Raw genomic sequence first — 68,458 nt, forward strand, 5'->3', positions numbered from 1 at the left:
AGCCACTTAAAATATTTCAGAAAGCCAACGGACATCCTACATTTAGCCATGGAGAAGCTTCTAGGATTAACAAAAATTCCAAGGCTTTGCTTTTGGCTTGGGTTACACCAGCTGAATACAGAAATTCTGGCCGTCTTGGGCTGTGAAACATTCTGAGGGTCCATGTACAAGGATCAGATTGAGAGAATGCAGTACGAAATAATAACAACTGCTGTTTAACAAATTTTCCCAAACATGGAGTTTGTAGTGGAGGAAATAATAAAATGGCCCTTAGATGCTCATTTCCTTAATATACAAAGAGCCCCTACAAATCAATGAGAAAAAAGGTGAATAGCTTCCCCCCAAATAGTTGAAGGTCAATAATATGATATTCACAAAAAAAGGAAAGAAAGAAATTCATATAGCTAGCAAAGATAGGAAAATATATCCAGCCTCCCTCCTAAAGGCATCTAAATTTTTGAAGTGAGATGTAATTTTTCACCTATCAAATCAGCAAAGGCTTAAAAGATTGATAATACCGTATTGGTGCAGATGTAAGGGTATGAGAAATCCCATACATTGGCAGAACTGTAAATTGATACAGTGTTTTTGGAAGGCAATTTGGGAACATATATTCAAATTTAAACACACACCATATTAGTTAGCTGGCAACTAATCTACAAATACAGCTGTTTATCCCAGCACTGTTTGAAATGGCAAAAACTAGAAGCAGCCTAAATGTCAAGAAGAAACAACATCAAAGAAGAAACTGGTACCTGAAGTCTATAGAAAGAACTCTGTAGTCATTAAAAATATGATGGGTACATGGCACGGAGAAGATGTCAAAGATATGATGTGAGGTAAAAAAAAAAAAAAGGAAGCTATAAGACAATATGGTTATAATATGGTCCCATTTGTATTTTCTTAAGATTTTATTTATTTGAGAGAAAGCCAGCATGCAGGAGGGGGTCTGGGGTGCAGAGGGAGAGGCAGAAACAGGCTCCCCGCTGAATGCAGAGTCACTCCACACAGGGCTCGATCCTAGGACCGTGAGATCATGACCTGAGCCAAACTTAGCTGCTTAACCAACTGAGCCACCCAGGCGCCCACCATTCATACTTTTTTTAAAGCGTATACAGTGACTTGCACTCTCTCTGTTTGCCTATAGAAAGACACGTCTTGGGGATAAACAAGAGGTTGCTCACTGGTTCCCTGCCGCAAAGGCCGCAGCGAGGGCCAAGAGGCCCAGAATGCCTTTAATTTGGATGTGCCCTTCTCTGTCATATTATTTACCATAATTTTTTTCTCAATTTTTTTAAAAGCGATCCCTGGCAAGGACAGGATGAGAGTTCCAGTTTATAAGGACTGGACGCATCCCGAGGAGGGTGTGGGGATGGCTGCACTGAGGCCCAGAATGGGGAGGCTTGGAGGGTCCTCCGCAGAGAAGGGGAGCCCCGCAGAAGCAGGCTTCTCTCGCTGGAAGAGGAGGTCCCCTTGCACCTCCATCGCATCAGACAGGGGAGACAAACAGCGCGGGGAAGGAAGCCAAGGAGCCTTGCCCGGCAAGCTGACTTGCCCTGACTTGAGCAGCCCCATCCCTTTCACCCCTCCTCAGGCCTCTTTCTCTTTCTCTTTCAACTGGGCCTGGACAAAATCTGTGACCCACAGAATGAAATCTGCACAGGATTTTTTCCCATAGGAAAAGAAAAAGTGACAAGTCTGACAGATAGATCGCTGTTCGAGAAGAGTCTTCTGAAGAGCCTAAGAGCCTGGCCAGAGATGCTGGGGCCAGCGGTGAGGTCCTAGAACAGAGGAGGACTTTTCTGGTTTTTGTGTGACCCCTCCTACCTACACACCCACCACCTTAACTCCAGTCCTCTGGAGACAGTGGGGTCACACCATCCTGACCGGGACATCAGCTTCTAAGCTTCTTACCAGGGCTGTCACTTTGCTTCCCTGACCCTCAGTTTCTTATCTGTAAAGTGTGGATCATGGTACCTTGAGGATTGACATGACAATTAGAAATGAAATAGATAGTGGTTCACTCCAGACCAGCTGGGTGGTTCACTGGTTGACTGTCTGCCATCCACTCAGGTCAGGATCCTGGGTTCCCAGGATCGAGTCCCACATCGGCACCCCGTAGTCCCACATCAGCCTCCCTGCGTGGAGCCTGCTTCTCCCTTTGCCTCTGTCTCTGCCTCTCTCTGTGTCTCTCATGAATAAATAAATAAAAATATTTTTAAAAAAGAGATAATATAAATAAGTATGATAGTATGATGTCTGCCATACAGCAAGCGGTCATTCAAAAGCAGATAGTTAAGGAACCTCATTGTGGTCATCATTTTACAATATGCACACGTGTCCATTCACTATGTTGTACACCTTAAATTTACACGGTGTTCCACATCAAACAGCTGGTGGAGGGTGGAAAGCAAATCTAACCATATCTGTTCATTGATATTCTCTAGACACAGCCTCGCTTCTGCACCTTTGCTCATGCTGGGTCCCTCTGTCCAGGATGGCCCTCCTCCTCCACCTGGCAGAACTTTATTCCTGTTCACAAGCCTGGCTATGATGTCCTCTCCTTTGTCAAAACTCCTGCAGCGCCTGGCTGAGCGGAAGCTGCTCAGGTCCTCAGAGCTTCCGGGCACTCTGTTCATAGCCCTTGCGGCCCTGCGGGCTGAGTCACTGGAGGCCTGAATTCACCCTGTGCACTTGGGGTCCCAGCCCCAGGATACCCGCTCTCCCATCTTTAGCCCCCGTCCCTAGCACAGCGGCCACAGGATAAATCTTTGTCAAACGCCCACATGAGTGGCTTCCCCTCAAATTGACAGCCTTCCCTCCTCCTCTTGAGGCGCAGGAATGAGCCGAGAGGAATGGGACTTCTTTCTCCTCAAATTCCTGGATTCGGGTTGATTCCCAAGGAGCTAGGGTACCCTGAGGGCCCAATTCAGACCCCCCTTGACGCTGGGGAGCTAGCTGGGAAGGAGCGGCTGAGCATACGAAAGGCAAAGGGGTGCAGTTGGAGAGCTAGGCTGGGGTTGGGGTCTACGCCCAGGAAGAGTAGGTGCCATCCCAGGGCTATCCTGTCAAGTCACCCGACCTGGCATTTTCAGTGACCATAAGCTGGCCTTTTGAGGCCTGCCCCTCCCGCCGCAGCTGTGCACACCTGGCCTGTTCTCCCAGGGCCTGGTGTTGCTCCCTACCTCCAGAAGGGCCAACCCACTGGAGACCTGGACTAAGGGAATGTTGTGGATCGGTCCTGCCCCCTGCTGGCCACCATGGGGATGGCCCCTCAACTGGTGAAGTGGGGCGGGGTGTAGAGGGAGTTGGGCAGGAGGAGTGCCAGGGGCTGCCTGGCCACTCTGCAAGAGACGGTTCTAGAAGACAAAACCACCCCGGCCCCATTGTCCTGAGGGCCTCACCATTGGCCTTTACTAGCTCAAGTGGGTGTTACACAGAAAAGACACAAAATCCTGTCCTCAACATCTAGTGGAAGAAAAAAATCACAATCTTCACCAATATCCTGCATGAAGGCTTCTGACAAGAGATGAAAAAAGAGGTGTGCCCTCTCAGCTCAGAACCCTGGACCAGCTGAGGGGAAAGGGAGTCCAGGAGGTTCCAGGCAAGAAAGGTGGGGAGACAGAAGGTGCAGCAAGGTCAAGGCTCTGGGTACCTCTGCAGCCAGGCCTGGGGTGGGAAGGGCATGAAGCGGAGAGGAGGCCGAAGGCAGATCTCCAGTGCCATGGACGAATCTAGAGTTTGCTTTTTTCCTTAAAGCAGCAGGAGCAACTGGAGGATTTACAAGCAGAGGAGTGACTTGTGTAGATCTCAATTACAAAGATCAGTTGGACAGAAGTGGGAGGGATCAGAAGGGGAATCCCAGGGGAGGACACCCTACATGAGAGGTTTGCAGGCTGTGGTGGACTAAGGGAGGAGCAATCTGAGTCAAGGCGGAACAGCAGAGAAGGGAGATCATGAAGAGATTCTGGATAGCTGAAGAAGAAAAACCCAGGACTCTGTGGCCACCTGTGGGGAGTGGATGGTGGGACCACAGCCGGGGATGGGGGCCAGGGGGAGGAGCAGGTGGGAGCTGGGGGAGGAGCCGGCTCAGTGTGGGGCACACCGAGCCTGAAATGTTTTTTTTTTTTTAATTTTTTATTGATTTATGACAGTCACACACACAGAGAGAGAGAGAGGCATAGACACAGGCAGAGGGAGAAGCAGGCTCCACGCACTGGGAGCCTGACGTGGGATTCGATCCCGGGTCTCCATTGATAGGATCGCGCCCTGGGCCAAAGGCAGGCGCTAAACCGCTGCGCCACCCAGGGATCCCATGAAATGTTTGAGGCTCAAATGTTTGAGCCTCACTGGCTGAGGGTGACCGAGACGGGCGTTAGCTGGGTCAGAGGTGCAAAGGGACTGGGGCTCAAGCCATTGGCAGAGGCCTTTTCAGCTCTCGGACTGTGGCTAAAACTATGGGAGTGGACACGCTCATCCAGGAAGGGAGGTTGAGAGGCAACGTCCTGCTCATTTTAGGGCTTGTGTAATTAATCCCTGGGGAGACGTGGAGGCTAGCACAACTGGAAGCAGAGCAGTTAGAGGCACTCACACCGCAGAATATGGGCTCGTATCCCAGCCCCTCCGGATGTGTAACCATATCTTTACGTCTCCAGCCTCAGTTTTTCCATTCATGAAATGGCCCCAACAATACCTACTTTATTGTATCATTGAAAGCCCGTCACACAGCTCCTTACCCAGGGGAATGCAATAAATAAGAGCCACTATCATGACCGGCAAATTCAGAGAGGCTACAGAAGCTTCCAGAATTGTCCAAGTGTGCTAGTGTTATGAGCCAGAAACCCCTTTGGGCCTCCACCTGAGAACTTTGTCACCAGCCGGCTGAGCGAATCCAGGCAGGACATGGATGCCCCTGAAAGTGCCACTTATGTCCCTGAGAGGCACAGACTGGGACACCGGCTGCCTGGTCCTGTCTCTTTCCCCCGGGATGGTGTTCTCTGCACGGATGCCACGATGCCACCGCGTCCCCTGCCTCGGCCCTCAGGGAGGACCTGGTGGGGGGGAGGTCCCAACCCAGCGGCCACGCAGGCAAGCTTCACCCCGCGAGCCGCCGGCCTCGGAGGCTTCCCCCGTGGAATAGCGGGCTCCCTCCTCCTCCTCCTCCAGGCAGGCGCCTCGGGGCTCCCCCCTCCTCTGGGCAGGCCCCTCGGGGCTCCCCCCTTCTCCGGCAGGCGGGGATGGGGTGCTCCCTCCTCCGGGCAGTCCGCAGGCCTGGCCTTTCCCGTCTGCGATTCACCTGCCGTCCAGCAGAGGGAGCCGGCACCTCCCCGCAGCCTGGAGCCCGGCGAGGCCGGAGCGCTCCTGGGGCAGCCGGTGCCCGCCCCCCAGCCCCCGCCCGGACCCCGCATGCGGTCAGTGAGCAGCAGCCAGTTGTCTCCACTTCACAGATGAAGAAACTGAGGTGCCAAGAGTTCGCTCGAACCCGGGGGCTCGGGCGTTAGTGACGGCGTGGTTGGCTCTCAGGGTACCGTACTATTTCTAGATATCTGAGCGACTTGCCTGACAGGGGGGCGCCCACTGGGTAGATGCGGGCCGACACGGGGGAGAATGTGATGGTCAGAGCGGGCGGCTGGGATGGGCCTTGGCTCCCCGCGGGGTCAGGACGCTAAGTCTAAGGCCACCTCCAGCCAAGCACCACATTCTGAGAGGAGGAGGGGCCAGGTGACAGAGGCCACGGGCCCTCCGGGGGCTCGGCCCTCCTGGGGCCTCACTGCTGTCTGCACTCTCCCTGGAACTGTTCACCTCGGGGCTAGATAGGCCTGGTATTTTCTCTGGATCACCCCCTCGGACCAAGGGGCATACCCCACTGGCTATCTCTCTCACCAAAGGCTTGTCCTGGAATCCCAGGTAGGCCTCTGGGTGGCTGGGGGCGTCGGGGGGGGGGGGGGGTGTCTTCGGTGGCCTGAATTCTGTGCTGTGTTCATGGGGCTAGTGATTCAGGAATGAGTTAGGGGCAGATGGGGCCAGGCAGGTAAAGGCTCCAAAGTCAGGCTCCTGCCCATCCCAAGGGAACAGAGATAAGACAGTAAAATCAGAAAAACAAACCTGGCTCCCTAACTCCAAATTGTTAGGGAGTAACCCCCTTTAATGGTTATTAGGCTCCCAGAAACCCCAGATGTAGAGAAATATTATGGAGGAGTATTAACCAGAGAGAAGGGAACACCTGGTTTGTGCTCCTGATAGTCACAAAAACATCTTGTTTGTTTCAAGTCCACCGAGTTCCTTCCAAGTATAGACACGAAACTTACAAATCCCCCCCTGATACTGATGAGAAATTCCCCAAGGTCTCTGGTCTGTTTCCTAGAAAGATGGTTAAAGCCCTCCTTAGCCACCCTGTTCCAATCCCTCTCAGGTTGAGAGCTTTCTCTGCTTAACAAATGTCTGTCTGTGGCTGTGGCTGTGCTCGCTCTGTTGCCTGTGAGATTGGGTCTTCGGCTCTGTGAGATGAGAACCAAGCTGTCCCGTGTCACCGTGGCCCCTCCAGCCTAAGGGCGTGGGCAGCTGAGCCACAGGCAGGACCACCACTCAGGATCCGAGTTGGGGGCCCCGGGGCTCCTGGCCGCAGCTGCTGTCCACGTCCGAGCAGAGCACGCCGGACGGGCTTCTCTTGAGGCGAGTCTGGCGTGAGCACGGCCCATGGGGCACACCCAGGGAGCCGAACAGGGAGACTGAGGGAGCCCGACGGAGTCTCTCGGGTCTGGGCTGGTCAGGCAGCAGCAGATAGGGGTGACACGCAGGGCAGAACAGGACCAACTGGAGGAAGGTAGAGCACTGCTCCCGTTGGAACCCCTGGGGAGAGCGTAAAAAAACTGGATTCTGGGACTCCCTTCATGAACTTTTCATTCTCAACCCAGTTTCCCAGGGATTCCCATGGAGCCAGCATCTGAGAAACTCCAGAGTGACCCACACGGCAGCCTGTGTGGGCACCCTGCCCTCCTGGGGTGGCGGAGGGTACTGAGGAAAGCTTGCCGCATGGGGAGACACCTAGGAGGGATCCAGTCTACTCCCAGGGGTTCTGCAAGGGTGCTGGGGGCAGCAGGAAGCACTTGCAGGAGGCCAACTTTGGGGAGCATTCTTGGAGCTCCTCCCCTGCTCAGACATGTGACCCTGCTATTGCATAACCCTCACTGCCCTCTTTAGCCCCCTGGACAAATGATGAACCTGAAGCTCAGAGAGCTCAGAGAGCTCAGATTCCAAGGCCACGCAGCTGCGAGCCAGGCCTGGGGTTCAAACCAATTCTTTCCGACTCCAAGGTCCTTGCTCTGTCCTGTCTAGAGTCCCACACACCAGCTGCCCTGCTGTCAAGGTAACAAGCGCCTGGTCACCAAGAGAGTCCCAACGGCAGCGGGGAACCTGGCTTTGTGTGTAAGCCAAACAGTGTGGGTTGGGAATGTGTGTGGTGGGTGTGTGAGGGCCTAGAAGTCAAGGAGAGGTTTTCAGACTCCTTGGCTGGTTCTGTGCTCCCCCCACCGACCTCCTCCCCCCGCCCCACCCCCACACCTCCTGGAGCCTCAAGGAAGCCTGACAGCCAGTCCAGTGCTAAACAGAGGAGGCCTGGCGCCAGCCCAAGACCTCAGTGGCCTTGGTGGGGTGACCTGGGATTCTCAGGGGCACAGCACAGGTCTTTGGGACCGTCAACGGCCATGTGGGACAAAGGGGAGATCTGAGCCCTTCCACTGGCCTCTCACTGGCTTTCCCAGGCTTCAGGCCACTGATCACACCCTTTAGCAGCCACCCCCGGGTGGACAGAGGTCCCAGGGCCCCAGGAGGAGTGGCTTCCTGGGATATGTTTGTCTTGTTTTGTTACTTTTTAAATTCCCAATTACTTTGTGTGGGGTGGAATGGGAGCAGAGAGGCATTGGTTAACAAAAATAGCATGTTCTTTGGGAAGAAGTTGGAAAATGCCTAAAAGCACAAAGAAGAGAGTGAAGCCACATAGAAGCACCCACACAGCTGGAGATAACTGATCTTGTTTCTTGCGGTGTCTTCTCAAGACCAGCCTCCTAGGTTCAGATCACAGACAGGCCTATTGCTTGGTGCTGGGTGACCTGGGACTAATTACTTAACCTCTTTGATCGTTGGGCCTCAGTCTCTTTTTATGTAAATCGGAAATGCAAATAACAGACTCTACCTTCCTGGGTTGCAGCAAGTGCTACGTAAGTGTTCAGATTCACAGGGTGACCATTTTTTTCCTTGCTCAAGATTTCGTGATTACAATTTTTTTTTTTTTTTTACAAAATTGAGTGTTGCCATTTTGTAAGTAGGCTTTTTCATCTAGAGCTACTTGAACTTTCTTTTCTTTCTTTCTTTCTTTCTTTCTTTCTTTCTTTCTTTCTTTCTTCTTGATTTTAGTTTTAGGTAATCTCCACATCCAACATGGGGCTCAAACTCAACAACCCTAAGGTGGAGTCACAAGCTCTACTGACTGGGCCAGCCAGGCGCCCCTATCCTGAAGATTTTCTATGTGTAGACTTACATGATTGCACTGTTTTCTGTTTAGATTTACAGGATTCTAGGTTTTGTTGAGGTTCTTTCTGTTTCCATTGATAGGATTTCAGTTTATGTATTTGTTCATTGGTTTGTTTCATAAAATGAGATCACACAAAACTAGGATCTGCCATTCTGTAGCCTACCCTTTTCAGCTTATCCGCATCATGAACTTTCCCCCACATCCCCACCGGTCTTTTACACGCTGTTCTGAATGGCTGCATTGTAACCATCTTGGGCAGCGAGCTGAAGTAGAGGCCAGAGCAGAAGTACACGCTGGAAGTGCTGGGGGGAGGCCCCTCCCCAGCGCAGCCAGGGCAGCCGCTCCCCACAGGGCTGACTCAGAACACTGACCCCCTCCCAGAGGCAAGGCCTGAGCTGGGCCGTCCAGACCCCTCCCTTGAGATCGCAGAGGACACGCATGCCCTCCCCCACCTCCCAAGCCGCCCTTCCAGGCCTGCTTTCCTGAAACCCTGCTCTAAATCACAGTGCAAAGTCCAAGCCTCTGATGAAGGGCTTTCCAGACGGAAGGCCTTTCCTCAGGGCTGTCAGGTGAAGGGTGCTGGGTGAATCCAGGCCTCTGGGACCACCTACACTCCTACCCCCTGGATGAGGGATAGGCCCCAGAATACAAGGGAGGGAGGAGGAGACATGTGTGGGAGTGACCCAGTGGATCCAAGGCTGGAGAGAGGCGGCACCAAGTGAGCAGAAGCAGGGAGAGGAGTGCCGAGAAACCCCTAGAATGGCATCCTGCTGCCAGGGACATGTAGAGAAAGTAGGAGAAGTAAGACCCGAGTGCTGGCTTTGGGTTTGGGGGTTCAGGAAATTGAGGGACTGAGGGCAAGCTAGGTGAAGGGGGCTGGTCTGAGATTCCAACCCTGGTCTCCCAGTCCCTGGATGGGGAAGTTTCCTGGGGCACCTGGGGCCTGGCCTTCTCTCTGGAAAATTCAAGGCTGGGACACCACACTGCCTCTGGAGAATGGACCACATGCCCTGAAGTCACCCCTTCTCCCAGCCTCCTCCTGCTCCAGCCTCCTTGCCTTCCTCTGCCTGTCTGGGGAGTGGGGAGCACTGCGGAGTCTCCCCAGGCTGTGCGCCCCTCCTCCCCAGCAACACCAGCCCCTCCATCTACACTGGACCTCCTTCTTCGGCAGCTTCCTAAAGCTCCAGGCCTTTGCTGTCTCTGTTCTCTCACCAGTAGCTTCTCCCCAGCAGCAAGTATGCCACAGTACCTCCCCCCTTAAACACATTTCTTTTTTAAGATTTTATTTAGTCATGAGACACACACGGAGAGGCAGTGACACAGGCAGAGGGAGAAGCAGGCTCCCTGCGGGGAGCCCAATGCGGGACTCTATCTGGATCTCCAGGATCACGCCCTGGGCCTAAGGCAGAGCTCAACCACTGAGCCACCTGGGTTCCCCGCCTCCTGAACACGTTTGAAAAGGTTACCATATGTCATCCCCTGACCCCACCACCCCATTCCCAGCAGAGTCTCTTGGAGGCGCCCACACTAACCCTCTCCAGCCAGCTCCGGCCACCATGGCTCCTCCGGAGAACTGCCCTCTCCTCCCACCCCCCCCACCCCCCCACCCCCCCACCCCCGGCCTCCATGTGGACAAGGACACAGATTCTTCTCTCAGCACTTTTCCCCACCTGTGGGTCACACCTCAGCCAGGTGTCTACTCCTTCCTTCTAGAACCTCTGTCCCCTGCCAGCTCCCCTGAGAGCTCATGGGCTCCTTAGAAGGCTCCTCTTCACCTTCCAGTCTCCTCATGTCGAGTGCCTCGTGTCAGCCCGAGGCCACTGCCCTTCATTCACACCTTCCCCCCACGTGGCCTCCTCCCCTGAGACCACTGGGCATCTGTGCACAACTGCCGGGTACCGGCCACCCTGCAGCAGCTCTTCCATCGAAGGCCGCGCTGCCAACGGCGCCCCAACATGGCTGAACGGTCTTGCCACCCAGTCTTGAATCAGGGTGCATCAGGGTCATCCCACCATGCTTCCTACCTTCTCGATGCTTCCAGCAGAGGTCACAGAAGCCCTCCAAACTGTAGCCACCCGGCAGAACTGAATCTCCTCCCTCTGCGGGCTCCTCCTCCCCTGCGCCTTCCCCACCTCACCAAGGGCCACCACAGCCTCGCTGTCCAGCCCCCACCCGGAGTCCCCCCAAGCGCTCTCCTCCTCAACCCATCTCATCCCTAGTGCGCACAGCCAGCCCCCCACGGCCCCGCGCCCTCCCTGTCACCGCAGAGCTGCCCCCACCGCAGCCTGCTCTCCCGGCCAGGGGAAGGTTGCACCTGAAACACAAATCAGATCACACCAGTCCACTCCAGACCCCCAGTGTCTCCCAATTGCCCTCGAAGTAAAAGCCACACTCCTGGCTGTGGTCCGCTGAGGCTGGTGCTCTGTGACTGCGGCCCATGCTTGCCTGTCCCGCCTCAGGCCACTTGGCAACACCTCTCTCTGCACTCCTTAGACTTCAGTCTCCCAGCTGCCTTTCCAGCTGCCACATCTCCATCTTGCTGCTCCCTCCCATGGGCACTTCGTCCCACTGGCTCCTCGGAGATGTCTTCTCTAATTACATGCACCCAAAGTATCCTCCCACACCCATGCCCTCAGTTACACCACCCCTGCTGGTTTCCTTCCTGTCGCTTATCAGTGCTTTGATTACCGAGGTATCTGCTCATTTCTTCTACCTCTGGAATGTAAACTCCAAATGCAGGGACGAGATCTCTCATACACGCCTCTACCTGGCTCATAGAAGCCAACTGCCCGCCCTCCCCCCCCATGTGCCAGGACCAGATGCAGCAGTGGCACAGAGGAGGTCTGTTTCTGTGGCTCCCCGTAGCCCCAGGACCAGGCACCAGCGCCCAGCCAAGGCCATGACTCAGGCCCTGGCTCCTGATCCGAATCATCCATGCAGCCCACCAGCAAGAGCTCTGGCTCCACCCACCCTGGCAGCTGGCTCCATGAGCCTGAGGCGCTCTTAGCTGGCACTCTACCCCTTTCAGCCACAAGCAGGCCTCTGTCCCCAAATACCAGAGTCCTGCCCTACCTGCCTTACTGCCCTCTGTAAAAGTGGACCTCTTTCCTCCAGAGTTCCCCAGCACTGAGCAGGGCCTGGGACCTGCTCTGGAGTTTCTGAGAGTCCCAGGCCAGGGGAGCCTGGAAGGACTCCTTGGCCTCTTCGGCCTTAAACCTGTGCACCTAGGTCTCTCCCTACCCCCCACTCCTCAGCCACTGCTCTCTATGCCCTGAGAATCAGCAAATGGCAGGGCCTTCTGAAGAGGCAGCAGACCAGCAACATCGTTGCCACACCTTTGTCCAAAGCCATTCAGTGATTCCACTCACCACCAGGTGATGAGGACACACACATCCTCTGTCACCTGCCACCACCTCCCTGTTACACACGCGCACACACATACGTAGACACACACGGAGTTCATGCTCTGGCCATACACCACTTCTCACCACACCATTTCACCCACCTGTTCAGCAGGATTGCTACTCCCTCCACCTAGCATTCCCTTCCCACTTCACCCCGTGGCCAGACTCCTATTTGATTTTTAAAAGCCCACCCCAGCGTTCCCTCCTCTGGGAAGCCTTCCCTGATGCCCCAAACAGAGTATGGTCCTTTGTGCCTGGGATGCCACAGTCCATATATTTGTTGACAAAGTCCTTCTTTCCTCTAGACTGTGGCAAAAACTACCCTGGGTCCTCAGGAATCCTAGTCTGATGGGGACATGCCCCTCAGTGTGACATGTACAGTGATGGAGGGCCGTGTGTACCAGGGACTTGGGAGCCAAGGACCAGAGTCGCCACCAGTCCTGCGCAGTGGAAAACCTTCCAAAGGAGGCACAGCTTGGGTGTTGGCCTAAAGGCATAAAGGGATGAATGTTCCCAGCTGAGAAAGGTGAGGAGCCAGCTATAAAGTTGTGACTCCTCCAGATTCCCCGGGTCACTCCAAGCTGAGTGTAAAGTGCAAGGGGCAGCGAGGTGGGGGATAAGACTGGGCTCAGAGGCAGGAGCCTCAAGTCTATGAAGCTTCTACTCTGTTCAGTAGGAAATGTGGCACCATCTGCATGCTTGGAGAAGAGTGAATACACATCTTTCACCTGGCCTTGATTTCAGGTTCCACTGTGGACTAATTTATCAAGATAATAATTCAGGGGTGAAATGATGCCCAAAGTGCCCCAAGCCCCAGTTTAATAAGGAATGTGATATTGAAAGCTTTTTAAGGGATTCTTTCTAAATCTTTTGAAATCTTAATTCCTAAGACTTCTGGGTTTCCTAGAGTCCATCAGAATTTACCAATAAATTGTCAAATACCTTCAAAGTTTTAATTAATGTATGCATCTTTTCATGTAGGTGCATGATCAGGAGTTTGGATTATATCCTGAGAGCATCAGGGAGCCAGTGATGGGTTTTAGACACAGAGGGATGGTCACCTTTCTGGGTGAGGATCATCCCCTGTGTGCAGGGAGGAGGGAGGATGAATAATAATATGTCTGGAGCCAGGCATGGTCACAGGTGGCCAGTTTGATGCATCTGAGCTCAGGCCACAGCAGTGAGGTGGGGGAACAGGTGGATCTATCTGTGGGGACTCACAGGGTGGGGGAGGGGCTGGGTGTGGGGGCCAGGAGAAGATGGCCCTGGTCCCTGCTTGGATGCTTGGCTGGGTCTTGGTGGCTCCACTGAGCTGGGGACGTGGGTGGAGAGCCTGGGCTGTTTGGAGGGAGACACCGAAGTCAGACTGAGTCCCAAGGTGTCTCCTAGCATCTAGCACAGGGCCAGGCTGATGGGAAGCCTTCCTTTTAGAGCCAGGGAGTGCATGAGTGAGTGGATGAGGTCCCAAGCCCACTAGCCTCACAGTTCAAGGAGATGCCCTTTGAGTCCCAGCTCTCGATGCCCCAGCCAGGATTGCTTCGCTAAAGCACTTACTTTGTGGGACGCCCAGGTGGCTCACGGTTGAGCGCCTGCCTTCGGCCCAGGGCGTGATCCCAGTCCTGGGATTGAGTCCCACATCGGGCTCCCTGCATGGAGCCTGCTTCTCCCTCTGCCTGTGTCTCTGCCTCTCTCTCTCTCTGTGTGTGTGTGTGTCTCTCATGAATAAATAAATACAATCTTAAAAAAAGAAAAGAAAAGAAAAAAGTAAAGAACTACTTTGGCACCGGGAGCTTTCTCTGTGTAGAATCCTCAGTTACGGCCCCCACATCCCCAGGGGTGTGTGGCCTGGCCTCTCCATCCCTCCTAATGCCCCTCTTCCCTGGAGTGGCTCCACCCTGGCGGGTGTCCACAATGTCCGGCCCGGAAGAAGCCCTGAGTCCAGCCCCCACCCCCCAGGGCACAAAGGGCTCCTGTCTGAGGACAGCCATGTTGCTCCCAAGGCCACCCCCACAGGGACTGTGGAGTGCAAGAGCCCATCGTGCCAAGGGCTGCTCCGTATCTCTCTGCCCTGAGGTTCACGTGCATCTCTGCAGTGGGCTGTGCCCTCCCCCCCCACCCCCACCGTCTGCTGTGCGAGAGCCACTGTGCTTGCACTGATGTCAGGGGAGGCCTACGTGAGGACCGGCCTATCCTGAGCTGGGTAGGAGCACCGGCTTAGGTGGGCCCCTGGCCTGAGCCAGAGGTGGAATGTGCCCACAGCCTTGATGAAGCTAGGCTGGGACTGGAGGAGGCAAGGTGACAGACAGGCTGTCCTATCCGGAAAGAAGTGGAGAAGCAAGAGGCCCCCTGGGAGGCCATGGCTAGGGGCTGGCCCAGCAGGCACCTCATCCCTGGGCCTCTAAAGCTGGCAGCCCTACAGACTCTCGCAGGGGGGCTGGCCGTGGCCAGGATGCAAACCCTGGCCTCCAGACCCTCAAGGGCAGTGGTGGCTGGGCCGGGGGCTGGGGAGTCAACCAAGACCTCCCAGGGTGGCCCCAGGAAGCCGAGGATGGACGTGCAGACGCAGGCCCCGCTCCCAGACCACGGGCCTCCCCGTGGATCCTAACACCTAGTGGGTCCTGACCTCCACCCAGGAGATCTGCCACCAAATTGGACTCCCCTCCCCTCCCCTCCCCTCCCCTCCCCTGCCCTCCTCTCCTCTCCTCTCCTCTCCTCTCCTCTCCTCTCCTCTCCCTTGCTGCCTTGTTCCCTTTGATCTGTTTCCATGACCCCCTTGGACTTCAAGCTCCCAGAGGGCAGGCTGCCCAGCCCAGCCTGGGTGCCAAAAAAGTTTTTTAAGTAAAAGGAAGCAGAGGGACTGGGACATGAACAGGGACAAAGGCAACCTCCGGTCTCTCATCTTTCTCGAAGCCCGCCAGGTATGGAGCAGAGGTCTGAGGGCATAGGACAGTGGGGAAGGAAAGTGAGTAGGGCACAAGAACTGGGGCTGACAGGTCCCCTGCGGGATGGGAGGAGACAAGAAAGGACAGAATGGTGTGGCGCTGCCAGGAAGAGTCTCCACCCTCTGTAATGCCCGCGGTGGTCCCAGCCCCTGGTCCCCATCTGCTCTTCCGAGATCTAGGTCCTGCTCACAGGCACCACTGGGCACACGTAATCATGCATCCACACGTGCTGCACTGCACCCGCCCGGGCACACGTGCCAGTCCATGGCCTCCCCAAAGCCTGGGGTCCACCTCTAGCCACCTGTCCCCGGACCACAGAAGCCAGACCTCCCTGGGCCAAGACAGTCCTCTCCTTTCGGCCCCAGCCTAGTGCCTGATGTGGACCTGGGGCCTCAGAGGGGGCACCAGGCGGCAGAGGGAGGAGAGGCCACGCCCTAAGCTGGAGGAAGGCAGAGGAGGAGGCTGGGCAGCAGGGTCCCTGGCTAAGCCTGGGGCTGCCACAGGTCCAGGCTTCCTTGCTGAGCGGGTGGTGGCCTCCAAAGCCTCCACGCCCACCGGAGTCCAAAGAGCACAGGTGTGGCTGCCTCATGGCCTCATCATCATAAGGCCCGCCTGCTCCCCAGGACCCGCGGCTCAAGGGCCCCTGTCCACAGCCACTAACAGAGAAGCGCTGCCTTCCCACCCCCAGCACCAGACCACCAGCTCGAGCACCGGCCCCCTCAGGGGGACAAGCACCTCTGGAACACAGGTAAGGGCCTGGCCCGCAGGAAAATCGGGGCTCCGCCAGCTGCAGGTGATCCCAGGCCCAGGTCTCCAGCGCATTCCCTGCCGGGAAGAGCATGCCCCAGAAAGGCTTGGCACTTGGCTGCGGCTAGCTGGCTAGGAAGCAGGGGAGGGGGAGCCAGGGCTCCAGAAGCAACTCTGGGCTCCTTCTCCCAGTGTCTGCGATGCAGACACCCCTTCCCTGCTCCAAGCCCCTAAGTTCAGAGGATACATCTGGGAAACCAGCCTGCCACAGCTCTACTCCCCCAAGGGCAAGGTGGGCCGAAGCCAGCCGCCTCCCCTCTCCTGCTGTTTGGGATCTTGACGGTTCCCTGGACGTACCCACAGGAATCATGCCGGCCTGGGGGAGGGCAGTAGGGCCAACCAAGGCAGAGTTCATTTTCTCTTCTTTCTCTTCCGGATCTAGAAGCAGGAAGTGTTGCAGCCTGGGGGGTAGAGTAGGGAGGAGCAGGCTTCCAGCATCCTCCTCCCCTTGGAGGGGACAGGGCCAAATTCGCCTTAATTCAAGCTCCCAAACAAGGAAAATAGAGCCAACCATCTCCTCCACAATCCCTCAGTTGTTTCCTAGCAACTGATCTCCTCATCACTGACTCATCTTATCAGACCCACTGTTATTTTCATAACAGTCCTAATAAATGGGTGTGGGCTGCCTTCTTACACTTTGCCCGGGCTATTTCAGGGTTTCTGTACGACGCAGGCACATCACGGGGATGCATAGCACCCACAAACTTGACACCCTATTCATGAAGCATACACACGTCATTCAAATGACACTTACCCCCTGACTCACATGTTCAAGTCACTCCCACCCCACCCTGCACCTGTACACGCACTGCACTTACCTCCGTTCCATTTCAATATGTGTGTGCATTCTGGTCACACACACACACACACACACACACACCCTGTGCCGGGAAGGTACTGGGGAGACAGTGGTGGCAAGACAAGTCTGTCCTTAGCATGTTGCAGCCCCGTAACAGAGACATATATACACAATTAAAGCATGGGGTTTGCAGCCAGACTGGGCTAGGCTTATTTTCCAGGAAATACTCTCCAGTGACCTCAAGCTTGTTACCCTCTTTGAGCCTCAGAGGCCCCATCTGGTTAATGGAGCAATAACAGCACCCACCGGGTGAGGTTGTTTTGAGGATTAAATGAGCTGATGAGGGTGAAGTCCATAGAACAGTGTTCAACGTGTAGAGCCAAAGAAGTACGAGCAATGGTAGTGAAAATTAAATAGGATGTTTGTAAGGGGCACAGCCCCAGGCTCACATGCTAACCAGAGGGGCTATCTTTGTTAGAGATAAAACTACAAGGCTGGGCGTAGCATCAGGAAGGCACTCTGAGCAGGGGAGAGTGTGGTGGCCAAGGGGGGGCTTCACTGAAGAGGTGATCCTTGAGCTGGATTTAAAGAGCTGGGTAAGGGGCACCTGGGTGGCTTAGTGATTGAGCATCTACCTTTGACTCAGGTTATGATCCCAGGGTCCCGGGATCAAGTCCTACATCAGGCTCCCCGCAGGGACCCTGCTTCTCCCTCTGCCTATGTCTCTGCCTTTCTCTGTGTCTCTCATAAATAAATAAATAGAATCTTTTAAAAATAATAAAACTTTAAAAAAGGCTGGGCAAGGGGGACCTGGGTGGCTCAGTCAGTTAGGTGTTTGCCTTCAGCTCAGGTCATAATTCCAGAGCCCTGGGATCGAGCCCCACATCGGCTCCCTGCACAGTGGGAAGCCTGCTTCTTCCTCTGCTTGCCACTCCCCCTGCTTGTGTGCTCTCATTCCCTCTCTCTCTCTCTCTCTCAAATAAATAAATAGAACCTTTATTTTTTTTTTAATTTTTTATTTATTTATGATAGTCACAGAGAGAGAGAGAGAGAGGCAGAGACACAGGCGGAGGGAGAAGCAGGCTCCATACACCGGGAGCCTGATGTGGGATTCGATTCCGGGTCTCCAGGATCATGCCCTGGGCCAAAGGCAGGCGCCAAACCGCTGCGCCACCCAGGGATCCCTAAATAGAACCTTTAAAAAAATAAAATAAAGGGCTGGGTAGAAAGGGCCTCTGAACAGAGGGTTCAGAGTATGGACAGATGAAGAGACAGGAGCCTTGATAAGACATTCAGGGAAGTGTAGATCGTTGACAAACCCTATAAAGCCACATCATAAACATGCATTAACACGTGCATGCAAACAGATACACACACACAACACACACCCCTCCTGGGTGGGTCTGCAGCTTAAGAGGCAACGTGGACCTCCTCCCAATTTGCAGAACTGAAACAGGCTTGGACAAAAGGTTTGCTTTGGCACGAAAGGCTGTTGTACCTGACACTTTTCCTCCAGAAGCGAGGCATCTTCACATCCAGGCCCAAGACAGGATGTTTCCAGGTGCCTGTCCACAGAACTTTCCTAAGTCTACAGGAATGGGCCTTACTGAACAAATAATAATAAAATAAAGGAGGCCAGGAGCCTGCCTTGAGGCCTCCCAGGCCCAGCCAAAATGGGGCTCCTCAGAGGAAGGCAAGGCTGAATATGGTTCCAGAAAGGCCCCTGGAGCCAGGTTTGGGTTTGGTTCTGGAGGCCCCAAGTCAGAGTCTGGCCCAAGCCTCAGGCCTGGGTGAGTCATGAGCTGCAAGAGCAGTTCTCCTGCCAGGGTCTGTCCTGGTATTTTTCTCCCCAGCCCTGATGGCTGTCTCTTTGGTTCAGTGTAGATTCTTGGAGTCATCTAACAGTGCCAACATGTCCCGGCCCAGCAGCAGAGCCATTTACCGTAAGCTCCCCCTCTGGTCCCCTCTCCCCTTCCCTTCCTGAACCCCTTGCCCTCGGGCATCTCCCTCCCCTCACTGACCACCCCCTGTAATTGTGTCTCCCCGGCCTGTTCTGTCTCCGTCCCCTTGCTCCGCACCCCTACAGTGCAACGGAAGGAGTACTTGCAGAACATCTCCTCCGAGCCCACCTGTCTGCAGCACAGGGTGGAGGTGAGTGGGTCCAGCATGGCAGGAGGAAGGAATGTGTGAGGATAGCCTTCCCTGCAAGCACTTGAACAGACCACTGTCTCAGAGGTGTCTGGGCTTGAGTTCCCAAGGCAGGCACGGGCTGCTTGGGGGCTGGAATGAAGGCTCTGGCCCTGCCTGGGCAGACAACACCGCGAGCTCTGGTTGCCCAAAGGGCTGCTGACACCCCAGGGGAAGCACAGGCCGGAAGGGTGTTGTGGGGAAGAGCAGACACCTGATCAGGTTGGCGCATCCAGGGTGGACACCAGCCCTGGGCAGCAGCCGATCCAGGCTCTCAGGGAGAAGAAGCAGAGGAGGACCACAGGGCCAGTGGTCTGGAGGCTCACGGGGCAGTGGAGGCCAGGCTCCTCCAGCCAGCTGGCTTGGGGCCAGGAGTCCTGGGCCTCGTGGTAGAGGTGGGCGTGGGAGCCGGCTCTGTTTAGGCCTGGCAGGTGAGGTCAGGAGGAGATGTGTCCAGGATGCCAGGCATTTGCTCATGAGATCAGGGGCCCCTGGATATGTAAGCAGCGTGAACTCCCAGAGAAGCACTGAGGGCTGGGCTGAGAGCAGGGCAGGGGATCAAGGAGCAAGAGGCAATGGGAGCCCCCAAAAAGGGCCTAGAGGGGGGGCAAGGGGAATGTGGTGTGTGGGGGTGGAGTTTGGATGGGAAGAGGGAAGGGTCTTCTCAAGGAAGGAGAAAAACAGCAAAAACCTGCCAGGGTGATGGGACTAGCAGCGGGCAAGGCTCTGAGCAAGACCGGGATGACCGTGGACCTCATTGGGCAAGAATCAGGGGCAGGGGGTTCTGGATCTTCCTGGGAGACTGGGAAGGGACAGACTAGCAGAAGTGGGAAAAGCATTCAGGGTATGGGGAACAGCATGAGCAAAGGCAAGGAGGCAGGAGTGCTGAGTCAGAGAAGAGAAGGACCAGGCTGGGGTGGTAGATTCCCAAAGGGGGCAAAGGCAGCCAGGGACAGAATTGGAGGGTCCTATATCCCGCCCAGAGGAGTTCAGACCATTTGTTGGGTTATTAGAACCTATATCTACCACCATCCAGCCCCGTCAAGTGACCTGGACTGTTAAGGGCCATGACATCCTTCCTCCAGGGTTCTAAACCCTCTAGTGCAGCTCATCAGACTCTGCCTCCAGGGCTCTATCCCAGCCCAACTGCTTCCAGCCCTCCCACTGGCCCGGAAAGGCTGCTGTGTGGGGATGGCCTGGGACCTCCCGAGCAACAAGGTTAAGAACGTGCCTTCCCCCTCTGCTGCTTTTACCCCCACCCCTATCCCGTCCTGCCACCACCTGTGGGCTCCTGATCCAAACCTCCTTTCCCCTCAGCACCTAATGACATGTAAGCTAGGATCTCAGAAGGTCCAAGAACCCAAGGATGCGCTGAAGAAGCTGCAGGAGATGGATGCTCAGGGCCGGGTGTGGAGTCAGGACCTGTTCCTGCAGGTCAGAGACGGCTCGTTCCAACTGCTGGACATCGAGACGAAGGTCAGCCCCCCCTGAACTTGTCAATGGATAACAGCTAACGTGGGGTGTAGAAAAGCAAGCACCTGGCATGGGCTTCACCCTCCCTGCCCCAAAGAACAGCCTGTCCCCGTATACAATACACATTCAGGCCTAGGAAGAGAGGGGAGACAGAGGCACTGGGTCAGAGAAGGTGACACCCCTGCCCGAGGCCATGAGGAGCCACCATGACTCTCAGGGACCTCACCGCCAAACTCTCTGTGTGGCACAGGAGGAGCTGGACTCTTACCGCCTGGACAGCATCCAGGCCATGGACGTGGTGCTCAACATCGGCTCCTACAACGCTATCCTGTCCATCACGGTGCAGGGGTCCGGCCTGCCAGCCACCAGCACTCTGCTCTTCCACTGCCAGGAAGTGAGGGTGAGTGACTAGGGGTAGGGCTGGGAGCGAGAGAGGGTCCAACGCCCATCACTTCCCCCTAACGTCCCTCACTCCCCAACATAAACACACACACAGCCTGCCTGACTCCTGCTTCCTCCAGGCAGAGCAGCTAAGGAACAGCCTGAAGAAGGCCCTGGAGGAGGAGCAACAGCAGAGGTAGGCAGTCTCTGCCCCAGCCCACCTGCAGGACCTCTGACCTGGGGCCTGGGTGGGCCAGGCCCTGGCCCCACTTCTGGGGGAGCCCAGAAGCATGTGACCCAACCAACCTGGGCCTGGAACTGGGGAGGGACCAGCCTGGGGCTAGGGTGCAGATGAGTGTGGTGGAGGAGCGGGGGCCAGGCCCAGGGAACACTGGAGACTGTCCCTGGAAACTAATATCGGACTGAGAGGGCCTCCAGGGCAGGCACATGAGGTGGGGTGGAGTCCAGATGGAGACCAGGGAGCAGGGCAGGTGGATCTTCTAGAGAGGGATGGTAATACCCTTTGATCCAGGGCAGAGCCTCTGTCCCAAGAACCCTGTCAAAGCTGTGTCCCCATCATGTGCTCAGCAGACCCCACTCTAGAGCCCGTCACCCCAGCCAAGACAAATGGAGGGGGCCTTCTCCAGAGAGGTCATTCTCTAAGGAGCAAGTACCCCCACCAGAGCAGGGGCTCCCTCCAGAGCAGTCCTACTGGATGACCCCAGAGCACAGTAAGTTTGGGGCACGAGGGCAGGTGGAAAGGAAGGTTTGAATCAAAGATCAGAAAGGCTCATGGTCCCCTTACATTGTAGGTACACCGCCATCCCCAAGGCCCCTGCTACGCAACTCCAGTACCCAAGAATCAAGCACCCTCACTTTGCCTCCTCCAAGGCGGACCCCATCTCCCGAGAGCCCAGAGAGGGATGAGGTAACTATAGATCGTCCTAAGCTGGCTGAAGCTTTCCAGCCCAAGGGAAGACCAGGTCCCAGGATGGCCAAGGCAGGCCCGGGACTGAGGAGGGACAGGGAGGCTTGGTCAGACCCTGGGCTGGACCTGAGGCTCTGGCTGGAGGTAGGGAAGGGTCGGGGGCAGGGTTGGGAGTTCCAGGGTGGACCCAACTGCCCACTCAAGGGCACGGGTTGTTTGGGGTCCAGGAGATACTAAGCCACGTCCTTAGGGATATCGAGCTGTTTGTGGGCAAGCTGAAGGAGGCCCAGGCAAAGAGCAGTCATAAGAAGAAGAAACTAGGGAAGAAAAAAGGCAAGCATCAGTGGGGTGAGTGCTGAGGGCTGGGGGGGAGGGGGAGGACGTGGGGGTGTGGTCTTGGGATGATGAACAACCCCCCACCGTCCTCCTCCCCTATAGGAATGACACAGGCACAGTACATTGATTGCTTCCAGAAGATCAAGTACAGCTTCAACCTCCTAGTATGTGACTCCTCACCAGTTCACAGTCTTCCCCTCACCCCTCCCCAGCCACCGCCTCCTCTCTGGTCTCCTAGAACCCCAAGTCCTTTCCTTCTCCAGCTTCTCCCCCTGGAACCTCCCCTCCTACACTTAGCACTTTTGGAGATCTCCAGGCTCCCAGCCAAGGCCCTGAACAATTATAGTGTCCTGGGGTCCTGGTGAAGGTGGGGAAGAATGATGGGTAGTAGCACATAATGCCCTGTGTCCCCAGGGCAAGCTGGCCATCTGGCTGCAGGAGAAGAACGCTCCCGAATTTGTGCACATCCTCTTCCAACTTCTAGACTCTGTGAGTTTGGGGTCGAGAGGGTGATGAAGAGAGACAGGCTGGAGTGAAGATGGAGCAGAGGCCAGGGTGGAAGGCAGGGGACAGGGGAAGGTTGTGGGGTCTGCCCCTTGCTCATCACAATACAGCCTCCTCATTGACCCCAAGACATGATCCTTGCTGTCTACAACACCTCTCAACAGACTAGATGGGCTGGGGTTGGTCCGAGGACCCCAGGGATCTGAGGGAGACAGGAATGTGGCATTACAAGAGTGGGAAGCTCGGAATTCCGGGCCCCTTCCCACTCCTGTTTGGCCCTGGGAGACCTAGGCTGCCTGACGCCTTGCATTCCCTGCCCTAGATCCTGGCCCAGTGCCCTGAGCCTGGTCTAGCAGCCCGAGTGATTTCACCCCTCCTCACCACCAAAGCCATCGACCTGCTGCAGTCCTGTCTCAGCCCAGCTGAGAGCGACTTCTGGAAGAGACTGGGTGCGGCCTGGACCACCAGCCGGTGAGTGAGGACAAGGCCTGAACTGACCTGGGCCAGGACATTAGAGATGGTAGGCTCTGTTGTTGTCACAGACCAGAAATATCTCAAAACAAATTTCGGGGGGACCTCTCCATGGAGTTCCCAACTTTTTATTAGACTAAGTACAAACAATTAAAAAACATTTTTTTAATTAAAAACCCCACCAGTCACCATCACTCACCACTGAAGGAAAAAAAGGACAGCTCTTTCCAAGAAAGTAGAGTTGGCTGCCTGCTATGAGAAATGTTCACATTCTGGTCAAGGACAAAGTGAAAACATTGTCTCACTCCAGCCAGAATTTAAGAATTACTGACATAAGAGATGCCGATGTAACATAAGTAAGACTTGGCAACCGACCGGTCAAGGGGTTGAGGGAGAAAGAGATATTCCACACAGTGTGATGGTGAGATAGGCCACAGCTGAGCTGGCTGATGGGAGCTGTGGGGAGCAAGTGAGGTGGGGTGGGAGGTGTGGACCAGTCGGGGTCGGCTGAGCTGAGGCGTCAGTGAGACAGTCCCCAGGTACAGGGGGACCCAGAACTCGGGAGAGAGGTCCCAGCTGGCCTGCAGGTCTGAGAGCAGTGGGCACAGAAGTGGAGCACTCCAGAGGGAGCCCCAAGGACCCGCTTAACCAGCGAGGCCCCCTTGAGCCCACGGGATAGGAAGGGACACTTTCACGTGTAGGTGGCAAAGGGAGTAGAGGGTCAAGGAGGCAAAGAGGAATTCCAGAGAGTTCAAAGGAGCAACCAAAAAGCAAAGGCATGAAAACCAAGAGAGAAAGAGGATTTTAGGAAGAGAGAGAGGAGTCAACCAGGAAACAAGCCAGTTGGGCTAGTGAGTCCCTTGCCTACCGGGGTGCTCTTCTCAGTACAGACTCATTAAAATAATTTTTGTCCAATCCACCTGAAGATGTGGATTATGGTTTAATGTAATCTATTTATTTTGTTGTGGTAAAACATGCATAAGATAAAATTTGCCATTTTAAAGAGTAGAATTCCACAGCGTTAGGTACGTTCGCAGCGTTGTGCAACCGTCTCTACTGTTCATCTTCAGAACTTTTTTCATCATGCCAAACAGAAACTCTGTACCCATGAAACAATGAACTAAACAGAATTCTGTACCCATTCCTCCCTCTCCCCAGCCCCTGGTAATTTCTATTCTCTTTTCTGTCCCAGTTTATTATTATTATTATTATTAAAGATTTTTTTTTATTTATTCATGAGAGACAGAGAGAGGCAGAGACACAGGCAGAGGGAGAAGCAGGCTCCCCACAGGGCCTGATGTGGGACTCGATCCCAGGACCCCGGGATCATGCCCTGAGCCAAAGGCAGATGCCCAACCACTGAGCCCCCCAGGTGCCCCCTTGAGCATATTTTTAAGGTAAAAAAAGGGAACCAATTAAAAAGGTTCAGAAACGGAATGATTTCTTCGTTCCCGTTGAATAGATATTTATTAGCTGCTTCCGATATCCCACCCACTGCACTCAGGCTGCTGCTCTCATGGGGCTCCCTAGAGTTAGAAATACAGACTCGTGGGAAGCATGTGGGATACAGTGGGGAAGGAAAGTAATTGGGGTGATCCAAGAGGAAGGAAATGCCCCAGCGAAGAAAGAAAGGAACTTGCTCAAGGTGAGCAGGGGTTCCCCGGGACAGGCAAGCGGAGAAGATTCCCAGCAGAACAAGCCTGGATGCCACAAACAGCACTGCCCCTCCTGCAGTAGGGGTGCAGCGGGCGATAGGGCGGGAGGCTGGGGAGCCAGGAGCAGCCCCCACTCCGGAGTCAACCACAACAACTGCTGTGACCTCAAGCCAAGTTCCACCCATTAGTTAACTCAAAAGAAAGAAACCTGCTGCCAAGAAGTGAAAATCAGGTCAGAAAAGCCCAGCCTGAGCCCCGGGAGGGTCTTCCAGCACTGACACTCTGTGCTTCCATCCCTTCGATGCAAACTCCCAGGCAGTGCAATAAAGTGTCCAACGTGTTCTTAGGGAGTGGATGCGTCTGCACCTCACGCGCAGAGGTGAGGCTGGGCTCTAGAGACCCACGCGGATGCATGCGTTCTGCTTAACTGGGTGCCCCAGTAAGGGTGTCTGGGGCCTTTCATCTGTGCTCACGGGCCATGTCCTCCCTTGTAAGACCTTGAGGCCAGGGCCTGCCATCTCCTCCCTCTCCACATCCAACAGCCTGGCACCAAGTGGACTCAGCTTTGTTCTCTCCCCAGGGCCGACTGGACAGGCGGTGAGCCCCCACCGTACCAACCCACATTCTATGATGGTTGGCAGCTTCCAGAACCCTCCAACCAGGTAAGGGATGCTTAGCAAAGAGCCCTGCTCAAAGCCCTGGGCTCTGGCTACTTTCTGCCCTCCCCATCCACCATGGTCACATGACAGCTCTCAGTGGTAGGTGGGTTCAGGTAGGTCCCAGATCTGCGAGCTGGGCAGGCAGGGAGGGGATGTGAGGCAGGCATGTGTGAGTGGGGCTGTGGTCTGATATGCCAGCTCCCACACCAGGCTGGCTGATTCCCTGCTCTTGCTCTCTCTGCTCTTTCCCCCCAGGCACCCTCGGGATACCAGAGCTCTACCTCTCTACGGTATGCCCTGGGCTTAGCCAGGACTCTATGATGGGGGTGTGTGTGTGTGAGACTGACCCTATGGATCTGTGGATTCTACGACTCAGAGACCCTCTGAGCTCACTTTTGGCCAGTCATGTGCCTGTACAGCACCTCCCCACCCCTACCTTGAATCGAAAAGTGGTTTTTTATCTTCCCAGTCTCCTATCCTGCTTCCTGTGATATGACCTACCATGCCTCTGATTTCCCAGAGCTCAGGTATAAAGCACTCAGAGGAGAGCTCAGACAGAGAAGAGTCCATTGCTAGCAGAGTCTTCAGAAATCAGTGACATTTCAGCCCCCTCCCGCCTGCAGAAACCCCCACCCCAAGCCCTGCCTTACACTGACCTGCCATTAAATCCCAGTGGCAGCTGAAGGGTCACCACCAGATTCCAGGCAGGAGATCTCTGGGTCTCTGGGGCTGGGACAGGGACTCAGTCTCTGAGACTCCATTCTCCAGCCCTCCTGACTCTGTGTGTGGTCGGGGTGGGGGGGAAGCCCTGGATTAGGGAGCACCTCCTACCTTGTCCAAGAGGAGACACACAACCATGGCCCTCAGCCTGGGGACCCCAACCACATGCCCTCCAGCTCCAGACCCATGAAGCCAGCCCTGAAAATGCAAGTCCTATACGAGTTTGAAGCCAGGAACCCACAGGAACTGACTGTAGCCCAGGGAGAGGTGCTGGAGGTGAGACTCGGGCTTGAGCCTAGAAAAAGAGGTGGTGGTGGGTGGGAGCCGTAGGCAGCCTGGCGTTGGTCTGGGTGTGGGGTTACTGGGGTGGGCAGCCTAGAGAGAAGGAGGGTGGGGAAGGGCAGGAAAGAAGAAAGCCATGTTGGGGACTGGGCATGGGCAGAGGCTCTGGTGACTGAAGTAGGGACTCTTGGCAGGTCCTGGACCAGAGCAAGCGGTGGTGGCTGGTGAAGAATGAGAAGGGACAGAGTGGCTACATTCCCAGCAACATCCTAGAGCCCCTACAGTCAAGGGCCCCGGGGGACCAGAGCCAGTCGCCTTCTTGGGTACTATCCAGCCTAGACCGTCCAGAAGCTACAGGCCGGGGGTGGGAGCAGGAGGGATTCAATGACAAGTGGAGGAGATAGTCTTGGTTCTATGTAATCGGCATCGTCACAGGCTCCCTGTATGCCAAGTTTATCCTGGGGCCCGAGCAGAGAACAAGGCCTTGTCCCCACCAGACAAGCAAACCGCGGAGTGAGATAAGTGATTTGATGGGAGTCCAGAGAAAAGGCCCAGATGTTGGGGGCCGTGGGTAGAAATGAGATGAGACGGCCTCTTACCCGGGTTCCCCTGGTTCCAGGCTCCAGTGCTTCGACCTAGCTCGACACCTGAGGAGGTGGCGGCCTGGCTGCAGGCACAGAACTTCTCCACCACGTGAGTGTCCCGCCCCCCCCCCCCCCCCCCCCCCCCCCCCCCCGGACGCTGTGCTGGGAGCACTTGGGAGGGAGTCAGGTTACAGCCGAGGCATCCCGGAGCCCCAGAACACCCAGAACATGCACCGCACAGAAGAGACCCGCAGGTGCCACCCTCTGCTGAGTTAGAGAGAGCGTGCTAGAGCACTGAACAGGGATCCTCTGCCTCGGGGGGGGGGGGGGGGGGGGGGACAGTAGGATTCCAGGAAGCCCGAAAGAACTTCAGGTGCCATCCATCCCTTCCTGCCGCAAAATTCTCTTCCAGGGCATTCCTCGATTCAAACCCAAGAGTTCTGAAGTCGGTTTAAGCCAACATGCGTATCTTACTCCGTCACCTCCAGATACGCTTTTCCCCGAATTCTGTAACCCCAGCGCCCAAGCCCAACAGCCCCTCATACTCCAAAATGCACCACGCCTCCAACACGCAGGCCCCCGCCCTCCACTCCACCTGCCGACACCTCCTGTTTTTGTTCCCAGCACGGTGAAGAGCCTCGGGTTCCTCACAGGGAGCCAGCTGCTTCACATGAGACCCGGGGAGCTCCAGATGCTGTGTCCACAGGAGGCTCCACGGGTCCTGGCACAGTTAGAAAATGTCAGAAGGACGTTGGGGGTGAGGACACCCTGTGGCCCTGACCCTCACAGGGAGTGTGGGATGCTCCCTGGGTAGGAGGGAGAGTGCCAGGTGGACAAGCCCGCAGGCCCAGCCCTGGGCTAGGAGCAAGTGTGGCGGGTGCTGGGCACAGGACAGTCCCCTCAGAGGCCGCCCAACTTCCCACGCACAGCCAGGGCGCTCAAGCCTGCCATGAGGCTCCAAGCTGAGTGTTGACATGAGCCCTGGGGATCTCTGGCCTGCCACCTTCCTCACCTCGATCCTTTTCTTTCCTCAGATGAGCCTTTAGGCACCAACCCAGACACCTCTGAGACCAAGACCCTCTCGCAAGCAGGATGGCAGATCTGATACTTTTTGGCATCCTGAGAAATCCACACTCACGTCCCCAGTTTGCAGTGAACCCCACACCCCAGCTCACACAGCAAAGAGGATGAGCAAGCCCAGAGGCTGAGACAAATGGTGCCCCTTCTCGCTGTGTTGAGAGCCCTCCCCAGTGACCACCTATTTATTGTGTGTCTTTCCTAAGACTGGAGCACTTTGTGCTTGATTTGTCAGGACTCTCATTCAGCCCCCCTCCTCCCCAGTAAAAGCATCTGCGAGCTTGGCATGTGCCTCCCAGTGGCTTCTTCTGGGCCTGATGGGGGCCAAGGGCAGGGAGGCTGGAAGCAGTGGGACGCTGGCCTTGAAACAGTGGTGGCCCCACACCCACCACTGGGCCAGACTGTTTGAAGGTGAGTGGGAATTCCCACTGCAAACCTGGAGCTGAGAGAATTTGAGAAAAATGGCCCAAGCTCTCCTTAGTCTCTTTATAAACAAATTCTAAAATAAGGTGATGCCTACTACCTTCTACCTTCTGTGTACACTTTTCCCAGTATGTCCCAAGGCACCCAGGGCAGCTGAGGGTACAGCTCCTCAGAGGAGGAAAGAGTACTCAGGCCGACAGTAGTTGGTGTGGATCACACTGGCTGATGAGCCAGAGAAGCACTAGCAAGCGTGTCAGCTGCTCTAGGCTCTACTTGGCAACTTCCTATTTTATTTTAGTTTTCTAAAGATTGTATTTATTTATTGGACAGAGTCAAAGAGCACAAGCAGGGAGAGAAGCAGGCTGAGGGAGGGGGAGAGGCAGGCTCCCCACAGCCAGGGAGCTGGATGCCGGACCAGGAACCTGATGCGGGGCTGGATCCAAGGACCTGGGATCAGGACCTGAGCCAAAGGCAGACGCTTAACCGTTTAACCAGTTAACCGACTGAGCACCACCCCCCCAACCCCCACCCCGCACCCCTGGGCCCCTGCAACTTTCGCTTTCAATGCAACTGTTGTCCCCTCCTGTTGGGGGAGCCAACCATGAGCTCCCTCCTCAGCTAGTCTCTTTACTGGCGGAGCATAAGGAACATTGGACTAAAAGTTGACAGTCCACCAACTGGCTGTTGGAACCATAGCAAGTCACTTCACAGTCTGAATCCCTATTTTCTCAAAGGTGAAATGAGAAGTTTGGACTGTTTGTGGCTTCTAATATTTAGTATCCACAGCCTTTTCAAGTTTCATAAGCTGCCCTAGACTCTCCTCCCTACAAAACAGAGGTTATACTTTTATTGATTTTGTCTCCGAGAAGTGTTGTGCCTGTGGATCAATGGCCCTGGAGGGTTCTTAAGATGTTCCCTTGAGTATCTCTTCTGTCTGGGCCCCAGATTACCCTATTTTTGGACTGCCTGTGCCATTCCCTTGAGTGCCTGGCCTCCAAAAATCACCTCTCTTAGCTGGTAACGCTGAATAGGAAAGTAAAAGCTTTTCTTCACAAAAGAGATAAATGGTGAGACTCTTAGAATCTGACTGTCAAGGGTCAGAGCCAACCCAGCAAAGTTAATTTCTTAGATGTGGAGAGACAATAGTAACCCACTGCCCTTTGGGGATTCAGAGAGCTGAAGGGGTCCTAGACACAGGAAAAGACTTCAGGGCCAGAAGAAAAAAAGGTGTTTTAGCCCAGGGCTCATCAGATTTCCCAGCAAAGACTGAGATAAGGTGAGGAGCTGCTGGGACACCCAAGCTTAGTGAACTGGCACAAGCTGTGCTGCCCGACAGACCTCGGTTTTGACCCCAGGCCACCCATGGGAACTGAAGCTTAGAAAGGCAACTTAACCTCGCCAGGCATTGCTTATCTTCTAAAAAGTGGGCATAAAACCTATTTCACAAAATTGTTGTGAAGCTTAAAATGGAATTAATCAGCCAACCTATGTGAAACACTTAGTTTTTTTCTTTAAGATTTTATTTATTTGTTTGAGATAGAGAGAGAATGAGCAGGGGGAGGCGTAGAGGAAGAGGGAGAAGCAGGCTCCCGCTCAGCAGGGAGCCGAGCATGGGGCTCTTCCTGGGACCCTGGGATCATGACCTGAGCCAAAGGCAGACACTCAACCGACTGAGCCACCCAAGCGCTGCAAACTACCTAGATTCTTGTCTGACATATCATAGGTGTTCAAAACATGTTTGCCTTTTCCTCCGGTTAATTTGTGACTGGCCTTTTGTTACCTTGGAAGAGAAATCCAGGCATTTTAAGTCATCTGTCCCTATGCATTTGTACTTTTTTCCTTCTTCCTTTTAGTAAGGCGGCCTTTTAAGAAGTCTCAACCTTGGGGCACCTGGGTGGCTCAGTGCGTGAGTGTCTGCCTTTGACTCAGGTGGTGATTCCAGGGTCGGAGGATCAAGTCCCGCATGAAGCTTCCTGCTGGGAGCCTGCTTCTTCCTTTGCCTATGTCTCTGCCTCTTTTTCTCTGTGTCTCTTATGAATAAATAATATCTTAAAAGAAAGAAGAGAAATCCCAACCTTGCTTCAGCAAACTAAGGGGGAAATGTGATTTCCCACACCAGGGCTAGAGGGTTGGGAGCTCAGTGTCCTGACGAGCCATGCTGTGGAGGCCGGGCCAGAACCTTCTGCGTAAGCTGCCTTTCTACCATCCTCAAGAGCAATTCCTTGGTGGTCAGAGTCTTAGTCCCTCTGTCCATGACAACATGAACAAACCTTTTAGAATTGCAAAAAAAAGGGGGGGGGGGCGCCTGGGTGGCCTCAGTTGGTTGAGATCATGACCTCAGGGTCCTGGGATGGAGCCCTGCATCAGGCTCCCTGCTCAGAGGGAAATCTGCTTCTCCCTCTCCCTCTGTCCCTCCCTCTGCTCATTCTCATCTTAGGCTTATTTACTTATTTTTAAAGATTTGATTTTATTTATTCTCAAGAGACAGAGAGGCAGAGACACAGGCAGAGGGAGAAGCAGGCTCCCCCTGCAGGGAGCCCAATCCTGGACCCCGGGATCATGCCCTGAGCTGAAGGCAGACGCTCAACAGCTCCGCCACCCAGCTGCCCCAATATCTTAAGCTTTTTACTATGTGCAAGGCTAAAGGATTCAGAGGTATGAGACAGACCTTAGGGAGACTTTTACTCTTATCTGTAGTTTGAAATATTTTTTTATTTGCTAATGGACAACGTGTGCTCAGGGCAGAGAGAGAACCCATGCTTTGAAGTTTGGTGAAGTCATTCTGACCTTGGTAAGAGTAGAGCTTCCCTGGGAGCCCAGGAGCAGGGCCACTGACACTGAAAGGTGAAATTTTCCTTTATCATTTCCCCCTTTTGATCACTAGTTTTTCCTCAGAAAACATTGAAAATCAACCTTATTTTATGTCTCTTGGTGCAAGGGTGACTGGCTCGTCTGCCCTGGGTGCATCAATTCCCTCACTGTTAGGTACGAAAATATGTATTTTTTTCTCTCATGAAATAAATGAATAAAATCTTTTTTAAAAAAGGCAAAATTAAGTCCCTGATATCAGGAGGTTTTTTCTTAGGATAAAGAGAGGGGGCTATGGGCATGCTCCAAGAGCTGATGATATGGATGAGGCCTCTGGAAAGGAATGCAGAGCCTTGTTCATTCAGAGGCTGGAACCATATCAAGTAACCTTGAGTCCAGGCTTCTGCAGGAACAGCTAGTGAATTAGTGGGGTCTGAAAAGACACAATAGGGGGTTGGGAGAAATGGTTGTTTGAAAAACAAGTTTCAAACTTTTTGTTAGTTTTAACTTCATTAACCCCATGGGGCGCGGTTGCAATTCTCCTGGGTTATGATCATTTCTCCATCTTGAAGAACTGAAATGATGAGCACTCTGGCCGCTTCTTTTTCTTCAGGTGAAGTAGGTTTAGGGTAAAGAGCAGTCTTGGCAGATCTTATCTGTAACACGCCTATGTGCCGGGCTAAGCAGAAGTTTTTAACTTAAAAGCCATCGCAGCAAGGGAAATAGAAGCAACTCGGGGTCGGGCATACTAAATATTTTTCCAGTTGTAATTTCCCATTGTCAGTCTTTTGTTACATTTCTGTGGGATATGGGCAAAGATCCGTCTCCTGTAACTGCTTCAAGCTGAATCAGGGTGCAGTAGAGGCTTTGCAATGGAAGGAGTTGCCACGGTATAGGATGCCGCCCGCTCTCAGTCCCTTGTGGTAACAGAAACCAACTACCGGAAATGGTTCCTTATCTAAGAACTTGGATATTTTCCCACATAATTTGGTACTATATGACATCATTAATTTTATCCCCAGTATATTTTAAGGGAAAGTAATAGTACAGTTAAACCTACCCGTCCCTCTAAAATTGATAGCAATGGGTATCCAAGAGAATAGATCAGTAAACCAGTCCCAGCCACCTTGGAGAGGGCTTCTTATAGCCAAGTGGCTTGGGCCTGCTTCTATCTATATGGATTCTTATTTCCCAGGAGGAGTTCATATAGGGGCAGCAAGTGGTATTAGCCAACATATAGACTCTGCCTTAGTTAGCAAGCAATCAAGTAATCAGGAAGAGGCATTTTTATGAAAACAAAAGTAAAACACAGGTTAATGGTTGGAGCAAATGATAAACCCAGCCTCTGAGTCTCAAATGCTGCCAGTGAGATTTTCAGATGTCAAGCTTGAAGCATCCTCAGATGGAGTGGGAATAGGCAGTGGAAATCAAATGGGTTTTTCCAGTTTATAATTCAAATGTCTCCCATGATCTTTTGGGGGGTTTTTTTCCTAAGATTTTATTTATTGGGCAATCCGGGTGGCTCAGCGGTTTAGTGCCGCCTTCCGCCCAGGACCTGGTCCCGGAGACCAGGGATCAAGTCCCACGTTGGGCTCCCTGCATGGAGCCTGCTTCTCCCTCTGCCTGTGTCTCTGCCTCTCTCTCTTTTTAACTTAGTTAACTCTCTCTCTCTCTTTAACTAAGTTTAAAAAAAAAAAGATTTTATTTATTTAATTGACAGAGCAAGAGCACAAACGGGGAGTGGCAGAGGGAGAAGCAGGCTCCCCGTGGAGCAGGAGTCTCCATCCCAGGACCCCAGGACCAAGCCAAAGGCAAACACTTAACAGACTGAGTCACGCAGGCGCCCCCTCGTGATCTTTTTGAATGACCCATAGAGCAACAGGCACAAAGATTGTCTATGAATGAGTTTTGTGGCAGTTACTCTGAAGCTGACTTCAAGTTGTCCAGCATCAATTTTTAGGGCTTTAGGAAAAAAAGGCAGTTTTAGTTAGGAGAATGGAAGCAGACTAGAAACCTTAGCTTGGAGAGCCATAGCCAGATATTTGAGGAAACCAGAATTCAGGACTAGTCTAGTTTATAATAAATAGTATTAATATCTAATATCTACAAAGATGTGTTACTGAAACGCCTTTTCTCTATATATTCACCCTCAGTTTTAAATATAGCCAAATCAAAACTAATTTGTTTGTAATAAATTTTTTAATAAACTTGGCCTAATTATTTACTCAACAAGAGCAGTGACTGACCATGCAGATTCTTTTAAACTTGTGTTACTGGAACTTTTTTTTTTTTTTAACCAGGCTCCATGCCTGACGTAGGGCTTGTACTCAAAAGTTGCATGCTTGGGACGCTTGGGTAGCTTCTCCTTCCCTCTGCTGCTCCCCCTGCTTGTGCTCTTCCTCTCTCTCTCTCTCTCTCAAATAAATAAATACAATCTTTTAAAATTTTTAAAAAGAAAAGGAGGGTTACGTGCTTTACTGACTAAGCCAACCAGATACTCCTAGAATTTTTCATAAGGCATCTCTAGATTGAACTTTAAGTAGCCTCTTGAGGCCAAAAGCCAAGCCAAATATTGCCATCAGACTTGCCTTGTGATACCTGTAGATTTGAGTGGATTCCTCTTCTCAAGGTCCCCAAAATATCCTGAGGTTCTTGCACCTGCTAGGAAGCAATATTCTTTACTTACCTGGTAAGACTGCTGAGAACCCTATAAACAAGGGAATCAGACCAACATTTCCAAGGGGCTGTATTGGTTGGCTTCAAAAAGTCAACCTTAATTCCTTAAAATTATCTGGTCGTATGAGTCTATGCATGTCTCTCTCAAATATGATATTCCTGTCAAAGCGTTGAAAATACAACCAGTTTTTCCAAGGTTCCTCTTATATGGAGAACAGATTTCTATTGAACTTATGTAAATAATTATAGATGCCATGAAAGAAAGAACACTCACTGAGAGTTTCTGAATTTCAGAGGTTTCAGGTAGGGAGAAAAGTTAAATGTCTCAATTTGTTCTCAAAGGAATATTTTATTATATTTCTGTAGATCACGGATATAATTAAGAGAAAGTTTCCTTAATCTGAAAGAGCAAACATTAGAGAATCAACAATGTTTTAAATAAGAGTCATAAAAAACTATAATCATCTTTTTTGATCCATTTAGCCTCATGTTATTAATTCTTATTTTGTTTGAATGCAATTTTTTCTATTAGTTCTGGAAATTTTTATTCAGCTTACATTTATGATCTTAAAAATATTAAACAACTGTATTTGCCAAAAGTTCCTTTTGTGAATCTCCTTGAAGACAAAACACATTTTGTAAGAGCATGGGAACAATAACTAGAAATGACAAAAGACTCAAAAATGAACATGATTAAAAATCTGATATGAGTTCATTATAATTTAGCTGGCAAGGAAATCCAATTATTTCTGATATAACATTTCAAAAATCATAATATCAAGTGATGATCTAACCCAGGACATAGTAAAACTTTAGGAATTTCATATATCTTCTAGAACAGTTATAGCATTTATCCATAAAATATAACCTAAGATTTATCATTATTTGTTTGACAGTGCTTTCTAAGTAACTTAACATACCAAAAAGACTTCATTTAGGATTTGAATTTCTGGGAAGTGTGTTTAAAAAAAAAAAAAAAACTAACCTCAGAATGTTTTAAAGCATGTGTCTACATAGGATCATAGGTTATTACAAAATTTAATATTTAATTACTGCTTAACTAAGGTGGCCATAAGAGATTTTATGGAAGGATATATAGTTCTTAGCAAAACTTAGCTCCTTTAATATTGAGAAGATTTAGTTTTGGGATTTGTTTTTTGTTTGTTTGGTTTTGTTTTTTTTTTTTTTTTAGAAGATTTAGGTTTTTTTTTAAATAAGCAAAGACCTGATAAAAACAACTATGGAAACCTTGTTTTTCTGGGCAAATAGGGAAGAAAACCACCACCTTATTTATAATTTCTTATCAAGAGCAGACCAATAATCCAAGAAACTTTTGTCTTTTTATTAACAGAGAGAAAAGCCAAATTTTAATTTTATATCAGTGTTTTTTTTTAAGACTTTATTTTCTGACAAGGAGAGAGAAAGAGAGAGAGAGGGAGAGAGAGAGAGAGCGCATATACAAGCAGGCTCTACACTGAGCAGAGAGCCTTACTCAGGGCTTGATCCCAGGACCCCAGGATCATGACCTGACCTGAAGGCAGACACTTAACCGACTGAACCACCCAGGCTCCCCTTATCAGTATACTTTTAAAATTACTTTATTCCAATCTTAGTCCTGACCACACATAAAATTTTTTTCAAGGATTCACCGTCACAAATCTTCTACAACTTTCTTTTTTATTTAGATTTCATCCTACATTTTACCTCTCTAAATAACCAGTCTCATTTCAGGATAAAATTATTTTCTTTTCCATCAACAAAAATGTTTTTTCATTCCTTATACCGTTCTAATATACCTCATATTCTCCTACATACAGAGTTGCTTTTTAAAATCATTTTCTAGTAGTCTCAGTCATATTTATCAGAATCCTAATTCTGGAAAACTTAGTCTCCTGTGAAAACTAATTAGTAACAAATTGTGAGTCATGATCTCAGAATTCTTTAGATTGGCAAATTTATGAATATATTTTATAATTTCTCTAAACATTTTTTCTTTTAATAGTACAATCTTTCAATAAGGCACAAAGCATGTTTACCAACTGACTCGAATATCTTTAGTTTCTCTGAAATAAGAAGCCAAAAGCAAACACTCAGTGGTATTAGTATTTCATCTTATTTGGATAAGATTAGATATTCAACGAATTTAAACTTATCATTTAACTTAGCAAAACTTCAAAGTTTTGGGTAACCAATGATTTTTTGGAAGCTATTTTTTTTTTTAATGTTTTGTTTGGAAGCTATTTAAAAGTTTATCTGTAAACCTTTTTATTTACTTGACCTACTTATTCTTAACAATTAACCATAAAAACTTCGTGACAAATACAAAATCAACACCATTTTAAGTCCTCTCCTGCTAAGAGATTGGAACAGAGATAACACAAACAAAAAAGTCAGGTAGAGGGCTCCTGGGTGACTGAGCAGTTGAGCATCTGTCTTTGGCTCAGGGTGTGATCCCAGAGTTCTGGGATCAAGTCCCACATTAGGCTCCCTGGGAGTAGCCTGCTTCTCCCTCTCCCTATGTCTCTGCCTTGTCTCTGTGTCTCTCATGAATAAATAAATAAAATCCTTTAAAATAAATAAATAAATAAATAAATTCAAGTAGAGCAAAAGTGAGTTATATGTGTAATATTTGACATTGGTAACTCCAAAGGCATGTTTATTTTAGTTAAACCAACAGCCTTGGTTTAGCTTTAATACTGAATATATTACATCTGTATCCCCTGAAAAGTCAGTTTGTTTCCCAATGGTCAATTTCCTTTGGACTTCTGTGGGGAAATCTGAAGTGAGTGGTTTAGTTCAAGGGAGTCCTTGGGCTTCTTCATGTTGATTTGGGAGGTGCTTCAGTTTATTTTAGAATAGGAACCTTAGAATAAAACCCTTAAGGAGGTAGCTTGGGGTGCCTTTTCCTCCTTGATAGTGAGGGTAGGAGGAGAAGGTGGTAGAGGCACCAGGGATGGCATAGGAGCTGGCCAGGTGGGGTCCAGGGAACAGGAGGAGGCAGAGACACAGGAAGCAAGGGTGCTGCTGGCAAGGCTGGAGGCAGATTTAAAGTTTTGGAATAACATTAAAAAAAAATCTCCATCTCCTGCCTCGTTGCATTTCAGCCCTCTAGAAGAGATGGAGGAGTAGGCAGTGGATTGGGCACTGATGCTTGTGCTTGGAGAGCAGGGGTGGATTTAGAATGTCTAGTGGCGGCCTGTCTTCGTCCTCCTCGTCCTCATTATTCAGAGAGAGTCGTCTCACATTTTTGTTCATCCCTATGTCTTTGGATCATCAGTTAGGTCCCTTCCTGTGATGTGTGTTTATTGTGGAATAACATAAAAATTTGAATTTGGAGAATTTTATCCCATCATGTGAACTTGAAAGCATTTGGGTGAGTTTTTATCCTTTGAGTTTTAGCATGCCCAATCTTTACAAGTGCTTGCCTTTAAACCAATTAAATCGAGCTCTTCCACAAATTAATTTTAGCAAACCATTGGAAGGTAGAGCAAATATCTTATGTTTACAATGCACATAGAAACCTGTACACAATGATTCAAATGCTTTTAGTCTATGTTTCATTATTATTTGTGGAGAGGACATTAGAGACCCAATTTCCAAATATTCCCCTTTTATTAAAACCAACCTAGGGATCCCTGGGTGGCGCAGCGGTTTAGCCCCTGCCTTTGGCCCAGGGCGCGATCCTGGAGACCCGGGATCGAATCCCACGTCGGGCTCCCGGTGCATGGAGCCTGCTTCTCCCTCTGCCTGTGTCTCTGCCTCTCTCTCTCTCTCTCTGTGACTATCATAAATAAATTTAAAAAAAAAAAAAAAAAGAATTAGGTGTTATTATTAAAAAAAAAAAAAAACCAACCTAATTATAAGGTAGCATTAAAACTTACAGATCCATTAATTAGTTATTTTCCACTTCCAATTAGAACAAGGTCGGTTGTGTACAAAGATACCAAAAGTTGTAACAACAGACAAACCAAATGAAGCCAGAGCACCTCTGTAATTGTTGGTTCCTCCCCAAAAGCCAGGGACTTCATTGACTGAACCAAATGACTTCCTAATTTCTGGTTATTAGTCTTATAGCTGGCTTTCTCTGTGCACACAAGAAACTAATTCAGACATGTCGAAAGAACCCTATTTGGGCCATGTGAGACTCAGATTATCCTTAAATTTTCCCTTTTAAGTACATACTTGCAAGTATAGGCTCATGTGTACTATACATATAGCCGGCCAGAGTCTCTGTGGGTGGCTGCTGGTTCTCTGGGAGTTGTTCTATCCTTTGAAGCACGGTTCTCCTATTTCTTTTAGTTTCAGCTTTATTGTTAGAATAAGGCTTGAATAAAATCTAAGGATATTAAGTGTGGTGGATCAAGAGGGTACTATTCATGGGGGGGGGGGCACTTTCCCAACAGCTGTGATACACTCTTAGGTGTCTCAGTTTTTCCCAGCAAGCTCTAAGACTACCAAGAGGGATCTGGAGCAGTGGATGAGCAATCCTTCTGTCTGCTACCCCAGAGGAGCCATTACCTTACCAGATGGATGGGACCCTAACAGGGCTTGAGGAATATCCTCAGACACTTCTGCTAGTCACCTGAAAGCAGAACTGGCTTTGGCTGGAAGGGACAAGTGTCCCTTCTCTTCAGAACTGAACAGTTTAGTCTCTCCTACTTCTAGCCAGAAAATTTATTCAAACTTTAATGATATTAGTATAAAGCCAAAGTGAAACAACCAACGCATCAACTCCTCCCCCTGGGCTATTCCCAGCTACAGAAAATTACCAGGTAGACTTTATTTTTTTTTTATGATTTTATTTATTCAGAGAGAGAGAGAGGCAGACACAGGCAGAGGGAGAAGCAGGCTCCACGCAGGGAGCCCGACGTGGGACCCCATCCCGGGTCTCCAGGATTCCGATCCCGGGTCTCCAGGATCACGCCCCGGGCTGCAGGCGGCGCTAAACCGCTGCTCCACCGGGGCTGCCCTCCAGGTAGCCTTTAGCCGCTAGAATAAAAGTCAGGAGCTTCAACTGATTGACGAGTCCGGATACCAGGAAACCTCGGCAGATACACCTGTGAGCACTGAGAAGTCAGAAGGGCAAGAGGGGCACAGGGGTCCGAGCATCGAGTTCCAGGAGGCCCCCACTGTTCTCAGGTAAGTTTCTCTGATACCGTGCCTGCTACGCCAGGAACTGCCAACGCCTAACAACAAACCTTTTAGAACTGCTTAAAAAAGAAAGAAAAGAAAAGAAAGGAAAAGAAAAGAAAAGAAAAGAAAAGAGAAAAGAAAGAAAAGAAAAGAGAAAAGAAAGAAAAGAAAAGAGAAAAGAAAAGAAAGAAAAGAAAAGAAAGAAAAAAGAAAAGGGGGCCCAAGCCGGGACAGCGGCCCGGGATACACTATCTGCAGAGAGAAGAGAGTGCCCTGAGAAGGAATGCTTACTACAGGGTTAGATGTGGTTTCTTGTCACATCAAGAGTCACCAAATCACCACGATGAAGGACATTTCAGAAAATCACAAACTTTATCTCAGGCTTTTACTGTGTACAAGGTTGCAGGCTTCAGAGGTGTGAGAACAGAACGTAGGGAGATCCTTACTCTTATCTGTAGTTTGAAATGTTTCTTTTAGGTCACTCGCTAACAGACGGACAACGTGTGCTCTGGCGGAGAGGGAACCCGTGCTTCCAAGGCTGCTGAAGCCATCGTGAAGAGCAGAGCTTCCCTGGGAGCGCGGAGCGGGCCACCGACGCTGCAAGCTGAACCGTTCATCACCTCTCGGTGCTTGTCTACAGCGCCGAGCCCTCCGGCTGGAGAAGTACTTATGGCCTGGCCGTCACCGTCCGGGGTTCACCAGGGCCCTCAGCGCCGGGCCGCCGGCCGCCCGCGCAGCCCCCGTCCGCAGAGCGCAGAGCCCGCAGCCCCGGGGCCGCCCGCGGGCTCGCGGACCGAGCGGAGGCCGGCGGCGGAGGCGGGGTCAGAGCCGGCGGGGGCGGGGTCAGAGCCGCGGCGTTGGCCCCGCCCACTGGCGTCGGGTATAAAGCCCCGCCCGTTCGCTGGAGACCCCCAGTCGTCGGAGTGGAGGCGCCGTCGCCATGTCTTTGTCGAAGTCAAACATGGTTCTGGGGTACTGGGATATTCGCGGGGTGAGTGCCGGCTCGACTGCCGAGCCGCTGGGTCGCGGAGGCAGGGGCCCCGCGACCGGACCTCAGGGTGGCGGCCCCCGAGCGGAGCCGGCGTCCGTCGCCTCAGCGCCGCCCGCCGCCGCCGAGCTCCCCGCCGGGGCCCGGGCCCGCCGTGCGGCCGCGACGGCTGAGGCAGCCGGCCGCCGAGGCGATGTCGGGGCGGCGGCGGGCGGCCTAACGAGCGCCGCGGCGGCGTGCGAGGCGGGATGCCAGGCGGGCAGGGGACGTTGGGGGCGGGGCGGGGGCGCCGCGCAGGCGCTGACGGGGTCTTCTGCCCCAGCTGGCGCACGCCATCCGCATGCTCCTGGAGTTCACGGATACCTGCTATGAGGAGAGACGGTACACGTGCGGGGAAGGTAATGCGGCCCGCGCGAGCCCCCCGCCCCCCGTCGCTGTGCCCAGAGGGGCCCCACGCCTGAGGCGGGTGCGAGGCGGCCCCAGTCACCCGGGAGCGCCGAGCCCCCCGCCGGACGCACGGATGCAGCCTCTTCCAAGCCGCGGTCCCACCGTGTGAGCGGCCCACCGAGTGGGCCCGGAGAGCAGAGGCCACCCTTGGGGGCCCGGGGTGCGAGGTGCTAGATCTCTCCACTCCCCTCAGGCGGGCTGCTAAGGAGGTTGGGCCCCGCATTCTCTTACAGCTCCGGACTATGATAAAAGCCAATGGCTGGATGTGAAATTCAAGCTCGACCTGGACTTTCCTAACGTAGGTGGCCTCCGGAGAAGAGGGGGCAGACGGCAAGGCCGTCCAGTATAGCCGTGCCGCTTTCCTCTCTGGGCTGGGGACACCGAGAATGCGGGCTCGGAAGCTGGCTAAGAGAAGTAGAAAGCAAGGGTGCCCGAACTCGAATGGAGAGAAAAAGTTTTCATTAACAGTAACCACTAAAAAAGTTAACAATTCCTTCTATTGTGAATCTAGGTTAAAAAAAAAGGTAAAAAAAAAAAAAAAAAAGAATCTAGGTAATAAGGGACGTTGGTGATTAGCCATGGCTGTGACTTTGTCACTAGTAGAAATTGAGTATTTTCATATTACATATGTGGCAGATACTGTGCAAAATATTATTTACACGCATCATACTTTGAAATTATGATAGTTGTTATGCCGTGCCTTGTTATTTAATGCAATAGGCACATATTACTTGATTATGATTTTGTTTCTTTGATGTTTTATAAATTTCGAAAGCATGTAATTTGCTTTATGCATTTAAAAATCTTATTCTGACAAAGGGTCTGTGGTATGCCCGTACACATGCACAGAGAGATTAAGAACTCTGGTCTAGAATCAGGTGGGGACCCAATTGCTACTTTCCACATATTTTCTTCTTCCTCCTAACACAGCATCTTCTCTCTACTTTTCACTTCCTGCAAGTCTCATGTTCCCCCAGAGAGAGAGAGAGGCAGGGAGGCAAGAGAGAGTTGGTTGTTCATCTGACATGTCATTTTCCTTCCAGCTGCCCTACCTCATGGATGGTAAGAACAAGATCACCCAGAGTAATGCTATCCTGCGCTACATCGCTCGCAAGCACAATATGTGTGAGTGGCGTAGGGCCAGGGAGGGAGGCCCGCCCGGCTAGCAGTTTTCCTGGAAGTGGATCATTCCAAAGGTGATTTCTCATCTTTTGGTGTACAGGTGGTGAGACTGAAGAAGAAAGAATTCGAGTGGACATCATGGAGAACCAAATAATGGATTTCCGCATACAGCTGGTACAACTGTGCTACAGTCCTGACCTTGTGAGTTTCCTTAGCAAGCAGGCATCGAGGAGAAGGAGTGTTGAGAACCCAGGGGTTCATCCGCTGCTTCCTGCCGCTTCTGCTTTCCCACCAACCCAGTCTGCAGATCTGCAGAATAGGAAAGAACTGTTTTATATGGGGGGTGGGGTCCATTTGTTATAGGACTCTGGTGTTGGCCCCTCCCCCTTTCTGTCCTGCCACCCCTACTGCAGGCAGTAAGAGGGAGGCACGCGGAGAAGGGGATCACTGAGTGTCCCCCACTGGCCCATGCCCTGACTAGCTCTGAAGACGCTGACAGCTGTGCTCTTACTCTCTTTTTCCTTCTCTCCCAGGAAAAACTGAAGCCCCGGTACTTGGAACAGCTACCTGGACAACTGAAACAGTTCTCCTTGTTCCTGGGGAAATTCTCCTGGTTTGCAGGAGAAAAGGTAGGAAGAAAGGAAAGAGGAAAGATGCCTTTCTATCTCCCAGGATTTAGGATCTCTGCAGACCTGACCATCTTACTGTTCTTCTAGCTCACCTTTGTGGATTTCCTCACTTATGATGTCTTGGATCAGAACCGTATGTTTGAGCCCAAGTGCCTGGATGAATTTCCAAATCTGAAGGCTTTCATGTGCCGTTTTGAGGTGATGCTTCCTATACTTTTCCTGTACAGAAACACTCGCAGGCTCTCCTGGTTCCCAAGGGACCCCACTGTGGTAGATTCTCAACACCAGCATTTGTGTAAAGGGATCAGTGGTGGTACACTTCTAAACCTACAAGTCTTGAGAAAAGGCTTCGGCTTCTACACCCTAAAGCACTGTCTACATGAAATGGTAGTGGAGGGAGGAAGGGGGGATGGTATAGAGGCAGGCAGTATGTGAGTGTCACTGGTTCGGCATGGGTCTTTTGGACTGGGTTAGAGTATCAGGTTTGGTGTGCTTTCCCTTCAGGCTTTGGAGAAGATAGCTAACTACATGCAATCTGACCGCTTCCTGAAGATGCCCATCAACAACAAGATGGCCCTGTGGGGCAACAAGAGAATATGCTGAGCAGGAGGTGGACTTGATCTGCTTGTTTTTATTCCATCCTGTGCCTAGGGAGCCTGTACTCTCTCTTCTCTGCTCTTTTCAATAAATAGCATTTAGGCTACTGGTGTCTAGCTGGATTTCTCTTGGGACTAAAGGCCAGGGGAGAGTAAGGATATATGGAAAATGTCCAAGATGTGAATACAGTCACTGTAACACTGACAATCCCCCTACATCTCAGCTGTGTTCAAAGCTAGAGGTTCTTGCCCAAGCACTAGAAACAAAGGTGATATTGTACAGTTGTAGAGGACAGATACATTAAATGGGACTGGAGCCCTTTGAAGAGGTGGTGTAGATACCAAGCAAAACTATATGGAACTGTTGATTTTACAGAACTGAGTTCAGAAATGGATCCTTTTACACGGGAATGTAGTATGATAAAGATGGACTTTCAAACTGGTGGACTAACCAATAAATGGGATTATGTCAGTTACCAATTAAAAATAATAGTGGGAAAAATAATAATAATGGGGCATCGGGCTCCTGCATGGAGCCTGCTTCTCCCTCTTCCTGTGTCTCTGCCCATCTCTCTGTGTGTGTCTCTCAGGAATAAATCTTAAAAAAAAAAAAAAAAAAAAAGGGATCCCCGGGTGGCTCAGCAGTTGAGCATCTCCCTTTGGCCCAGGGCCTGATCCTGGAGTCCTGGAATCAAGTCCCACATCGGGCTCCTGCATGGAGCCTACTTCTCCCTCTGCCTGGGTCTGCCTCTCTCCCTCTGTGTCTCTCATGAATAAATAAAATCTTTTAAAAAACAATAATGGGGCACCTGGGTGGCTCAGTTGGTTAGGCATCCAACTCTTGGTTTTGACTCAGGTCACGATCTCCGGGTCATGGGATTGAGCCACATGTTGGGGCTTGTGCACTCTCGCTCGTTCACTAAAAATCTATAATAATAGAACTCTACCTCACACTATTCACTAAAACTAGCTCATCTACAACTTAAGGCCCAATATTAAAGCTGTAGAAGTATTAAAACAGAATATTTGTGATTTTATGATAGGTTTCTCTAAATGAGACCTAAAAACAAAAAGCCATAGGTATACCTGGGTAGCTCAGTGGTTGAGCATCTGCCTTTGGCTCAGGTCGTGATCCGGGGTCCTGGGGTCGAGTCCTGCATCGGGCTCCCTGCAGGGAGCCTGCTTCTCCCTCTGCCTATGTCTCTGCCTTTATATGTCTCTCATGAATAAATATTTTTTTAAAATCCATGAAGGGAAAGATTTATAAGTTGAACAGTTAATCAGATTTAAGAATTTTCTAGGACAAAGGCACAAATACACAAAATTAAATGACAAGATGGCAAATGAGACAAAAGGACAAAACTGACAAAAAAGTCCCAATATAAAGACTATAGAAAGAACTCCTATAGATCATTTTTTTTAAGTTATTTATTTATGATAGTCACAGAGAGAGAGAGAGAGGCAGAGACACAGGCAGAGGGAGAAGCAGGCTCCATGCACCGGGAGCCCGACGGATTCGATCCCGGGTCTCCAGGATCGCGCCCTGGGCCAAAGGCAGGCGCCAAACCGCTGCGCCACCCAGGGATCCCCCTATAGATCATTAAGACTTATGGACAAACAAGAAAAAAAAAAAGAAAATGGACAGAAACCCATGAACACATGATTTAGAGAAATAGTTATGGCCAAAAAAAATGTTAAACAGATGTTTATAATCCAAAAACTGCAGATTACAACAGCAAAAGACCATTTTCTATCTAACAGGTGAACAAAAAGAAGTTTGTGAAGTGTTGGCATTTCCTGCCAGTGAGCTTGTAAATCGGTATACTTATATTGGAGGACAGTTTGCCAATATCTTCTAAAAATCAAATCATGTCCTTTAACCCAACAATTTCTGTCCTGGTGAAAACTACCCCATGTACCTAAGCTATATAACTAAGATTGTGGTATTGTTTGTGAGACCAGGTGAAAATCCTGTCCGTGCCCATCAGTACTGTGGAATACCATAAAGCAACAAAAGAATGAGATTTAACTGTGTGAACTAATGTGGAAAGATCCAAGACACATTGGTGACTTTTCTGCAAATTAGATTGCAGATGAGCATGTACAGTATAATACCTTTTATGTTTTAAAGAAGGAAACCACGAGGTAGGCATTTTCATCAGATACATTTATGTATTGAATGGCTAGAAAAAGAACTGGAGGAGGTCTCCTGGGTGACGCAGTTGATTAAGCACCCAATTTGTGGTTTCAGCTCAAGTTGTGACCTCGGGGTTGTGAGATCAAGCTCCACATCCGGCTGTGCACCCAGCATAGAGTCTGCTTGAGATTTTCTCTCCCTCTCCCTCTGCCCCTCCTGCTTGTGCTCACTCTCTAGAAAGAAAAAAAGAGAAAGAAAAGAAAGGAGAAAAAAAGGGAAAAGAAGAAAAAGAAAGAAACATCGATCAGTCGATCTGGGAGGACACACTGAACCATGCTTATTCAGGCAAATGGGAGAGAGGCCCAGGCTTCAGGATGAATGGGGATTTTAGAGATAGGGCTAAGGATTTCTATTTTTGTAGAACCATTGTGCACTGGGGACCATCTGTACTGAAATGTCCATTTTAAAAGGCTGAATTTCAGGGCGTCTGGGTGGCTCAGTGGTTGAGTGTCTGCCTTTGGCTCAGGTTGTGATCCTGGGGTCCCAGATTGAGTCCCATATCAGGCTTCCCATAGGGAGCCTACACCTCCCTCTGACTCTCTCTCTCTGTCTCACAAATAAATAAAATCTTTTTTTAAAATGAGGGGAGTGTATTCAAGTATTTCTGTGTAAGAGAAACTAGCTTTAAGAAAAAGCAAACCAAGAGGAAGTGAACTCCTATGACTGAATTGGCACCAGCTCCATTTGCAGAGCTCCATTTGAGTAGTTTCCAGCCTTAAACAGGGACCTGAGGGCCAGATTGCTTTCCCCGGTAGACCAGGAGACAAAGATCTCTCTAGGGAGGGAAAGACAGAGGATCTAAATGGCCAGGTGATATCAGGAGGACGACCTCAGAAGGTATTAGACACAAAGTTTTAAGTAGGTGGTTCACCTGCCACCTGTTGCCACCCCTCGTGACAGTAGTTAGATATCTAGGGCCATATTTTGGGTATGGGGAGGCAACGGCCAGAAGAGGTACAAAGCTAGAGATTCTTTATTGCATGAATTTCAATAGTGTGAGTGAGTAAAGTGTGCCCTAGGGGAAGGAAAGGCTTTGTGGATTTAGGGAAGGCCAGAGGAGCTGAGAATGCCTCTCTAACTAGACAGAGGATGTGGCCAGAAGTCAGAAAGGAAATGTATGAGTTACTGCTGTGTAACAATCTTACCACCAATTTAGCAGCTTAAAACCACACACACTATCCCATGGTTTCTGTGGGTTAGGAGTCTGGGCACATCTCTTACAGGGTCTTCTGCTTCAGGGGCTCATCTGAAACCCACAGTCCATGTGTCAGCCAGGGCTGTGATCTCATCCTAAGGCTCAACTGGAGAAAGATCTGCTTCTGAGACACAAGACTGCCAATAGAATTTAGTTCCTTGTGACCTGTTGGACAGAGAGAAGGCTTTAGGTTCTTGCTGGCTGTCAGCTGGGGCCACCCTCGGTTCCTTGAAAAGGGGGCTTCTTGCTTCATCAATACCAACAAAGGGGAAAGTCTCCTGGGGAGTCAGATACTACAGCCCTATGTAATGTAATCATGGAAAAACATCCCACCACCTTTGGGGTCCTCTATTAGAAGCAAATCACCAGTCCCACCCACACTCAAGGGGAGAGGATTTCTCACAAGTGTGCAAGTACCAGAGGATGGGATTATGGGGGACTGTCTGTTCACCACAGGGAAGAAGGCAAGAAAACAGGAAATTGGCCCTGCAGTCCTCTGAGAGAAAATTCCTGGGATGGAGGTGACAGAAGACAGCAACGAGGAAGTCAGAAGGGAGGGATTTTTTTTTTCTAAAGATTTTATTTATTCATGGGAGACATGGAGAGAGGCAGAGACCCCAGGCAGAGGGAGAAGCAAGGTCCATGCTGGAAGTGCCATGTGGGACTCGATACCAGAACCCTAGGATCATGACCTGAGCCAAAGGCAGGCGCTCAGCCGCTGAGCCACTCAGGTGCCCCAGTCCGTGCTTTTTAAATCTCTCCCTTATGGGGCCCTGGGTGGCTCAGCGGTTGAGTGCCTGCCTTCAGCTCAGGTCATGATCCTGGAGTCCTGGGATCGAGTCCCGCATAGCACTTCCTGCATGGACCTTGCTTCTCCCTCTGCCTGGGTCTCTGCCTCTCTCCATGTCTCTCATGAATGAATAAATAAAATCTTAAAAAAAGAAAATAGAAGGAAATAGCTTATGTGATTAAAGAAAAATGAGGGGATCCCTGGGTGGCGCAGCAGTTTGGCGCCTGCCTTTGGCCCAGGGCGCGATCCTGGAGACCGGGGATCGAATCCCACATCGGGCTCCCGGTGCATGGAGCCTGCTTCTCCCTCTGCCTGTGTCTCTGCCTCTCTCTCTCTCTCTCTCTCTCTCTCTCTCTCTGTGACTATCATAAATAAATAAAAATTAAAAAAAAAAGAAAGAAAGAAAAATGAGTCATAGAATCATTTCATTGATGGGCCGAGTGGACTAGGGGACACTGATGGGTATGGACATGGATCTGCCTTCAAAGCTAGCTTGAGGGCCTGTGAGAATGTCTGGACTTTGCACAGAAATTGCACATTCCTTATCCTTCATCTGCAGGACTGGGTGGATCAATGAGCCCCACGAACAACATGGATTTAGGGAGTTCAGATAGAGTAGGGAAGAGAGAAGGAATTGACCATTAGCCAGTGATTTCTCTAATGCGGAAATGTGCTCACATCCCTCCCCTCCTTTAATTATCCTTCATAATCTCACCTCTGTTTCCTTTCCAGTGACATCTCTGGGCTTGTGCCTGCCCCTGCCCTGGAGCCCTGGGTGCCAGCCTTGCTGAATTCCCTAGGGAGTAGCACACCCTCTGGAGTCTGGAGGCTGCCTGGGTAGAGATCCTGGCTCTGCCCCAGTGCACTCTGGCCTCCTGTGCCTCAGTGCCTTCTCCCATCAATGAACCCTCCCTCACTGGGTTGTTATGAGAATTAACCCAATATTTTTAGAGCACTCAGAACAGACCAATGTTATATAAATTTGTAAATATGAATTATCCAAAAGTACCGTGTTCTCTTTTATCTTCATGCTTTTATACTTGCTGTTCCCTCTGCCTAGACTGCTTTTGCTCCAGCCCTGCCTGCCTAATCATGCCCATGCATCTTCTAAGGTAAGCTCACAAGTCACTGCCTCTGGGAGGCCACAACTGATAACCCCCATGAAAATGGTTAGTGATGGTCACCAAAGATTCGTGATCATTTTCCTTTTAGGAAAGTTTCACCACCCTCTTGAAATTAAGTGCAGCTCCATGACTTGCTTTGGTCAATTAAACATGAGGAGAAATTACACCCATTTTCCAGGCAGAAGCGTTAAGAGCCAGGATGTGAGTTTCCATACCCACTTCCTACCATTGTGATGACTGTGAGCAGTTGTCAACCTGAGTCTCCACCAGTCAGACAGACTGCAAAACGCAGGGCTCCTGTTGACCACATCTGACATGAAGCATGAGTAAGAAATAAACATGTATAAACCACTGAGATTTAGCTTAGAACTGACATTTGTCCATCTCCCCCCAGGCAAATTTAAATGCATTTATTTTAAATCTTTATTCCCTTAGGATTAAATGTTTTCTTCCATCAACTTACTGCACTGAACTATTTGCTTGTTTAAATGTCTGTCTCTGCCATTAAACTATAAGTTGTCTGAGAGCAGGGACTGTGTCTTTTTTTTTTTTTAAGATTTTATTTATTCATGAGAGACACAGAGAAAGAGGCAGAGACTCAGAAGTGGCAGTTCCCTACTCGGACCCCAGGATCATGCCCTGAGCCAAAGGCAGATACTCAACCCCTGAGCCACCCAGGTGCCCCATCAGGAACTGTGTCTTTAAAAAAAAAAAAAAAAAGATTTTATTTATTTATTTATTCATGATACATTTATTTATATCAGAGAGAGAGAGAGAGAGAGCCAGAGACACAGGCAGAGGGGGGAACAGGCTCCATGCTCCATGCAGGGAGCCTGACATGGGACTCGATCCCAGGTCACCCTGGACTGAAGGCTGCCCAGGGATGGAGTCTTAAGCAAATTTTTATATCTAGTGCTTGTATAGAGCCCAGCACAAAACAGGTACTCACTATTGCATTGATTCCACTTTGTTCTGATGAGAATTGGAAGGAGAAAAAAGGTTTGCTTCAAATAAGTGCTTAATGCTCTCGGAAAACTTTCTCAAATTCTCCTCTGTTTGGGAGATGGTTCAGGTAGAATGCTTAAAGTCAGGACAGAAGGTCAGGTTCAGGTCCAGGGAGGTCCTGAGGACCAACAAAGAACTCCGAGCATGCGGAGTGGGTTTTAGGATTTCGGAGTCTCGCTTGTTCCTTGCTTAGGCCAGTTTGGAATGGAACATTTCTAAAAGCCAACAGGGAGAGGCTGTCAGCATTCTTTTGGCATTTTCAGTGGAAATAATTACAGGTGGCTCACGTGGGATTTAATCCAGAAGAAAAGATTAACTGAATATGTGTTTATTTGAATTTCAAGTGAATAGGTGCTACCGTGTTGCCCCACATGGAGACAGAGGGCCAACTGAAGATTATTAGCAGGGAGTGTTTTCAGTGGTGTGGAGGATAGGATTAAAGGAAGCAGGGTAATGTTCCGGTTGGTAGAGGCCTGAAGGACAATTAGAACAGGCCTGTATTGCATCTTCTATGGTATAATGTTTCCAAATTGCACTAACAGATTTAAAAAAAAAAAAAAACTGTGACTGAAGGGGCACCCAGGTGGCTCAGTGGTTGAGCTTCTGCCTTCGGCTCAGGGCGTGATCCCAGGGTCCTGGGATCGAGTCCAGAATCAGGCTCCCCGCAGGGAATCTGCTTCTCCCTCTGCCTGGGTCTCTGCCTTTCTCTGTGTGTTGCGAATGAATGAATGAATGAATGAATGAATAAATAAATAAATAAATAAATAAATAAATAAATAAAACCTTTTAAAAAAAGAAAAAAAAAAAACTATGGCTGAAGCCGTATCTGCTTCCTTCCAAAATTATGTTTCAAATGAGAAGAGAATGGGGAAGAACGTGGGAAACACAGGGTATGCGGGCTCTGGGTGTTTTGGATGGAACTGTGCTTTTTTGGGAGATTGTTGGGGCTACCTCACAAAGTGAAGTCTGTTGGGAAAAGCCAGATCTGGTTAACTAGGAATGTAGCAATTAGCACTACAGGAAGAGTTGTTCTGAAACCCACAAGGATTGGCCCTTCTTATCCTCTGCTTCCCAGGTCTTGAGTCATGACGTAGCAGCCGGCTGGTCTCTGTGTATCTATCTGCCTTCAATATAAAGATTTCGTTCATCATGTCACCTGAGTTAGGAAAATGTAGGCTAACAAAGTGGGATGACAGTGAACCTGGAAGTGTGGTTATCAGAGGGATGGAGACAGAAAAAGCCAATCAGGAATACCTCTAGGCTGCTGATACCCAAGTATAAAAGCCTTATTATGCAACATCTCTTTGGAATCTCAACTTCTTTGTTGAGATTAGGCAATTAAATAATGCAAGATATAAATAATGAGGCAATTAAATAAATGCAAGATATAAACAAATGCAAAATGGCTTATCTGCAGATCTGAGTGCAGGTTACTTTCTACTACATTATTGAGCTCATCTCATTTCCCTTTTTCCTGCCTCCCATTCCCTTACTATTTTACATAGGGCGAATTGGAGGTCATTGGCATTACACTTCCGACCGTCATTTTCAAAATATCAGTCTGAACATTTCTCAGAGATCTCCAGCTTGGAACTGGATGCAGTACTTGATGATCCTGAGTTGTTCCTGTTAGGGGTAAAAGAGGGTAAATGTGTTTTTGTTTGTATCAGGGATGGTTGCATTACGTTAGGCAGGAGCATTTTATGGTGGTGGCTATTGCTTGGAAATGCACATATGGAAAAGAAAGTGTTTATCTGGGACACCTGGGTGGCTCAGTGGTTGAGCATCTGCCTTCAGCTCAGGGTGTGATTCCAGGTTCCTGGGATGGAGTCCCTGCAAAGGGCTCCCCGCGGAGAGCCTGCTTCTCCCTCTGCCTGTGTCTCTGCCTCTCCCTCTGTGTCTCTCATGAATAAATGAATAAAATCTAAAAAAAAAAGAAGAAAGAAGAAGAAGAAGAAGAAGAAGAAGAAGAAGAAGAAGAAGAAGAAGAAGAAGAAGAAGAAAGAAGAAGAAGAAAGAAGAAAGAAGAAGAAGAAGAAAGAAGAAGAAGAAGGAAGAGGAAGAAGAAGAAGAAGAAAAGAAAGAAGAAAGAAGAAAGAAGAAGAAGGTGTTTATCTCAGGCATTGGAACCTACCTAGAGGTGGGGAATTTCTTATGTTTTAAGCCCTACCTCCCCAAAGTCGTGACTGCTAGTTCACTCTTGAGATCCATCTCCCCAGTTTCTGCTGTCACAACCCTCGGTGACTGCCGGGCACATTACTTCTCAGGCAAAAGATGTCATTTCCAATCTGATTAAATTCTGGCCAAGGAGGTATAAATGGAAGTGTTCTACTTTACTTGCAGAAAGTTTCCTCAAGACGAAAAGAGAAACCCCCATTCCTCGTTCTTTCCCTTGCTGTTTGGAATGCAGATGTGATGGGGCTCTAGCAGTCCCTTGGGGCCATGGTGACATAAAGAATGGGCACCGCATGCTGAGAATGATGGAGCATAAAGTTAAACTAGGTCACAAAAGCTACCATGAAGCCAACGTTAACGAGTGTTTACCTCCAGGTCTTTTTTTTTTTTTTTAATTTTTTTATTTATTTATGATAGTCACAGAGAAAGAGAGAGAGGCAGAGACACAGGCAGAGGGAGAAGCAGGTTCCATGCACTGGGAGCCTGACGTGGGATTCGATCCCGGGTCTCCAGGATCGCGCCCTGGGCCAAAGGCAGGCGCCAAACCGCTGCGCCACCCAGGGATCCCTCCAGGTCTTTTTTTCAATGAGAAATAAACATCTGCCCATTTAAGCCACTGTTACTATCTAGTTACATCCAGCAGAACTTAATCCTAATTAATCCAATTGTTTTTCCAGCCCCCTGAGGCTGAGGCACAGGCCTGTGACCCCGGCTCTGGTCATTGTGCACAGGAGTGCAAGACTTCAATTCTAAAAATCAGGCTCTGGGATGCCTGGGTGGCTCAGCGAGCAGTTGAGCGGTTGAGCGTCTGCCTCTGGCTCAGGGCATGATCCTGGAGTCCTGGGATCGAGGCCCACATTGGGCTCAGCCTGCTTCTGTCTCTGCCTCTCTCTGTTTCTCATGAATAAACAAATAAACTCTTTTTAAAATAAATAAAAACTAAAGAAGCAGGCTCTGAAAATTCCTTTTCTGGCAAGGACAGGAGTGGAAGGGATCAGGGTTTCGAGGCAGCAATGGTGAGAGGCATTGGCATCTGGTGCCACGTGGCAGGGGTAGGAGCTGCGGAGTCTGCACCCCACAATGGCTGTGGGGCTTTCTCTGAAATGTTCTCACATGTGGTTAGCCACACCTCCTGGCCGCCCAGCTTCCAAGGCCAACTCACTGCTCCTCTCAGGGATTCCGTGAGCAACCTGATACCTCTAATAAATCATTTTCCTGTTTCTGCGGCAAGGAGCCTCAGGGATCTAGCACTCCCCTTGGGTTTATCAAAAATAAAGATCTTGTGTTTCTTAGGACCTCGGCTAGATCCTAGTCACAGGAAGATCATCTTTTTTGGTTGCCTCAGTTTGAAGTACATACATTCTACTACTTCTACCCCCAGACTTTAAAATATACTATTTTACCTTTTATGATTTTGGCCACATGTTTAGAAAATTGTTTTCGTTTGCAATTATCTCTATCACATCATCCCTCTATTCTTTGCTAATCACCCCTCTGTCCTTTCCTCCTCCCTCCCTCCCCATTCCATCCCTCTATCCCTCCCTTCCTTCTTTCCTTCCTTTTCTTTCTAAACTCTGCCCCCAAAATGGGGCTTAGACTCATGACCCTGATATCCAGAGTCACATTCTCTTCCGACTAAGCTAGCCAGGTGCCCTGGTAATCACCTTTCTTATTTCAAATTTCACATTTAAAGTTCCATATAGCTAATTTAAGCTTCTGGATCAGGAGTCAACTGTTTCTATAGAGAAGTTTGGAAACTATAGCCACCTGTTTTTGAGTTTTCTTGGACTACATCCCCACTCACTCATTTCTGTATTGCCCATGGCTGCTTTCACACAGGGTTGGGGCAGTCATCCAGAAAATGCGGCCTCTGGTTGGCCCCTGACCTGGACCCCAGCAATCAGAATTTCCTCATTCCCTGTCCCTGGAAGGTGCATTCCATTGCCTTCCCTGCTCCCAAAAGCTGTCGCAAGGACAGAGTCTTCAGATAGTGATGTGATGTTGAGACCATCTGGACAGTACACATGACTGAACCCAGTTAAGGCCTCTATATAAACTTATGATTTGCCAGGTGGGTGTGTAGATCTATTCATCTTACTGCCACCCAAGACAAGCCCCATGCTTGGGTAACCTCCCACCTACCAAACTGGAGAGACCTGCCTCTTCTGTCCCTCCCTGCCCTCCTAGTACAGGGAAAGGGCTCAGATTACACCCAGGAAACTTCCAAGGAGCTCGCAAACAGACTACAAAAGAACTGAGGTTAACTGTGACTGAGACGTGGCCCACAAAGCCAAAACTATGCACTATTTAGCACCTTACAGAAAACATGTGCCAACTCCTGTTCTAGATCTATTTTACTATGATCTAATATTTTTGTTCTGTTTATCTTTTAACTTAACGCCCCTCCTAGTTTTGATTACATCTTTCCTTTTTATTCTTAGCCCTTCTTATTCTATTGAGATATGTACGTTGACCACTGGCAGAGCTGAAATAAAGCAAAAGCACGTCTCAGAATTGTAACTGAGGGAGCACAGATTTGGGTAGCAACCCAAACTGTGTTCCCCTAGAGAACAAAAGTCAAAGGTTTTAAAATACATTTGTATCAGGGTGCCTGAGTGACTCAGTCGGTTGAGTATCTAGCTCCTGATTTTGGCTCAGGTCAAGATCTCATAGTGGTGAGATTGACCCCCTGTGGTCATGGGACCACACATGCTCAGCAGGGAGTCTGCTGCCCCTCTGCCCCTGCCCCAACTCACACACGCACTCGTGCACACAAGCACACACACTCTACAATAAATAAATCATTAAAAAAGAAGAGATTTGTATGTATTGTTTACAAATAATTGTGATTGGTGTTGGTGGCAGAAAACTAACCTTGGCCGAATATAATTGGTTTGCAAAGGCTAATACTGAACAAGATTTCTTAATTCAAGAAAGTTGCAGGTATTTCGGCAGAGTTCTTGGAATAGTTGCAATTTGTCCGGTTCAAAGTTCACGGTTTCATTAATGAGGATGAGCATTAGGTCCATCTCCTTAATAGCCTCCCGGCTGCTTTTGAAAACCCCTTAACAGAAGTCATTACATTTCATTTCACCTTCCACAGTTATCTGAGCATGAAGGAAAGGTAGCCAAAGCAGGGAGAGCACCCAGGAAGGGGTGACAGTATGTCCTCTGCAGTGGACTCCTTAAGCCCCCAGGGCCCCCAGACCACGACACAGAATGCTTTCTGCAAGCTTATAGGCGGCACCCCATGAATGCTGCATTAAGGAGGGACTCAGGCACAGAAGGGCCTCCCTATTTCTATAAGACCCCAGGCTGAGGTTCAGCAGTGTATGAAGAGGGTAGAAATGAGCAAGAATCCTTAAAATCCTATGTGTCCCGGGCAGCCCCGGTGGCGCAGTGGTTTAGCGCCGCCTGCAGCCCAGGGCGTGATCCTGGAGACCCTGGATGAGTCCCACGTCAGGCTCTCTGCATGGAGCCTGCTTCTCCCTCTGCCTGTGTCTCTGCCCCCCTCTCTCTCTCTCTCTCTCTCTGTGTCTCTATGAATAAATAAATAAAATCTTAAAAAAAAAAAAAAAAAACCTATGTGTCCCCTTTCTGGGCACCACACACACATCCCGATCCATTGAGCTGGTACAACAGACGCCAGAAAAGGGAACTCTCATGTTCCCAAACACGGTCAGTCCTGAATCCAAAGGCCAGAAAGGAAGAACATAAGCCAGGTCATAGTGCTCAAGGCTTTACTGGGGATTAGGCAGGGCTGGGCAGGGACCACCCCGGGGGAACAACACGGGCACACCAGGTCACACCAGGCTTCAGGACAGTGTTCCGGAGCTCAGGGGCAGGCTCTGCAGGCCAGAAGTCCAGGCCAGTTCCTGCAAGTGGCACAACCACCGAGGGAAGAATGATCTGGTTGGCTTTAGCGCAGGAGGGGTAACACTGGGGCAGGAGGAAAACTGCTGAAGTGGATAGCTGACGTCAAGGGCCTTTGATGAAAATAGGGTTGGGAAGGAGAAAAGGGAGTCAACAGGTATTTCATGGGGACAAAAAAAATGTAACAAAGGGCAAAAAAGCAGGACACCTGTTCTAGTACATGGAACAAGCACAGCTCCAGCTCCTTGCTGGCATCTCCTCCTATGCCCCCCCTACTTGTTGCCCCACATGGCAGTCTTTAGAAACAGAGGGCCTGGGACGAAGCGGCTGGACTTCATGTAGGCAGGTATGTTCTTCAAGCCCTGAGGGTGGAGAAAGACATGTCAGATTTCAGGTCTGCTGCCCTACTGAGCAACCTGAGGTGAGGAATATTCCTTGTGACATCCGGTATTGAGATTACAGACAATCAACCTGGGGTCCGCAGATCTCCTAATTCACCTCTCCAGCAACCTCTAACTACTGCGACATCTCAAAGAGTTACCACATCTGGAGACTGTCCCTGCACTGGGTGCTTTCAATCCACCAGAGATGACGGTACAGGTAAAGGACCCCCGTCAACCACCCTACAAGACAGGTCCTACTATCTCCCTACAGCAGAAGGCAAACAGGCACAGGGGCTGCAGCGACCTCCTCAGGCTCCCAAGGCTAGCAGGTGGGAAGGGCTGGAGGGCAGCTGGCTCTCTTTCCAGAGCTGAGCTCTTTCTGCCTCCCCCCTCCTCCTCTCCCTCCTCCACCTTCTCAGGAGGCCCTATCCCTCCCTGTCATACAAACATCCCCAAGTGCAGAGGGAGGCTCCTGGCATCTCAGGGTTTGACACACACGGAACCCCAGCAGAACAGTGGCGCTCAGAATGTGCCCACACAGCTTGCAGGAGAGCCCAGACCTCACCCAGTGACTCAGCAAAATCTGGAGCAAAGAGGAGAGGCTGGGGAGCATGAAAGCCAGCCCAGGCCAGACTCTATTTATGCCTCAGAAAGAAGAAGATCCAACTGCTTGGCCTGGTAGCTGAGGCCAATGTCATGGGCACCACTACCTCCTCCCCAGCGCTGCTGCAGCCAGTGGGCACAAGACACTCACGGCTGTCTGAGGCCCTCCTTCCCAGCACACGGAGGGCCCAGTGGGTTCTAAAGGACTCAAGATCCTGGGACTGCCTGTATCCAGCAGGCCACACACTGCAGCCCACGGATGTCCTCTGTCCCTCCTGCCAGCCAGTCCCCGGAGCTCTGGCACAGTCCCCAAGGCCAGTCACCCAAGCCCAAGCCAGGGCTGATAAGGACCAGCTGAGAAAGCAGATCTCTGGATGAGGAATGGGGAAGAGACTCAGACTGCAGGCTGAAAGTCCTGCTGGACAAATGCCTCAAAGCCGCCCATGGCTCACAAAGCACACCCGAAGCCCTCCAGCCAGTGACATCGGGTGAGGTCCAGGCTGTGCTCCTCCAGTACCCAGTTGGCAGCACACACACCACACGGCGGGGTGCTCCTCTAGCCCTCCAAGTGCTCTGAGCCCCAGGATGGTGGCCCCAGGCCCGGCTCACCCTTGCATCCCCACTGTGCCTGGCACGGTGCCTCACTCCCCAGGGGAAGATTGGATCGGCCAACAGGACTTAAAATAAACGGACTGCCCGCCTCTGACACGGAAGCTTCGCTAATGGAAAAGAAGAAGGGAAGGGGGTCACGGAGGGAAGGAAGGTGCCCACCACAGAAGACGCAAGGTGGTCTCCTTCCACAGGGCACCCACCTAGGCCCGCATACCCGGGACCAACTACATTCCTGGGGATCTCAGGGTGGCCCCCGACAGGGATCGGGTGGCTGCAAGCTGCCTGGAGATGCAGAGTAAATGCCATCTGTGTCCTTCCTACGTAGTATCATCCCCACCATGGCTCTGCTCTACTAATGCCAGCTCCATACACACCCCTGAACATCAGCTTCATTCACACAATCCTGAGCCGCGGAGCCCAGTATAAATAGACCCAAGGTGTACCAACTGGCCCAGGAAAGGGAAAGCCACTCACTGCTGCCCACCCCAACCAGCCGCTGCCTGGGAGCCCAGGACAGCCTCACTGCCCCTGACACACTCTGCAAATGACTTAGCCTTTCTGCCTCGTTGCTCTAATCTGTAGTATGCAGGCAATAATTCCTCTGCCGTGTAGAAATGTTGTAAAGACTGAATTTCACACACTATATGTAAGATATGAGCATGGGTCCTGGCATAAACAAATCCTCTATAAATCCTACTTCTTCTTTATTTTAGCTGTAAAGCTAAGAAAGCCTTAGAGAAAAGAGAGAAGACAAGAGACCCATAACTAGTAAAGAGGGTCGAGAATCACCTCAAAGCGAGCCATGAACTCCTTCAGGTTCGGGAACGTGTCCAGGGAAGTGGGCTCAAATATGCGGTGCAGGTCAAGGATGTCGTAAACCAGGAAATCCACGTAGGTGAGCTAAAGAAAGGCAAAGAAGGAATGAGCACCTAACTCTGAACCTGGGCAAAATGACGGCCTCCCATCGCCCATAGCCTTCCCCTTACCTTCTCCCCTGCAAACCAAGGCCTCTTCCCCAGAAACTGTGAGTAGAGCTTCATCTTGTCAGGGATTGCCTTCACGTACTCAGGCTTCAGTTTCTCCTGAGACACAGAACAGCCGTCACCACCTCAGACACAGGCCCCCTGGGCAGACAGGCAGGTCTCCCCTGGGCCTTGCATGACCCCAGCTGCCGGGGGTGAGCAGCTGTGTCCCCCCCACCAGAGCTGAGTCACTGTCCAGGCTATGATTTAGCGAAGCTGTGCTCAGCAGAGTCCTCCTGGGTCCCACCGCCCACCTGTGAGAGGCTGTGGAAGGCAGAGAGCACCACCTCACTGCCCCTGAATCTGCCACCGCTCCTCTCCAAACGCCCTCCCAGAGGTCACACCCAGGTGTCTGTGAGAACCCAGCAGTGCTCTGCACTCAGATGGCGGGCAGAGGCAAAGAAGCACGAAACTGAAACGGCCTAGGGAGACACGGTCTATCGCCTTCTACTTGGCAGGTGATAGCTAGGAGTGGACACTCGAGTAGTTTCTGGAAAGATGTAGAATTTGAGAGACTGAGAGGAAGGAGAGGGAGTACAAAGCCCTGGGCCTGCCCCTGTGCTGATATTCGCCTGCTGGGCAAATGTGCTCAGGTCGGGGGGGTCAGGAAGACAGTGCTGAGCTAACAAGGTAAACACACTGTCTAGGAACTGAATTTCCACCCTGGATACTGAGTCACAGTACTCATCTGATGCATTAAATTATATGGGTCAAAAAAATAAAAAAGTAAATAAAAATAAATAAAAATAAAAAAATCAAAAATAAATTATAAGGGTCATTCTGGTGAAAGTACAGAGAATGATTTGCAGAATCAGCCTCGCCTTGGGATTCAAATGGCAAAGGAGACCAAGGTAGATGGCACAAAAGAGTCCACTCTCCTTAAAACACCCTGTCCATCTCAGCCCACGGGGAGGAGACTCACAAAGTCAGGGCTGTAGCAGATCCTGGCAAAGTATTTGCGGGTGTCCATAACCTCATTCTCCAAAATGTCCACACGAATCTTCTCCTCTTCCGTCTCCCCACCTGAGGCCCACATAACAAGAGACTCACCCTCCACATCCCACCCAGGCATCCCCAGGGGCATGGCACCTGTTCCCCTGCATCCCCACCCAGCCCCACTCACAGAGGTTGTGTTTGCGAGCAATGTAGCGAAGGATGGCGTTGCTCTGGGTGATCTTGTGAGCCCCATCAATTAAGTAGGGCAGCTGCAGGGCAACAGGGGCAGGTGGGTAGGCCAGGGGCTCCCCTGCAACCCCCCCACCCCCCGCCTTGAACAAGGGCACTTCCAGAGTCTGGCTCGTGTAGTCACTCAATCAGTACACTGTAAAATGACTGAATGAACTAGAACGCAGAGCATGGGGGACAGGCGGTGACAAGAACTAGAAAGCTGAGAGGCTGAGCAAAAGGCAGCAAATCCTGAAACCTCTGAGCTGGGAAAGCAGGTGGAGTAGACACCCTCCCACTTGCCCCCACATCGCCCCCACCCCCTGCACCTACATTGGGGAAGTCCAGACCCAGCTTGAATTTTTCATCCAGCCACTGGCTTCTGTCATAGTCGGGAGCTGTGGTGGAGAAGATGGAGTGAAACAAACCTCCCCAGAGCCCACCCTCACTGGGCCTGGGGCGGAGGTAGGGCCGGGAACACCCCCCACCCCCCAAAGATCAGTGGCAAACCCCTGTTCCAGTTGCATGTAGAATCTGGACCACCGAGTCTCACGTTCCAGGTCAGGGGACAGTGTAGGCTTACAGGGCTCTGGGACTTGCGTGAGTCAGCTTACAAAACGTTTAGAGCAGCCCTAAGGGGAACCCATCCCAGTTCCTGACGCCAACGTCCAGCAACTCCCTCTCCCGTCCCGCCTGGGGACCCTAAAAGGCGTTAGGGTAGGGCAGGCCCTGCTCCAGGTGGTGGTGGGTGACAGAGTCCAGCCGCATGTGGCTAAGGCAATGGCTGCTGGGTCACAAATCAGCAGCAGGTGGGCCAAAGCCAGAGGGCACGGGGCTGCGTTACCGTCCCCCATCGTGTACGTCTTCTCCTCGTAGTGCGAGTCCGTGTACTCCAGGAGCAGGCGGACGGCGTGCGCCAGCTGCAGGACGGGGCTCTGGCTTGGTGCTCGCCCCGCGCAGGGAGCCTCAGCGGCCCCGGGACCCCGGCCGCGTGCGCGCCCACCTGCCCCCGCCGCACCGCCCCCTCCCGCCCGCTCACACACACGCATGCGCGCGCGGAGTCAAGAACACGCCCCATGAGGACAGACTACGAGGAAGGACTGAGCTGCAGAAGCCCTGAAGCGGACTCTGGTACACACGGTCCCTAGGACGCAAGATTTCTCTCCAGGAGCCTCCATCCACCCAACCCGGCAGCCCCAGCGCTCACCCCGCGAATGTCCCAGTAACCGAAGATCATGACCATGGTGCCGGATTTTTGCGCTGAGTGGAGGGACTGGGCACAGCCGAGCTCGCAATTTATTGAGCAGACCTGCGGCGGGCCAGCCCCCGCCCCCGCCCCCGGCTCGGTCCCGCCCCCGGCTCGGTCCCGCCCCCGCCCCCGCCCCCGGCTCGGTCCCCGGCCCCTCCTCTCGGCTCCGCCCCTTCGGCTCCGGCCCGGCCCCTCCTCTCGGCTCCGCCCCCTCCTCTCGGCCCCGGCCCCTCCTCTCGGCCCCGCCCCGTGCGAGCCCCCCCCCGCGGAGGCGCGGCGACCCGGCCGAGACGCGGCCCCAAGCCACTCGGCCTCTAGGTCCCCCAGCCGCCGGGGCCGGGCCGCCTCTGAAGGCGGGTGGCTGCGGGCGTCTCTGCTCCGGCTCCCGGCAGCTCCCCGCGGCTCCCCGCGCAAACCAGGGCTCTGTTTCTAGGTCTAGGACCTGACGGAACCCTCGGGACCCGCGGGGCCCCGGGAAGCGCCCCCGCCCCCGCCCCCGCCCTGCACTTGGCTCCGCCCCGGGCTGCCCGGATCCCACCTGCGCTGCGCTCTCCGCCCAGGTGCGGAGCGGGGCGAGCGTCCTCCGTCCGGGTGCAGAGCGGCCCGGGGCGGGGGGCCCAGGACTCAGACCCGCCCCAACGGCCCCCCCCCGGGACGGGTCTCCGGAACACGCGGTCCCTGCGTGGGAACTGCCGCCGGGACGACGTGGTCTCCGTGTTTGCTCCTTGGCCTGCGGAGGCGCCGGCCCTTCGGGCACGTGCCTGAGGGCCCTTGGCTCAGCTGGCAACGGAGCCATTACCGTTAGGACCCAGGCTGCGAATCGGAACCCAGAACCCAGCCGTCCCAGCAAAGGGCGGGGCTGTGGGGTGCAGCCCCAGAGATGTCGTTCATGTCCAGGACAGCGACAGGGAGTGTGGTGCTCACACACAGCACGAGGCTGAAGGGGCACGGGAGCCCTGACGGCCACAGAGGGCGGGGGGGGGGCGGGGGGGGCGGGGGGAGGATGGGGGGTGAGCAGGAGGGTGGAGGGCGCCCCACAGGACGGTAGTCAGGCCGTCCCTGCGCTCCTTGGCTGTGGCATTCCAGCCCGACCCTAGCTGGGGCCCACGTGTGCTCCCCTGTATGTCAGGGTGGCTCAGATGGCCTGTGAGGCTCTTCCGTGACCTCTGACATATGGCACGACGTCCACAACCACGGTGTCCTCCCTGCCACCTTTCTTCTTTGGAGGCAGAAGACTATTTCAGAACTAGGTGAGTAGGCCAGAGCTTGGCCTGTGCTCGTTTCCCTTTGGATAAAGGATATTGCAAGATCTGGTGGGTATGTGAACACAGAAGCAGGGACCTTTTTTTTTTTTAAGATTTTATGTATTTATTTGAGAGAGAGTGAGAGCAAGAGCGAGCACACGCAGGAGGTGAAGAGGGAGGGAAGTGCAGAATCCACACTGACGAAGAGCTGGCCCCGAGGCTCCATCCCAGGACCCTGAGATCATGACCTGAGCCCAAACCAAGACTGGACGCTTAACCAACTGCACCACCCAGAAGAAGGGAGCCTTAAAAAACAAATGGGGGGCACCTGGGTGGCTCAGTTGGTTAAGCATCTGCCTTTGGCTCAGGTCATGATCCCAGGGTCCCGGGATCGAGCCCTGCCTCGGGGTCCTTGGTCACCGGTAGCTTGCTTCTCCCTCTGCCTCTGCCTGTGCTCCCCCTGCTTGTGTGCTCTCTCTGTCAAATACATAAATAAAATCTTTAAAAAATAAATAAATAAAAATTTAAAACAACAAATGACTTCTTTTTTAAGATTTTATTTATTTACTCATGAGAGAGAGAGAGAGAGAGAGAGGCAGAGACACAGGCAGAGGGAGAAGCAGGCTCCATGCAGGGAGCCGGACATGGGACTCCATCTCGAGGTCCAGGATCAGGCCCTGGCCTGAAGGCGGCGCTAAACCGCTGAGCCACCCGGGCTGCCCAATGAATGACTTTAAAACTCATTTAAAGCACAGAAAAATGCACTACAGAAAAATAAGCCTGAAATGACTTAACACTGTGTTAGGACAGCAAAGTGTGAACCCGGTGTTTGATAAGGATTTCAAAGCACCATGATCAAGTGTGGAGTGGGGAAAGAGGAGGACACAGAGGCTTCCCCTAGGGGCGCCTGGGTGGCTCAGTCAGTTAAGCATCTGCCTTCAGCTCAGGGCCTTATCACAGGTCCTGGGATCCAGCTGCGAGTTGGGGTCTCTGCTCTGTGGGGAGTCGGCTTGTCCCTCTCCCTCTGCCCCACCCCGGCTCATGCTCCTGCATGCTCTCTCCCTCTCAAATAAATAAATAAAATCTTTAAAAATAAATTAATTTTTAAAATTTAACAGACAAAAACACCCACAGGCTTCCCCTGATCGATCAGCTATCGCAGAAGTCAGAGGTCTGTCCATCTGTGCTAGGCTGGGGAGCTGGGAGGGTGTGTCGCCTGAGGCCAGCAGAGCTCAGTCCCTGTTGCACGTGCTGCCCACCCATCCACCCCCAGCCAGTCCTCAGTGCTCCAGGGCTGGGTCCAGGCTCAGGAAGTAGCCCTTGGGGTCAAGGTGAATTCCAGGTAAGTCTGGCCACGGGGAGGTGGTGGGGGCCAAGTGCAAACACACATGAGTGGCCCTCGATGTGGCTACACGTTCATCATACATTAAGGAGTTGTCCCTTTGACTCTTACACATCCTCAGCCTGGAACGGCAACATCACAAGATTCCACTTATCCACTTTAAATAGATTTAAAGTTCTATTTTTGAAGCTAAGGATAAGCAAAGTAAGAACATGTAAGAGTGGGACAGATGTTGGTCCACTGGCACTCATCCCTGAGGTCGCTCCTGTAGTGACCAAGAGTCACTGAGATGCTGTCACCAGGTGGGCACTGTGAATAAGATGATCCTGGCTGTGAATGCTGGGAGTCCCAGGGCACTGCCAGGGAGAGAGGTTTTCAACTGGGGGACACATTTCCCCTGTTAACACCAAGAGGCAGTGAGAGGCAGAGAGGAATCCAGGGAGGGATTCCTGGCGGGGGGGGGGCGGGGGGTGGCAGTGTGTGGCAGGAAAGGACACCGAGGCAGGCGACAATGGGATCCTAGAGCTCCGGGAGGGAGAATCTAGGAATCTGCATGGGGCTCCCTGCTGGTGGGGATCTGCTTCTCCCTCTCCCTCTTCCCCCACCCCCCTGTTCTGTCTCTCACTCTCTCTCCCTCAAATACATAAGTAAATCTTTTTAAAAATACAATCAAGTAAAATGTTTATAAGTTCTAATATATTAAAGAACAAATTCAGTTCAGAAGTCCCGTGTCCGGTATGATTTCTCAGCCTCACTGCTGACACTCTGACCTCTCAAGGGAAATTAGCAAAAATCTTGTATAAAATAGGCTCAGAATTCAAAACTACTCATTAGAAATAAATGCCAACAGTGCTATTAAAATATTCTACATCGTGGTAATTTTTTTAAAGGCTTATTTATCCATTTGAGAGTGAGAAAGTGCAGGGAGAGGGGCAGAGGGAGAGGAAGACAAGCGGACTCCCTGCTGAGCAGGGAGCCTGACAAGGGGCCTGAAACAGGACCCCCAGGTCAGGGCCTGAGCAGAAATCAAGAGTCCAACGCAAAACCAACTGAGCCTCCCAGATGCCCTGTCATGATAATTTCTTAAAGTCTTTAAATATTTTCTGGGTAAACTTAGGCAACCCAGAACAAGAACAATTTTTAGTCTGAAAATATTACAACAAACAGACAAATTTTCAAGATGCTGCCTCAATAGGATTGAGAAAGAAAATTTTCTACAGGCTTAGTTCATTGTATATAAGGAAAGACCACTGGGGTCTCCCAAATTTAGAAAAGGAGCAGCATTCAAGGTGAAAAATATAGAATATAAGGAAACAATACTTCAAAGAAAAATATCAAAGTAGAAATCAGTATGGTCATGAAACCATTAGCTAATTTTCTGAAAACATCAGCTAAATTAGTAGAGCATTAGCCACACAATAGAAACAAAAAGGGAGTTACAAACTAATAAAAAGCCACTCAAATGATTTGCAAAACCGGGGAAACATTCTTCTCAGCTAATGGTTCTTTAATGTTACTACCACGTGGAACAAACACAAATACATCATATGTGGTAAAAGAGAAAAGTTCTGAATCCAGTGAAGAGCCTAATGAAAAAAACTAATAACACAGAGGACAGTTGGTCCTCAGGAATTTTTTTTAATTTTATTTATTACTTATTCATGAGAGACAGAGAGAGAGAGGCAGAGAGAGAAGCAGGCTCCATGCAGGAAGCCCAAAGTGGGACTCGATCCCGGGACTCCAGGATCACGCCCTGGGCTGAAGGCAGGCGCTAAACCACTGAGCCACCTGGGCTGCCCAGTCCTTAGGAATTTTCTAGAGGACTTTTCAAACTTTCACAAAGGACATGCATACTGGAATGTGTCCTAAGCTACACTCTGGTATGACGTGAACACCCTAGCCTGGAAGGGACACAGGTGAGGAGGACTATGAATCATGGTCACTTTGCCCCTAAATTCTAACGCCAGTGATGACAGCTTAGAGGACAGAGTATGGAGTTTCCTTAACAAATGCCTTTGTGCTCTGGCACAGCTGACTGGGCAAAGGAGAAGGGATGGAGGTAGGAGGAGAGGGAGGAGAAAAGCACCGTGGAAAGGTTAACTCCTAGGGTCTACAGGAGCTCTTTCACTATTCTTGCCCATTTACTAAAAGTCCGATGTATCCAGACTTAAAAGCAACACATTTACTGCATGATCCAGAACATACAGACACATACATACTCTTAATTGAAATAAGTTTCATCAAGGAAGACTTACCTCACTAGGAATCTGATGTATTAAAATTCTATTCTCTTTAGATGCCACTCTCCATCCTCTCCATGAGCTGTCTTCAACTGGGGACGATTTTGCCCCTCAGGGGACATTTTGCAGTGTGTGTAAACACGGTCAATTGTCATGACCAGGATGAGCCTCTGGCGGGTTAGAGGTTAGGGATGCTGCTAAACACCGTGCTACACACAGGACACCACAATCAACGAAGAATTCTGCACTCCAACGTGTCAGTACTGTTGAGGCGAAGAAACTCTAGCTTGGGATGCCTGGATGGCTCAGTGAGTTAAATGTCTGACTCTTGATTTCCACTTTGGTCATGATCTCAGAGGCCTGGGATGATGCCCTGCTTCAGCTCCTTGCTCAGCACGGAGCCCACTTGAGGATTCTCTCCCTCTGCGCCTCCCCCTGCTCCCGCTCTCTCTCTCTAAAATAAAGAAATCTTTAAAAAACCAAAACAAAAAAAAACCTCTAGCTTTATGATTGTGGGTTGAAAGCTGCAACTGGACAAACACTGCCTGGGCAATGCTAGCAACAGAAAGGAAACCAGAGCACCCCCTGCCCTCAGTGACCAGCTGGCAGAGAGGGCTGTCTGCAGGGAGGACATGCAAACAGTCCTTCCCTGGGAGCTGGCACTGCAGGCCCCAGGCTGCAGATCAGGGACAGGAGGATGACAGGTGGCCAGGGAAGGCAAGGGCCTGGGCCCAGCAGCCGGGGTACAGGGTATGCAGTGGTGTAACTATGGCTGTCAGACAACAAGCACCTCATAGCTCTCTGCACATTGTTTGGGGTCAGGCAGCACTGAGTCCTGTGCCAGGATACGAACTCTTCAGGAGCTCTGGGGACATGGCAACCGAAGCAGAACTGAATTGATTTTTTAAATGCACCTACCATGACCGAGAAGGGGGTACGCACAGTTCCTACAAGTAACTACAGTAACTGCCAGCTCACAATTTCTACACTGGGATCATGTTTTCAACACCCTAATGGGGTGGCCAAATGTTCCATATCTAAGCACCCATGCCTGCCACAGACATGGACATACAAACAATTCCTCATACAAACAGCTGAGTTCCCCCAGTTTATCCTATATCCCCTTATCATGCAAGGCCTCCCAGGGACACTCAGGCACATCAGATTGGCAAGTGCGCAGGCAGACAGGTTATGGGCCCTTCAAAGCCATAACAGTGAAAATGGTCAAGGAGATTTACCAATGAGAAAGGATGACATCTTCACTCCAACTCTCCTTAGGTTGGGTTAGAAGGCCTCTCGGCCTGTCCAATCTAACACACGGCTGTGCTTTAGCTTTTTATGTTCAATGGGTTTGCAAACATACTCATTGATAATTAAGATGAACTTGTTATATGATAAGCTTATTATATCTGATAAGCCTATTATAAAACCACCATTAAGTCCACTGGGCCCATAAAAAAAAAAAAAAAGAAAAGGTTTTGACTGCTGCTCCCTCATCTCGTCACTGTGATCCAGGAATCAAATCATCCATGGAGAAAGGTTACACAGAGTTCTCCACAGGGAGATTCACAGGCAGTGGTTCATCAAGCGGAAACATGCACAGCCACTAAATGATTAGCAGAAGGTAAAGGGTGGAAAACCTCAAAGGATTATCGGGAACACGTAAAGCTAGCATAGGATAAGATTGTGGAGCACCAGGTATCTACGGCATTGGAGAAAGAGATCCAGTTGCCTTCTGGTGGCACCACAAAATAAATTAGTCTCTGTAGAGCAATAAAATAATTTACGACGAATGCATAATACCATTCTTGCTCTTTGCCTTCAAGTGTCTGCTTGGGGATCTACCCGAATTAAGTAACCAAAACCAGAGGAAAGCATTACCTTAAACATGATCGGAGTGTTGTAAGTAAGGCAAAAATCAGAATACCCCGGTAGTATCAAACTGACTTTATCTGCAGGAAGGAATGCCTCATAGCCATTAAATACTTAGAAGGACATGTGGATGTGGATTGCTAATATGTACAAATTTTGACGTGAAATGTGAAGAGAAAAAAGGGCAGAACCTAAGAATATGTGTGCTCACCCATCTCACCTACCCAAAGCAGCAAGCATGAAGAAAAACCAAAAGAATATTTGCAGTGACCTAAGATTAGCCTAGAATTAGCTTAATAACTAACCATTGGGCACCCACTAGGTTCCAGGTTCTGTTCCAGGTGTGGTACAAACACTTGAAACACCCATTACATAATTGCACAGTTGCACCAGAGGCAAAATTATTTACAGCCTATGGGGAAAGTCAGATGATGAAGAATAACACATAATTTGGGACACCTGGCTTGCTCAGTTGGTAGAGCATGCAACTCTCAATCTCAGGGTTGTAAATCTGAACCTCATATTGGGTGGAGAGATTACTTAAAATCTTAAACACACAAGTAATGTAATATACAAAATAATACACGTTGTCACATGCAATAAAGTGACAACTGTTAAGTGTCTAACTCTGTGGGCTTTTACATATGTATACTCATGGAATCACCAACCAGATCAGGATAAAGGACCTTTCCCATACTTCACAAGGTCCCTTCAACGAGCAACAAACACATAGCCCCATTTGGCCGACCTCTATCACCTTGGATTCATTGAGCCTGTTGACTTTCATCTAAAGGGAATGATATAGTATATCCCTTTTTGTGTCTGCATCCTTTAGGTCAACCCTGGTCTGTAAGATCATCCATGTGTTTCCACATAGCAGTAGTACAATTACCTTCACCATAGTATATTCACGGCAGGATAGTATTCCATTTTGTGAGTAATGGAATTGTACTAAGAAACTTCAATTTACCCATTCTCCCACTGATAGACATTTAGATTGTTCTAGTTATTGGCTATTTCAAACAAGGCTGTTGTGAACATTACTGGATAGGTCTTCTGGAAGATCTAAACACTCACCACTGTTGGTATATAACAAAGAATGGAATTGTAGCACAGGGTAGATAAAAGTATGTTTCTAGAAGGCGTTGAGGGCATTCCAAACGGGTCCCTGTAGCAGTGAAATGACCATTCTAGTTACTCCATAAATTCAATCATTGGTCCTTTCAATTGTAGTCTACATGGATATGTTATAGGATCTAACTATGTATGTAACCTCTCCAAAATATAATGATGCTGAGCACCTTTTCATATGCTTATTGGCTTTGGATATTCTTTTTGGGAAATGCCTGTTCTAGACTCACCCCTTTTCATTAGATTGTAGTTTTGGATATATTGTTTTTATATGAGTCCTCTGTTGATTTGCAGTTATTTTCTCCCAGATGAGCCCTGCCTGAATAGCAGACCCACAAAAAGAACTATCTATGATGGCATGTTTGTGGAACTCCTGAGCTACTAGAAGCTTTCTCTTAAGCAGCCCACTCACTCTACACTATGACTTAAAGTTACTTCCAGAGGATGTTGGGGCGCCTGGGTGGCTCAGTTACTTAGAAGAGTTCAACTCTTGGTTTTGGCTTGGGTGACAGTCTCGGAGTCATGAGATCGAGCCCTGTGTTGGGGCTCAGCGTGCAGTGTGCATGGGTTTCTCTCTCCCTCTCCCTGTGCCCCTCCCACCTACACATGTGCTTTTGCACGCTCTCTCTCTCTCTCTCATGCATGAATAAGTCCTTAAAAATTAATAATAAAGTGA

The 68,458-nt window shown here is 50.7% G+C and overlaps 3 protein-coding genes and 1 long non-coding RNA gene across 19 annotated transcripts; 2 read left to right on the forward strand and 2 right to left on the reverse strand.

Annotated features, from left to right (window-relative positions):
* Positions 1 to 5,693: 5,693 nt before the first annotated feature.
* On the forward strand, positions 5,694 to 28,024 carry EPS8L3 (EPS8 signaling adaptor L3). Of its 14 annotated transcripts, none has more exons than XM_072754374.1 (21): positions 5,694 to 5,907; positions 14,720 to 14,852; positions 15,500 to 15,624; positions 18,367 to 18,425; positions 18,569 to 18,633; positions 19,987 to 20,145; positions 20,393 to 20,542; positions 20,664 to 20,719; positions 21,112 to 21,254; positions 21,336 to 21,451; positions 21,679 to 21,799; positions 21,890 to 21,951; positions 22,202 to 22,276; positions 22,614 to 22,762; positions 24,998 to 25,079; positions 25,332 to 25,366; positions 25,883 to 26,072; positions 26,273 to 26,401; positions 26,698 to 26,771; positions 27,287 to 27,419; positions 27,697 to 28,024. In XM_072754374.1, the coding sequence occupies exons 2-21, from the start codon at positions 14,799 to 14,801 to the stop codon at positions 27,706 to 27,708; spliced, it is 1,989 nt and encodes a 662-aa protein (XP_072610475.1). In that variant the 5' UTR covers positions 5,694 to 5,907; positions 14,720 to 14,798; the 3' UTR covers positions 27,709 to 28,024. The 14 variants fall into 14 exon arrangements, with proteins under 14 accessions (XP_072610475.1, XP_072610482.1, XP_072610485.1 ...); XM_072754380.1 differs by having other exon boundaries at positions 5,714 to 5,907; positions 18,362 to 18,425; positions 21,115 to 21,254; XM_072754382.1 differs by lacking the exon at positions 14,720 to 14,852 and adding an exon at positions 7,336 to 7,425 and having other exon boundaries at positions 5,762 to 5,907; positions 21,115 to 21,254.
* Positions 28,025 to 39,611: 11,587 nt separating this feature from the next.
* Positions 39,612 to 42,668, forward strand: LOC112918276 (glutathione S-transferase Mu 3). Of its 2 annotated transcripts, XM_072754386.1 has the most exons (8): positions 39,612 to 39,770; positions 40,090 to 40,165; positions 40,448 to 40,512; positions 41,258 to 41,339; positions 41,437 to 41,537; positions 41,870 to 41,965; positions 42,053 to 42,163; positions 42,470 to 42,668. In XM_072754386.1, exons 1-8 carry the CDS (start codon positions 39,720 to 39,722, stop codon positions 42,566 to 42,568), a joined length of 681 nt encoding a protein of 226 aa, XP_072610487.1. In that variant the 5' UTR covers positions 39,612 to 39,719; the 3' UTR covers positions 42,569 to 42,668. The 2 variants fall into 2 exon arrangements, with proteins under 2 accessions (XP_072610487.1, XP_072610488.1); XM_072754387.1 differs by lacking the exons at positions 39,612 to 39,770; positions 40,090 to 40,165 and having other exon boundaries at positions 40,448 to 40,725; positions 40,767 to 41,339.
* Positions 42,669 to 44,181: 1,513 nt separating this feature from the next.
* Positions 44,182 to 48,541, reverse strand: LOC140598350 (uncharacterized). The gene is made up of 3 exons (XR_012000723.1): positions 48,094 to 48,541; positions 45,904 to 46,118; positions 44,182 to 44,931 (listed from the first exon to the last, which is right to left on the reverse strand). It is a non-coding gene; the product is annotated as an uncharacterized lncRNA (long non-coding RNA).
* Positions 48,542 to 54,773: 6,232 nt separating this feature from the next.
* On the reverse strand, positions 54,774 to 60,067 carry LOC112918274 (glutathione S-transferase Mu 1-like). 2 transcript variants are annotated; one of them, XR_012000724.1, is made up of 9 exons: positions 59,912 to 60,067; positions 59,549 to 59,624; positions 59,038 to 59,102; positions 58,664 to 58,745; positions 58,463 to 58,563; positions 57,505 to 57,600; positions 57,308 to 57,418; positions 55,129 to 55,282; positions 54,774 to 54,922 (listed from the first exon to the last, which is right to left on the reverse strand). XR_012000724.1 is itself a non-coding variant. In XM_072754388.1 (8 exons), exons 1-8 carry the CDS (start codon positions 59,945 to 59,947, stop codon positions 55,193 to 55,195), a joined length of 657 nt encoding a protein of 218 aa, XP_072610489.1. In that variant the 5' UTR covers positions 59,948 to 60,067; the 3' UTR covers positions 54,774 to 55,192. The 2 variants fall into 2 exon arrangements, 1 of the variants encoding a protein (XP_072610489.1); XM_072754388.1 differs by having other exon boundaries at positions 54,774 to 55,282.
* Between the last annotated feature and the right edge of the window lie 8,391 nt (positions 60,068 to 68,458).

Source organism: Vulpes vulpes, chromosome 3, assembly GCF_048418805.1.
Source record: "Vulpes vulpes isolate BD-2025 chromosome 3, VulVul3, whole genome shotgun sequence".
NCBI classification, from domain to species: Eukaryota; Metazoa; Chordata; class Mammalia; order Carnivora; family Canidae; genus Vulpes; species Vulpes vulpes.

Coding starts and splice junctions, on each gene's coding strand:
- EPS8L3 (XM_072754372.1), top strand. CDS start 15,253: ATGTGGACCTGGGGCCTCAGAGGGGGCACCAGGCGGCAGAGGGAGGAG. Junction 20,720..21,111: donor GAGGAGGAGCAACAGCAGAG/GTAGGCAGTCTC, acceptor TCATGTGCTCAG/CAGACCCCACTCTAGAGCCC. Junction 25,367..25,882: donor CAGAGCTCTACCTCTCTACG/GTATGCCCTGGG, acceptor GTGGGGGGGAAG/CCCTGGATTAGGGAGCACCT.
- LOC112918276 (XM_072754386.1), top strand. CDS start 39,720: ATGTCTTTGTCGAAGTCAAACATGGTTCTGGGGTACTGGGATATTCGC. Junction 40,166..40,447: donor ACGGTACACGTGCGGGGAAG/GTAATGCGGCCC, acceptor ATTCTCTTACAG/CTCCGGACTATGATAAAAGC. Junction 41,966..42,052: donor CCTGGTTTGCAGGAGAAAAG/GTAGGAAGAAAG, acceptor CTGTTCTTCTAG/CTCACCTTTGTGGATTTCCT.
- LOC112918274 (XM_072754388.1), bottom strand. CDS start 59,947: ATGGTCATGATCTTCGGTTACTGGGACATTCGCGGG. Junction 59,625..59,911: donor GTTACTGGGACATTCGCGGG/GTGAGCGCTGGG, acceptor CCCGTCCTGCAG/CTGGCGCACGCCGTCCGCCT. Junction 58,564..58,663: donor TGCTCGCAAACACAACCTCT/GTGAGTGGGGCT, acceptor TGTGGGCCTCAG/GTGGGGAGACGGAAGAGGAG.